This window comes from Homo sapiens, chromosome 5 (assembly GCF_000001405.40).
Source record: "Homo sapiens chromosome 5, GRCh38.p14 Primary Assembly".
Taxonomy (NCBI): domain Eukaryota; kingdom Metazoa; phylum Chordata; class Mammalia; order Primates; family Hominidae; genus Homo; species Homo sapiens.
In genome coordinates this window covers 158,575,308-158,647,396 of record NC_000005.10, presented here as the reverse complement: position 1 = coordinate 158,647,396, position 72,089 = coordinate 158,575,308, and the positions used below count along the sequence as shown (strand labels likewise).

Here is a 72,089-nt window from a genome sequence, read left to right as displayed (position 1 = left end):
ACAAAGGCATCATTAGCTCCCATTAAAATATGAGCAAAGAAATTTAAACGAACAAGACAGGCTAATTGGTAAGTAATGTTGTGTATCAAAAATTATGACTGTAAGATACCCCAGTTAATGAGAAGCCCTACAATCATGTTTACTACATATTTAAAAATTAAATGAAGGTGAATAAAAGTTAAGAGAAAAGAAGATTTTTCCCTTCAAGGATGCTATTATATCTGTTTTTCAAAGTTAAAACTGCTAAGGGTAATTTTAGCCATTTACCTTGACAAAAGAGCTCTTTATAATTTATATAATTTTACCATTTTGGTTCTCCTTGGGTCATAAACAGGGAAGCCATGGACAGGGTAGAGGGAAAGGGCAGAAGTCTTGATTTATACCCAGGAAGAGGTCTTAGTTTTCTCTCGGGCCTTGGTCATTAGAGGAACTCTTTCCTCCCTTAAACTATGGAGGCTATGGGCCCAATCCTAAGCAAAGTGTGCCCTTCAAGTCAGCTGTAGGAAACGATGTGTTCAACCACTCCACTTCATGTCTGAATGACAGTGGCTCCTAGTGCTGTCTGCTTGAAAGATCACCTGGGGTGAAACTAAAAATGCTGATGCATAGGCCCCACTACAGAACAATTAAATCAGAATCTCGGAGGGGGTCCAGACATCTGTATTTTAGAAAAGCTTCCTCATTGATTCTAAAGTACAGCCAAGGTTGAAAACCACTGCCCTAGTGCTCTTTCTACCATTTACTGAATGACCACTATATACTAGGCTCTCTGCTAGGAACATATGCAGGCTAGTTTATACTTCATTTGATATGATTGTAGTTTCAGACAGCCGAGGCATTAGTAGCAAATATTTGGGAGGAGAGGAAAAAAAAAAAAGGAGGTCTTCCTGGCATCCCTTAGGGGATTCAGAATATCTGCAAGTCAAGCCGAGATCTAACCGTGTGATGTTGGCATGTTGTGATCAGTGAATGTGGGATAGAAGCTGTCTTGGTGTCCCAGGCAACACAGGGTCCAATGTACTCCGTGTGTGTGTGCACACGTGTGTGCATGTGTGTTGAGAGAAGATGTGGTCTTGACACTTTGTTTAGCTCAAGACACTAACTTTATTTGAAAGTAGAGGACTTCCTTTATATATTTCTCCTGGTCAGCACAACTCTGCAATAATAGCTAAGACAGCTGACTCTTCCCGATAAAACACTGAAAAAGACCTAAGAGAAACCACTTTATAAATTGTATTAATTGCCTACTCCTTAACCCCAAATCCAGCTTTCTGGGTCCTTAGAGTCTCCATTTTTGGGTTTGTCTATGGGGAATATTTCTAGAAAGCCAATGTTATGGGAATCAAGGCCTTTAGATGCTAATGGCAAGAGGAAATTGCTCTTGCTTCTGAACTCTGAAAAGAAATAATTTAATAAACCATAAAGGTTTTTTTTTTTAACTTTTAGGTTCTAGGGTACATGTGCACGTTCATTACATAGGTAAACTCATGTCACAGGGGTTTGTTGTACAGATTATTTCATTGCCCAGTTACTAAACCTAGTACCCAATAGTTATTTTTTCTTTTCATCTTCTTACCACCCTCCACCCTCAGGTAAGCCCCAGTGTCTATTGTTTCCCTCTATGTGTCTCATTGTTTAGCTCACACTTGTAAGTGAGAACATGCAGTATTTGGTTTTCTGTTCCTGCATTAGTTTGCTTAAGATAATGGCCTCCAACTCCATCCATGTTTCTGCAAAGGACATGATCTTATTATTTTTATGGCTGTTTAGTGTTCCATGGTGTATATGTGCCACATTTTCTTTATCCAATCTACCATTGATGGGCATTTAGGTTGATTCCGTGTCTTTGCTATTGTAAATAGTGTTGCAATGAACACTCACATACATCTTTAAGATAGAATGATTTATATTCCTTTAGGTATATTCCCAGTAATGGGATTACTGGTTTGAATGTTAGTTCTGTTTTCAGCTCTTTGAGGAATCACCACCTTGCTTTCCACAATGGTTGAACTAATTTACACCCCCATCAACAGTGCATAAGCGTTCCCTTTTCTTCATCGCCTCTCCCCATCTGTTACTTTTTGACTTTTTATTAATAGCCATTCTGGCTGATGTGAGATGGTCTCATTGTGGTTTTGATTTGCATTTCTCTAATGATCAAGTGATAGAGATTTTTTTCATAAGATTGTTGGCTGCATCTATATCTTCTTTTGAAAAGTGTCTGTTCAAGTCCTATGCCCACTTTTTAATCGCTTTTTTTTTTTTTTTGTAAATTTAAGTTCCTTATAGTCCTGGATATTAGACCGTTGGCAGATGCACAGTTTGAAAGTGTTTTCTCCCATTCTGTAGGCTGTCTGTTTACTCTGATAGTTTCTTTTGCTATGCAGAAGCTCTTTAATTAGATCCCACTTGTCAATTTTTGGTTTCGTTGTGAGTGCTTTTGGTGTCCTTGTCATAAAATCTTTACCCTTTCCTATGTCCAGGATGGTATTGCCTAGGATGTCTCCCTGGGTTTTTATAGATTTGGGTTTTACGTTAAGGTCTTTAATCCATCTTGAGTTGATTTTTTTAGATGGTATAGGGAAGGGGTCCTGTTTCAATATTCTGCATATGGCTAGCCAGTTACCCTAGCACCATTTATTGAACAGGGAGTCCTTTCTCCATTGCTTGCATTCATCAGCTTTGTCAAAGATTAGATGTTTGTAGGTGTGCTGCCTTATTTCTGGGCTCTCTATTCTGTTCCATTAATCTATGTGCCTGTTTTTGTACTGGTACCATGCTGTGTGGGTTACTATAGCCCTGTAGTACAGTTAACAATGTATCCAACTTGAAGTAAAAAGAAGCATTCTGTATTACAGTGCTAGGGTTATCTGCCTTTCCCTTCCATTTGGAAAATGACTCATGGGCTATAGCAACAGTAGAGCCTTATGTATGAAAACCCATAAATGACAAGTTTTTATTCTGTGGTTTCTGTTTCAAAGTCCCCTACCTAAAAATTTGTCTGAATTTGACTTTTTCCAAAATGATTTCCTATCCTTGAAATGGTCTTCACCCCAGATCTAACATGTCTCTCTCACTTCCTTTAAACTGCTCTAGAAATCCCAAATCCTTATAAAGACTTGATTTATTCACTGGGTCATTCAGAGGATATTGATGGAAATGCACTCTATGCTACATACTGAACCAGGTGCTGGGAATGTAGTAGTGAACAGAACAGTCATTGTCCTTGCTCTTAAGAAACTTGTATTCTACCAGGAAAGAAGATATTATGCAGGCAAGTTAACAATTATTTTCTTACAATTTTGATAATGCTTATGTGGAAGTCATCCAAGAAATGTTCCAAGTATATAACAGAAGAACGTGAGCCAGTCTTTGGGGTCTGGTGGAGTTGAGGTAAAGAGCTCCCTGAGGAAGTGTTAACTCAGATAGGAAAGACCACAAGCATGCATCTAACATAGCTGAGTGAAGAGAAAAAGTGAGAGCACTTACAGCAGAGTCAACAGCCAGTACAAAGGCCCTGAGGCAGAGAAAAAGAAAGCAATTTCCATGAATTGAAAACCAGGAGGAAGGGTATGACTGGAGTGAAATGAGCCACACTGTGAAAGACAGATGAGAGGTAGAAAGGGCCACATGCCAGACAGATGGCCATAGTAAGAAGCATATATTATAATTACACTGGGAACTTTTTGAAGGTATTATCGTAAGCAAGTGGTTGACATAATCAGATATGCATTAAAAAATTCACTCTGGCTGAACATAGAAGTAAAACTGGAAAGAAGTAGTGGCATTATCTGGGAAGACTATTTTGGAGATGATTGAAGTTACCTATTGGTGGGGATGAAGACCTGGGCTGGAGTGGGGGCTGTGGAGCTGAGAGGATGTGTCTGAGATTTATATAGGCTCATTCCCCGCTGCAGGTTCTTGTTTACAATGCCCAATCGACAATGAGATTCCCAATCACCTACTCAGAAAGCAGATTCAGGCCTTACCAATAAATAAATACAAATTGGCATGCCTGGGAATTGTATATATGGCCTGAAAGACTAAGAAAAAAAGATTCTTTTACATTAGCCAGCTGTACTTCAGAATAATACACAGACCTCTGTGAATCATTTCATGGTTTATTAAACAAAATTCTGTTTGCAATTGGCAAGTTAGGAAAATAAATGTCCATGTTTGTTTTCACTTTCTATTTCCTTGGTTTGTTTAGAGACACACAGCCCCATTCTCAGGGCTGTCCTTGGAGACCCATTAAGCAGACCTGCATCCCCACTTTGGAATGTCCCAGGGAAATCAGTGGCAGATTTCCATTCACTCCTATGAGAACAAAAGGGAATTCTTGATGTTGTTCCCATCAACAGAGAGGGTGTATGGGCTGCCTGCCAGAGCTAGCAGGTTACCAGCCTCTTATGTGTTATTGTTCTAGATTCTAACCCCTTGGACCATCTGCCTTTCTGAAACTGGGAGAATGCTGTGCATAATCTACCTGCAGAAGAGCTTTCCCTTTTCTAAGAAATAATACTCTACCACTATGAACTAAGCATGTCATTTGGGGTGTATGTGTATGTGTGTGTATTTTGGGGGAAGATTTATTTGGCTTAATTCGACTTGAGTGCCTGGTTTAGGGGTGGGGCAAGGAACTTGAACATGCATCAGAATCCCTTGGAGGACTTGTTAAAATACAGAGTGCTGGGCCTCATCTCCAGAGTTTCTAAGTCAGATCTGGGGTTGGGCCTGAGCATTTGCATTTCTAACGAGGTCCCAGATGATGCTGAAGCTGTTGGTCTGGGGACCATATTTTGAGAACCACTGGTCTATGTGATGCAGCCCACAGGTCCATTGTATTCAGTGAATAAACTATTTATCAAGGGCCTCTTGTGTGCCTGGCCCTCTACCTGCCTCTAGGTCCTTGAATATCCAGTTTCTTCAGCTTGGAGTTCTCCTCGAAACTTCCCTGCCCCACAAGGCTTAGTTTATCTAGTCCCTGAGGCATCACCCATGCTTTCTCTACCCCATGTTTATCTATTACATTGCGTGGCAAATGCCCTCCCTTGATAATAGGGTCTTCCTCATTCTTCTTGGTGCAAGAGTTGGCACATAGTAAGGGTTAAGTTAAATAAAATCAGTGCTTGGTAAATGAATGAATGACTGGTTCAGGATAGATCTCTGACCTGGGACACCTTGGCAGCATCTAGGATATTCACCTGGAACTGAATCATATTTCTATGGACATCATCATTCATTAGGGCTTCTAATATGTGCTCTACTTTATAGTAGGTAGGCATTATCTCTTGTGGGCAAAGATTTTTACATCCAATTATACCAAAGAAAATAGTCAAATATAAAATTACAATATAAGGATAACCTTTTCTGTTGATGGACATATCTAAAGTCACTAAGCATTGTAGGCTTCTGGAAGAAAAGGTCATCATTGCTCTGCACATATCAGGTGAATCTCTGATCTGATATGTTCATGGATTCATTGAATTCAGTTATTCATTCAAATTCTTATTTAAAATGCCAGTTAGGCTAGGCACAGGAGAATCTTAAAGTTGCAAGGAGACTTAGAGTTTCTTTACTGTAACCATTTTCCAGATGCTAGAATCCTCTCAAAACTTTTCCAGCCCAGATGGCCAACAACTACTTAAACACTTCTAGTAAAGAAGACTTGCTAACTCCAATGGTAGCCAATCTTTGAATCACTGCTGATAACCTTTCTTATATAGAGATCTCTCTCCTTGAAGTTTCTTCTATAGAACCTATTTTGCCCTCCTTCGGTAATGGAGCATGTTTAATTTCCCTTCCCCAGGGCAGCCTCGTTAGATAAGGGAGGTGGGTATGACACAGTGGGGCAGAGCACGGACACAGAAGCTGGATGCCCCAGCTTCAAATCCCATTTCCCAAATATATCAGTTAGTTAACCTTCCTATGACCCAGTTTCTCATCTCTAAAATGGGGACAATATACCTTAAATAATTGTTGTGAGGATTAACAAATTTATCGCGTGCAATGAAATTAGAACAAGGTTGGGCATATAACGACCAGTAATTAATATTAATTGTTGTTGTTACTTTTATTACTATTCTTTGCAAAAAGGTATCTTCTCTTGTCAATGTCCAACTAAGCATCCTTGTGTCAGCCAAGCATGACATCACCCAGCACTGACTGTTCTCATCTCCTTGATCTTTTCCAGACACACCTCCAGTGTATTAGATCCTTGTTATCATGGTGTTCAGAACAGAGCCTAACACTAGGGGCTGTTTGTCCCTCACAGGATAGAAATGGATTATCATCCCTTTTGTTTTGAATTCAGTTTGGTAGTAAGAGGAGTAATAATAAAAATATATTAAGTGCCTATTCTATGTAGATATTATGCTAGACTCTTTAAATACATCATTTCCCATTCTTAAAACAGTTGAGTGAGACAGGTAAGGTGCTTGCACAGGAGATCACTAAGGGATAGAGAATCCAGGATTCAAACAGATCTGCAGGCATCAGAGGGGACCTGCTTGTCATCCTCCATGCTGTTGCACTATACCCAGTGAATGTCCAAGAAATGACAGGGCCCCTGATCTAGCAGTCAGGGCAAAGCTGTAAAAATGAGTCACAAGGCTTGCAGCACTGCGTGGGAAGAGTGGTCAGATTACAGCCTTATTTATTCACCATTGCAATAGCCGTTCTCTCTCTGATCTTTTGCCCTGTTTCTTGAGTTAGGCAAAGAAAATCCTCTTGGGCAGAATATAATAAAGCCCTGAAACCATTTGGAGGACCAAGCCTGTTGCATTGCAAACACCAAGATGAGATAGTTGGTATCAAAAGAATGTAGTACATTGGGTGCTACTTCCTCCTACCATCCAGTTATTAATGGGTCATGCAATAACGATTTTTCCCATTACCAGATAGTTTGTAACAGTAACAGTAACTGCTGATCAGCACTGAATGTCATCTGCAAGGACTGTTGGGTGGATGAGCAGCAGCTGACATGCATTGGGCACTTGGTTCATGCCAGGCTGCCTGCCAAATGCTACACACTCATTTTCTCCTATGTCATGATAGCCCAGCAAGTGAGCCATCAGGGTTATTGTCTTTCCTGAATGAGGAAGCTGCGATTAGGCCAGGCATGTGGCTTGTCTCATACATACATATATACGGGAGGCTAGGGTTTGAATTCCAAGCTGTTTGAACCCCTTTGTTGCCACAATTCTATCTAGGAGCTGTTTCTACATATGTCTCATTTTCCTCTGACTAATGTCCAGGAGTGCCTTTCCTTCATACATGCATACATACCACTGCCACCACCACAATGAGGCCAGCTGGAAGCTGGTGGGGCTCTGTGGGGACTATGGAGGATGGCGGGTGTTCCTGTGGGGAGCACACAGCCACCACCCTGTCAGCCACAGAAAATTCTTAAGGAAAGGCTCAGCTCTCCCAAAACGGAAGGAGGTAAATACTAGTAAACACAACTCCATATCCACAGGAGGTGTGTGTTTTTACAAAGCATGGTCATGCATGTTAAATTATTACATTCCCACAGCTAGGGCCTCAGCTAGATCTGACTTTGGAACCCCCATTTTTATTTTCTTCCCTTCCTTGGTATCTTACTTTTCAAACTTTTCATTTAAAATAGAAATTTATGGAAATAAAGCTTGAACATTGTAGGAAAAAAGGGGGAATATAGATAAGCAAAGAGAAAAAATGCAAAGCTGTCCAAATCCTCCTTCCAAGGCAACCTCTATTAACATTTATTTTTTCCTAGACACTTTTACCCCCAAATACACACATACTTTTTTTTAAAGAAAGTGATATCATACATATTAATTCATGACCTGTTTTTATTTCCTCCACAATATATTATGCATGTGTTTCCATGTTAGCATTTGTGGTGCTCTCTAGAACCATTTTTAATGGCCCATTCTATCCCACTATTTTAATATCTTAAAGTTAGACAAACAAACCCTATTCTTTTTTTGCTCTCTCTCTAAAGCTATTTAGGAGAATGATGGGCCAGTTAAACGAAAACAAATAGCAAACATTTTTCTTCCCAATAGCCTTAGCCAGAACCTTAAATCTCCCTTCCCACCCCCACCCCTCACTGCCCAAATTCCACCTGGACACAAGACTGCCTAGAGAATGAGGTAGCTCCACCTGAGGTGTACCATCAATTCAGAGAAGCATCTTAAACTCAATCCAAGCCCGGAAATCACAAAGGGTTTCCTATTGCCTTCTTTGGGACGAAGACAAAGAAGGGGCTAATGTTACCTGTATTCTGACCACTCTGATAAGGGCAAGGTCTACAATCTTAACTAATCCCCCCAAGCCTTTGTAGTGGGCAATGAGAAGATCCCTCATGCTGACTCAGATTCTCCACAGAAGAGAAAACGCACCCAGCCATTTGATGGAAGAGCTTTCCCAAGCTCTCCCCTTACCAGCCATTGTCACAGTTATAACTAGATAACTCTGTGTGTACATCCCGGCCTCCCTTGCTGCCCTAGGATAACATTTGTCATTAAAACAAAAAATGCCTACTTTGGAGGTTTATCATTCTCTGCCAGATCAGATGAAGTTTTTTCTTTAAAAAAGAAAAAAAAAATGACAATAAGAAACTGAAGGGGAAAAAGAGGTGGGGAGAGAAGAGATCAAGGGGGTTAAGCATATATGAGGAATTATAGGGATGATTTAGTTACGGATACTTGCTTGGTGGTATGTTGTGGCTTCCATTTCTATGCATCACATTAATTTGTCCCCATCCTTCTTTGCGTGGGTGAGAGAATTTCCAAGCAAAGCACCCTCTGCGTTTGAATCCATGCCAACTGTCAAAGGTACACAACAGGACTGCTAAAAGCAAGAGAGGGGCTGATGGAATCTTAATAGCTCTGGGAACTCACTCACTCCTTCCTCTCCTTGGAGCCCCATTAATTGTACAGTTGGTAACATCAAATGATTTTGAATCCCTTTTCTACAACTGCTATTTTAGCTCCTTTCCCATCTTTAAACTATATTTCCCATGGTAATTATTACATTTCTTTTATTTCCAATGTCAGCTTATTTAAAAAAAAAATCGGACAGCACAGCTAAAGGAGCCAAAATAGAACAATTTGTTATATTAAGCAAATATTTATTTGCATAATTGTCACTCTCATTTCTATATTAGCACAGCAGCAAAACTAACAATATTCAATTCAGAAGGGCAAGACATGGTATACAAGACGTTGTATCTCACTGGGGAATAGCCAGGGGACTAAACAACAACAGACCTCACCTTCTAAGGCCCATGTCTAACTGCAAGTTAGGAATTTTCCCTACTATACCACTGCCCCTGACCTTATTACCTCAGGGAATATCTTAACATGTTTTATAGATAAAATTTAATCTGATATTATATTTAAAATATATTGTATAAAGTTAAAAAATGAACTGCAAGCCAGAATGTGAGAACTTTCATTTTCCAGGAAAATGGGTCTGCAAAAATAGCCCCAATTTATTGATCTTTTAGCCTCAATTTGTTGATCTCTCAACGATCTCTCCCAATTCCTAACACAAAGTAGATCAACAATCTCTCCTGATTCCTAACACAAAGTAGATCAACAATCTCTCCTGATTCCTAACACAAAGCAGGTAAATCCAAAGAATTTTGCATTTGTTTAGGAAAATTCTTATTTGTGAGCCTTGTTTGTACATAGAATTATGCAGGAGGTAGGCCTGCCCTAGGTTCCTTGAAATATGAGTGAATAAAGACCATCTCAGAATATGAGTTTTAAATATACGTATATTAATTTATATGAAGTTAAATGACCTTTGTAGTTCAAATTTAGAAAACATTTATTATATGTCAACTCAATGTGTTGCCGTTGATAATACAATAGGTGGTGATTTTTATTTCCATATAGAAAAAACTGTCAAGATCACTTTATACTAGTGGGCATATGAAAAAATCATACTGTTTAAACTGGCAACTAGTATTTTCTTAACTAGAGAATCTATAGCTTTCTGGTCTAGGTTCCTGGTCATTTATGAAAACATTTCTAAGATCTGAAATAACCCTGGGACTGGGTCTTTTCAAGAATCAAGCATACAACTATGTAATTTGAAGGCTTTAGTTGTTTATAACACAGGCTGTGCAGTCAGATCGGTGGGGAAATCCCAGCTCTGTCACTAAGAGCTGTGTAACTTTGGGCAAGTAACCTGACCTCTGAGAGCATAGCTGTCTGCACCTGTAAAAGAGAGATCAGAAAAATGTCTATCACACATAACCCTTAAGGAGACAAGTTATATGAAGGCAAGGTGCCCAGCACATAGTGTCAGTCAATAGTATTCATCATTAATGTGTGTGCTAATTTGCAAAAAGACTCCCTTCTCAGCTCAGTGTTTGGGAAAGCCACAGCATAAATGAGAAATCCAGGGACTGGGGTGGGGAAAGGAAGTGCTGGATGGAGGGTGGGAGGGGTTGGCAATGGATGCAGAAATCCATTTTAATTGCAATTTGAAACTAGAATCTTGACCTCCTAAAGTGGCAGCTTGATCTTTTGTCATCAGAGCCTCTATTAATCAGAGTGAGACTTGAAAGTAAGGTAGTTTCTTTCAAATTATCCACTAGCACACCATGGGAATCTTTGTCTCCTCCTCTAGAATCTTCTGGTAAGGTTATGGAGTTTATGGTTCCCATAATGCACATGTACAGTATCTATTTCATTTAATTCACTATTAACAAATCCAGTTGCACTTGCTGCAACACAGCTGGATAAAAAGAATTAAAATCAACCATCTATGGTAGACTTGGAATGTAGGTATTAGCAGCTTTATTTGCAAACCCACCCTGCTCTCACCTATCTTGTGTAATGCCGTAAATTCCATTCAATACCCAATTATTAAACACAGCTTTATGCCAAGCACAGTCACTATGTTTTCCCCAGCAAACACGTTTCTTACACTGGTTTTGCTACACCCCAGTGTCACCCAAAGGTGTGAGAGATTTTTGTAAAAAACCAACCAAGTAAACAACAAGTTTTGTAAAATTTCTATATCTGTAAGGCAAAATTTACATGTTACATTTGTATAACTTGAGAAAGTGAAATGGTTGGTTATTTTTTCTAGTCTTGAGTTTAATGGTGCTAGAACTTTCTATTACCAGCAGAGGCGTTTTGGCAGTTCGCATCTGTGTAAGAGAAATCCATATAGCTAGCTCCGAATCAGGGAGTGATCCATTTTAGAGATTTACGTGGACAGGAAATGGAAAACCATCCATCCTCGAGACATCTACGCTTTCCATGTTTCTCTTTCTGGGAACACACCTCTTATATTCTTTTCTCTGTGCCACTGATCAAAGTTCCCACTTGTCAGGGCAGATTGGCTTTCTCTGCTACTCTCTCAGCTCACAATTGGCTGAAAAAGGCCACCTCATTCTCATCTCAATGTAACCTTTCATTAAGATGCCTGCCATTGTCTGATTCCAGGTGACGCGTCTCTTAGTTCAGATTTTCAAGAGAAAGAACTGAATGCGTTATCATCTAGTCTTCGGCCTACCTCCCCCTAAGTCCTGAATCTACCCCTGTTCTAACCAGTTGTAAGGGAGGAAGGGTAATATGGTACAAAACTGGCGGGCTAGACCTACCTTTTACAAATGTGTCTGTCACAATGAAACCACTCAGTCAAATTTCTCACTTCCTCTCTCAATAGGAAGGGTACCCAAACTTGTGATGTAGCCCTTCAAACTAAAAGGATTCCCTACCTTTTCAAAATTAAATAACCTGATGTTTCTCCAAAATAACCTGTGTTTCAAATGCATTTAAAATTCTCTCATCTTTTCCCATTTTGATTCATCCTAAAGTCATTTAAACAGGTATCTCCTATTGGTTTCTTCAGGCTGTTCATTTGTGTCAGAATATACACATAATGAAATTATATCAATAGTCATACTGAGAAAAATATTTTATTCCATATGTTTGGAATTCTCACTTGAATCTAGTTTCATTTTATACATGCTAAAATTTTGGACAAGCTAACAAACATAGAGCTTATATAACTGTTTAACCACTCATGCAGAATAAAAATTGCCAACACACATAATATCCCATTGTTTCACACTACTTCTGAAAATTGTTCCAGAAATATTTTCAGGACTCTCCCTCTGAGATGGGGCCAAAAACGTCTTGTATATCCTTCAATGTATAGCTAAGTGCCTAGGGCTATATCAAGCTCATTGTTTATTAGGACAAAACCTTTCACTCTCTTAACTTTCTCCTTCCCTGTGCAAGAGGGAGAAACTGGGGTGGGGTGGGGGGTGGTGATGGGTGGGGGGTAGAATGGAGTGGGACACAAGGCCCGTTTTGAAATGTATGAGAGTTGGATACTCCCAAAATTCCAACAAGATTACACACACACACAAATCTCATCTGGTAAATATTACATTCTGTTTTTGTCTTTGCTTTAGTTTTTATACAACTTGACAGTTTGTGGTATCGTGCCACATTTCAGAGCTAAGGTTTACAAACATCTGGCTCATGGGCAGCATTCCATTCCCCATGGCCCCCAGTGTCTCTGGGATAAAGTGTTTGCAACATACCAACAGAGGTGGAAAACAAGAATTTTCCTAGAGAACAATGGGGGTAAGCAAGGCATTAGGGTTTATGAAATTCCTCTGAAGGAGTCTGGGCTTTGTACAATTAATCCACTTGTTGCCACCCAGATGGCCCATGGAGAGGTAGGAATCCTTGGACCTCCCCTGCTGAGTGGCAAGTTGATTGGATCCCATTAAATCCTTGGAGACATAAAAATTTACCCAGTAAAGCATCAAAACAAAAAAGTAATACAAATTCGACAGTCACATCAATGGAATATTTTAAATCTCTATTCCACTCTGGGCTCTGTTTAAGAAAAATAAAATCTTTTCCCTTTCTTGTACTTTTCTTGAAGGAATCGATAACGTAATCATTCATATTAGTTAAAGCATGTGGAATAACACCTAGTGCTTAGTAAGAGCTGTTTAAGTTTTTGCTTTCATCATTATTATTATTTCTATATTGCTTGTCAGTGCAGACATAGGAAAGTTACTTTTAAATAGTCAGGTTTGGGTGTTTAATTACCATAATTGATATGCCATCTCTCCCTCTTTGTTATCTTTTCTTCTCTTCTGGTTTAAATGCTGTGATAGGATATTAATATTGCCCGAGGCAAGAAATTCTAGTGTTATTTTAACTCTTTTTAAATGAATATGCTTCCTAACAACTTAGAAGCACCCAAGTTGTTCCTGAGAAACAAATACTTGTTTCCAATATAACAGAAGACATCCCAAATGGGTTGTCATCTTTCCCTGGAGAGAATATCTCACAAAGTCTCCAGAACCCTTGAGAATATTAACCTGAAGGTGGGGCCTGAGCAGAGGGCCGTAGATTCTCAGGAAGGTCCATTTAGTTCTTGCAATTGTGTACAAACCTGTGTGTGTGTGTGTGTGTGTGTGTGTATACACATTTTCCTAAGGGAAGGGCCAATAGTTTCCATCAGCTCTTTAAAACTAGTCATAAAACAGAAAAGGCTAATAACTATTTACATCAGGGAAATAAAGGAAGACAGAATAGGGAAGAATTCTCCATGGAGTTATGGAAGAAGCAGAGTCTTGTTTGTCCAGGCATGCCCTTTTCTCACCTCAGTATCACCTTTCATCCTTCTCCAGACACCAAGTATGGCAAGTGCAATATTTCTCCATTTCCCTGTGAAAAATGAATCTCAGATTTCTAATTAACTCTGAAAGGGTACACACAGATTACAAAAGTCTTCTTTATAAAGGCAGAAATCTTTGGCTAAGGAGGGAAAACAAGGGAACTTGACTTTCAGACTCTCATCTGGTGAGTTGTTCAGGCTTGTATGGTTCCTGTGTACAACCAACCTGTCCTAGAGTCACTACAGAGAGTTGAAACATTGTCTTTCTCAAGGCAGATTCAGTTGCGATCTCAGAGCCCTCATTTAAGTCATCTACAAATAGCTCTTCAGCATCAACTTTATGCCATATGGTACTGGTGGCCGTGAGGGGAGAATAAGGCAGCCCTGGCCAGCAAGAATCTAGCAACCTGGATAGAACAACATAAGTTGGTACCTTCATACAATGGGAGAGAAATACATGGTTATTGAGTGTGAGAGTCTGAGAGATCTAATTACGGTACAGAGCCCGGTGCTAGACACACTGATGGTGCAGAGAAAGAGGTCAGAAGCCTGGGCTTCATAATAAGGCAGAAAGGGGGCTTCATAATAAGGCAGAAATTCTCACTCTACTACTTGAGGAAAGAGGAACCTCTTCACCAAAGCCTGATAATCAGAAGTGGACATAACTGGAATGCTTTGCTTATAAGACAGTTGTCAGAATAAAATAGGAAAACATGTACAATTAGAGCATAGTATGGTGTCTGATAGACAGTAGGAACCAAACCAATTTGAATTATCACAAATTGTCTCACTGAATCCCCATAATAGCTGTATGTGACAGGTAATAACTCTCATTTTGCAGATGGGGAGACTCTTATTAGGAGTTGGGAAGAACATGACTGCAGCCACTGGCCTATAAGTGACAGAGCTGGTCTCCTTTCACCACACAGGAAGTTTCTCTAATGTAGTTTACATACTGATCTCACAGGAGGTTAACTTGGAGGGTACACAGGAATAATAGTTATGTATTGACTATAATATATACAGAGAAACATAACTACTACCAGTCTCATTTTTTATGTTTAGAATGAAGCTGAGTATGAGAAATTATGTTGATTTAAAAATATTAAATCCGTAGTTATACAGATGAGACATTGAAGTGGCTAAAGTTGTCAATGTGACTTATAGAAGCAAAGGAAGTTAGAGCTATCTACTCATTAATGTAGAGCAGGAAAAATATCAAAGGAATGAATACAGGGTTGAGGTTCAGACTTAAGGCCTGGAATATGTGTGTGTATGTGTATGTATATTTCTATGTGTATATATATTTAAATTCTAGTCATCCTAGAATTTCAATATAACTTACTAATGTATTCTTGCTACAGCTGTTAGAGATTGGATTATAGCATTTGCCTGTGATTTAAGCAGTTACTTTCTTCCAGAGAACGTTAGCACTCTACCTGACCCAACCAATATCCCCAGTGAGGAAACTGCTGTTAATGATTTTGATGACCAGAAGGTTATTAAAGAAGGCTGGATGCCAGTGGGCATTTGAGGGACACAAGGTAGAGACCATAAGGCAAGAAAATGAATGGTAAACTCTATCTTAATCACAATATTTCCCTTAATAAATCCATCAGACCTAAGTAGCACCTGGTACCAATTTCAATGCTATGACACATTACCCATAGATGATGTTTCTGTTGTTTTTTATAAAACATTTTTTCCTTCTTCCAGTATTTTGTCATTCAGCCCTAAGCTCTGCTGCTGGAGAAACAGAAAAGTAGTAGAGCCGTTGATTTTCCCCATCTTATTTGCCTTTCTTTCTTATTACTCCCAAAGGGAGCTATTTACACTTTTGAAAGAGGGATGAGAAGGGAGGTCCTTATAGAGAAACTCGCTTAAGCCAATGATGAGACTAGGCAAACAATGTCATAGAGATCTCATAAAGTAGAAGGAGGATGAGTTTGAGCACCAGGTTGTAATAGGTTCAAATCGTATCTCTACACTCCCAAGTTGTGTCACCGTGAATAAGTCATTTAATTTTTCTGAGCTTGAATTTCTTCATTTAAAAAATGAGGGTATCATGAAATACCCCAACGTTGTCATGAAGACTAAATAAGCATGAAGTAGGTAAAGAAGCTAATAGTGCTCAACAAGATTTAAGCTATTAACCTTTCCTGCTGTTTTCATTTCAGTGTTTCGTACCTAAGAGTTGTGACTCTGTCTCCATTTCCTGGTAGTAAACAGGAAGATTCTAATCTAATTCCAAATGTTTTCTTCCTGCATCAGGCACTCTGGCAAAGACCCATTTTCCAAACCCCTGTCTTTGAAATTTTCATATCTTAAAACTGTCAACACAGGCGTGTGCAACGTTAGCCAAGGTCTGCCTTTGTGCAAAAGCAAAGTCTGTGCCACATCCAGGGAGAAGAACTTTTCCACTGAAGGTGCCAAAGGGCTGTGCACCATCCCATAAAACTCATTCATCCTTGGAAAGTCATGGCCAACACACTTACTTGGACCACCTTTATTTTTATTTTATGAGAATGAAATTTATCATTGATTTCAGCAATTCTCTTCTTTTCTTCCTGAACACGTACTATATTTATCTTTCGGCTCCTCAGCATCACCAGAAGTTTCCATGCATCTAGGACATAATTTCTGAACATTTTAACATCAGTTTGTGGTCTCTCCCTCCCAATAGGAGATCTGAGAATTTTAGAGTCTAATAAGAGAGTTTATGAAAATTAACTACTCCATCACCTTGGGTAAAAGGCGGAGCTGGTATTCCAAGGGTAGGAGATACCAGGTAACATGAAAAAGGAGCTAAACTATTGATCTCCCTCTCTACCCACACCATCATAATCAAAGCTACCTTCATCTTTGGCTTCCATTGTTGAATGGCCACTTAAGCAGGGCCATCTGATGACTATTTTCTGATGCCTTGCTAATCCATTTTCTAAGGTGCAGGCAGAATACTTCTTTAAGACACAAATCCAACACTAGGACCCTACCTGTTTAGAATCCTTCAGTGAATTCTCACTCCCAAATTGATAATGACTAAAAGCTTCAACATGGCTTGAAAGACCTTTCATAGCTCTTCTCCATTCTTCCCCAGCCTACCACTCCCTGCCTCTACCCATGCAACCTCAGCAAATGTATTTCCCTCTCCCTGGGACGCTCTTCTGCCCTGTTGCCTAGCTAATGCTCATAGATTATGTAGTGCACAGGGCTGATGCTCAAGTTCAGGACCGTTTCTTTTGTGATTAGGCCCTCACATTCCCTTCTTGCATTCCTTTCCCATATAGTATATTGTATATATCTTTGTTTGTAATTACTGTATACAATCATTAGTGTAATTATTGTATTGACCTCTCTTGTTGGACTGTAAGCAAGAGCTTTAACAATTTGCTCATCATTGTATCTCCAGGACCAGGAATATGGGAATAATACTAACAACAGCCATTACTAACCAATTCTAATGGAAAAACTGAAGCATACAGAGGTTAAGTGTGCTACCGTAAACTTTCACTGCTAATAAGTGAGATATCTGGGTGTTCAATCCAGGTAATTTGGTTTTCTGAGTCTGTGCTTTTAACTAATTACACCAATCTACTTCTCAAGCAGTAGCAGGTGCTCAAGTCATAGCAAATACCTGACAAATATTTGTTAATTCAATAATGAGTAATGAATAGGCTATTGCTGAAATGGCCCACCGGGAGGCTCAAGACTCTAGAATTTGTTCAGGATTTGAGAGAAAGTCACTGAAATGGCAACTCCGATGGGGGCATAAGATGGGCATTATCTGGCAAACCTATGTGGTAGTAAATACCAAAGAAGCATCCCTCCTGTGAGCTGTTTGTTATACTGGAAGCTGCCACATCTATCTTGCTGTTTGGAAATGCTGGCGGAAAACATTCCTGTACCTGACTAAGAAAGAACAAGTTTAAATATAGATGAGGGCTCTCAAACTGCTGCTGTTGAGGCTATAACAGGTGACGGTATAAATTTTTTTTTTTTCTGTAGGTAAGCACGTTACAAAGCCTTTGAAAGTTGAGCCTGAACCATGACTACTCTTGAGTGTTTATCCCCAAGAGCTTTTAATGTGATGCTGGGGACCATTGTCATTTACTGAAGGATTTGTCTATTTGCTATGAATGTCAAGAGACTGAGAACTTGTCTATTTACCATGAATGTCAAGAGACTGACATTCATAAAGATGAACAAATACCTTTTACCTACAGAGGCTGTGCCTTCAAGGAGGTCATTTGGGGCTGATGGCAAGTGAAGAGCATAGAAGTAATTCTAGGGGGATTCTTTTGTCCCCAAAGAACAAGGGAAATGGCAAAGGAGGGATTTTGCTGACCTCCTCAAAGGATTTAACATTTGGAGAGTTACTTGCTCAACACTTAGTCAACAATATGAACAGGGAACATTTACACAGACCAGACCAGAGCACATGTCAGTGGGAGGGATAAACATGGAGAAGATGGGTCCCTGTCTTTGGAGAGGTGATGCTTTAGTTTGGAAGGTCAAACACTCAAATAACACTGCACCAATGCTTCCAAAACAACTAACACACCAGGGCAAATGAAGAGCATGCAAACCGAATGGCACAGTGTAAACAGGAGAAAAGCCAAATTTCACTGGGACCAGTTTTGACATTTACTGGCCACTGTGTGTGCAATGTTAAAGACTAGAGGTAGAAAAACATGATTTTTGTATTCCTCAAGGAGCTTAAAAATGGGATGTGGAGGCAGACATGGAATCCCAGATGTGGTCAGTGCCAAGACAAGGGTAACCCATGTGCTAGGAATCCAGAAGGAGACGAGTCAGGCAGGGCTTCCCAGAGCTGAATGTTAGAGCATAAGAAAGGTGTCAGTGGTGGTCGAGGGGTGGTAGGAGGAATGCAAAGCTGAGAAGACATGTTCCAAGTCACACAGGTCATCACTGGTAATGCTAAAATGTGAATCTGATCATTCTGGCTCTAAATCCCTTATAGTTTCCACTATAACAGGTTGTATCCCAAGTCAGGAAAGACAGATTATTTGCTATATGTAGGTACTATGTTTTAGGCTTGGCTTCTATCCCTTAACTGTACTAATCTTGACTATTATTTACATAAGAACTTAAATAATTGACCCAATATGGAAACTTTAAGTGGTTTACTGTTTTCTGCTGAAGCCTAAAATGTGGCCTAAAGCAAGGACTCAATAAATATTTGATGAATAAGCTGAATGAGCGAAGGAACGAATGTATACCTCCATGAATAGAGGATGAGACTGTAGAGACAGACAGGAGTAGAAGCATGAAGGACATGGAAGAGCTAAGTCTAAAATAGTTTTGAAGGAAGGAGGGTCATGAAATGGAAAGTAAAAATCAAGAAGAGCAAATAGAAATGCAAGGAGGGAAAAACAATTAGGTTAGGCATGTTACTCTCATAGCTTCAGTCAATGAAAGCTGTAATATCAGTACCAGCCCAGTGTGGTTTACTGAACATTTACTGTGTGCCAGGTCTCATATTTTTTTTTGTACATATGGCTAATCCTTATTACAGACCTGCAGGTCAGGTAGTATTTTTCCATTGGATAGTTGATGAAACAGCATAAGAAAAGTCTGTAACCTGGCATAGCAAAATTGGAGATCGGATTAAAATCCAGATCACTTGATCTAAAGACCCTTGTTATTTTCAATATATTCCCTTCCAACGAGCTACTAATTCTAAGCACCAGCCACATGCAGTACACACAACCTTGTTCTAAGTTTACAATGTAGACCTTGTTCTAAGTTTACAATGTAGGGGTCCTCGTAGGCCTTGAATCTAGATTGTAATGTATGAAAAAGTAGGTAGTTTCAAGGAAACTATTTCTGGGAAATTAATGTATTGGCCTTGATTATAACATTCAAGGTTGCAGAAATTCAATTATTCACTCACTCTTCATTATTTATTGAGCATCAGTTCATTTTCTAAGTGTAAGAGTTACCAGTCAGACCAAGTCTCTGCCTTCAGAAACATTAGCTTTTAGATGAGGATGAGCAGAAAAACAAACAAATATAAATAAAAATTTTAGATTGTGATAAGCCTATAAAGAGAATGAAGGCAAGCCACAAGGTAGCCCTTGACTATGGGGTGGAAGAGCTACTAAAGGTGACTCAGGGAGACCGTCTTCCCTGAGCAGTGGCCTGAGGGTGAGATGATCCAGGAGTGAGCGTATCTGGGGTATCTTTGGTTCTCAAGGGGAGAAGAGGTACAAAAACCCTGAGAAGAAAGTAAGCACAATGAGTTTAATCAACAGAAGTCCCCAGTGTGACTTGATCCTAGTAGATGAGAACAGTCGGAACAGGAGTTGAGAGCTGTGGACAAGTAGTCAGGGGACAAAACAGATATGACATTGTAGACCACAGTAAGGACTGCATTTTGTCTGAATAGGAATTCATTAGATTTGTACACAAGGAAGAGAATTTCCTAACGTCTTAATGTACCATAGATTTTAGATGGCATGGTAGACAGAAGGAGACCAGTGAATGGCTATTACCTGCATCCAGGTGCAAGGTGTTAATGGGCATGGACTAAAGTGGGAGAAGTAGAGATAGTGAAAAATTGGTAAAATATTGAAATATATTTTAAATGTACAGTTGATGGGACTTGCTGATGGAGTGGCTGTAGGGTAAGAAAAAAAAGAGGAATCAAGGATGGCTCCTGAGATTTTGACCCAAGCAACTACAAGAATTAAATCCCACTTCCTGAGATGGAGAAATAGGTTGGGTATGAGGGGGAAATGAGTTCTATGTAATTCATTTTTATGAGGTGATGCATATTAAATACATAAGGATGTCATATAAACAGTAGGACTCAGGAATGTGAGTCTCAGAGGGCAAGTCAGAGCTGGAGATGATAATGAAGACATCATCACCATATTGAGATTTAAAGCTTCGGGTTCAGAAGAGATCACCAAGGGAGTGTGCAAATAAAAAGTGGAGGAGTAAAAATGAGGCCTTGGGACATATGAATGGAGGCCCAGTTTTGAAGGAAAGACTAGCATAGGTAAAAGGAAGATGAGGGGTGTGTGAGGTATGGAAACCTGGGGAAGAAAGTGTTTCAAGAAGAAGGCTGTGGTAAACTGGTATGAAATATGACTAAGAGGCCAAATAAAACGAAAAAGGAGAATTTGCCATGGTATACAGCCCCAGGTTTCTGTGTAGGTATTTAGATTGTGCCCTGCACAAGAATCCCTGGCTGAACGGGTGAGGGAAGGCTGCAATCTAGCCCCTGCATCTGTTTGCCAATACTCTGCACTCCCTCCTGCCTCAGGCACTTCATACCTGCTGTTTGCTCTACCTGGGACAGCCTCCCATCATTTTCCCCTTCCCGCCAGCCCTCTCCTCTTAACCTAATCAATCTTTTCTCCTTTCTTTAAGCCTCAGCTTAAACAACTTTGCTTCCACCTGGAAACTTTCCTGACTGCCCAAACTTCTGTATTTTTCTTTAAGTAACAGTACAAGTGTAATTACATCTCTTACCGGACGCTTAATCTTTCCTAATCTTTTTCCTGTGGTACTATATTAGTTCTGGGAATGCATGACTATGTCTTCCTTGTTCACCTCATGATCCCCAGAGCCCAGCATGGTGCCTGACACATCAGAGACCCTCAATACCTCTTTGTTAAATGAGTGAATACATGAATGAATGAATGAATGAATGAAGCCTTGTTCAAGTCTTTGTTTCCTTTAGAACTAAATTTTGAACATAGAATCTTGCTTCAGCCTCAGTTAGACTGATGTGCTTATTAGCAACTTTCTTCTGAGTTCTGAAGACTCTTCTCCCAAAGCCTCTCGGTTTGCCTCCAGGGCAGCTGGGTCTATTGCCTCTTTGGTAAGATGATGATCTAGATTGCAGTAGGGGACACCATCTACTTCTGTGTTTCTAAATCATCTATGCTAATGTTAAGACTCTTCAGTTGGGTTTTCATGTTGCCCAGCAACCCTGCCATGCACATGATGTGGGAGTCCTGATCACCAGAACCAAGTTTTGGTTTCCTGTTAATAGCTCAATAAATCCAAGGGGAAGGAGGTGACAGTTGGTCGTATGAGACAGTGGATCTCAGGCTTTTTTCCTCTATTACGCTCATGATATTCACACTAATAACATGTTCCCAAAGGTTAGCCATATTTTGATCCCCCCAAAAGTCTTTACCCCAGAAAATAAAAGAGTACCAGGAAATATAGTACTCTTTTATAGTACTCTTAAATAGGCACAATTCAAAAGTGGATCAGTAAAGGTCATAAATATAGTAGGCTGAGGATTAGTAAAATTCATCCTAAGCTAGAAGCAGATCTATCCTTTTCTTTCCTATTCAAGAAAAAATTGGATTGCAGGTGAAGGACAATGCTAGAAATCTCATAATAGCCTTGAATTGGCTATAATAAACATAAAAATGTCTATAATAAACACACAAAATTTTGGTTTCATCATAATAAAAACAAGTAGGTCTTTATGTTTCACCATGAATAAGATCCCTATTTTGACAATTACCTTAATTACATTTTTCACAAACTTTAATTTTTAAGGATGTCAAATGTTGTGGTAGGAAGCACTTTTGAGAATGAATCATGAGTTCTGGCCTTAATACTCAAATAAAGGGAAACAATGGCTCCTTGTGTCCTTAAGTAGCACCATGGTACTTGCTAAGTTTTTCAATAGAATTTCACAGGTGGGTTTTGCATGACGATACTAGTTTCGTGGGTAAGGAACACATCGGGAAGGTCAAGAGCACCTCTTCCTTTGATGGTCTAGAGAGTGATTCTCAAAGTGCGATCTCCTGACTAGCAACAATAGCATCACTTTGGAACACACTGGACATACAAATGATCAAACTTCACTCCAGATGTAATGAATCAGAAACTCTGGGGTGGGATCCAGCAATCTATATTTTAACAAGGCCTCCAAGTAATTTTGGTGCACTCTACAGTTTGAGAACCACTAATCTAGAAGAGCAGCATATTTGTTCACTAAGGAGAGAATAAATATAAGACTTTAAAATATGGAACCAAGTTAAAAAAAAAAAGTATGACCCATGATTTTCCATCCACCAAGACACTACAGAAAATGTAGCTATCACAGTAGAAATGCCAATCAAGGGTGGGAGGGGGGAAGTTGGTTACAAGACTCTACTAAAACGAAAAGGTACAATTTCTCCAAATACAAGACTGAAACAAATTAAAAGTCAAACAATAAAATATGAAATATAATAAGGGAAAGTTGGATTCTACACATGCAGTAACTAACTCTATTCAAAACAAAAACATTGGTAATTGGCAGCTGGCACGAAGTCATCGGGACATGCCTGCCGAAAGATTCCCACCAATGTCCTAGTTAAAAATTACAAATAATATGCCCATATATAAGCTTGTTATTGAGAAGTGTGAGAACATCAAGTAGCGCATACTTCTCGAATCCTCCCCCAAGAAAGTTGGGCAGATATGAAGAGCTGAAATTATTTCCCAAGAGATTAGTGTATAGGGAGAAATCCTAGTCTTAATCCCCACTTCACCTCTCCCACACGACAGCTGGCAGCACAGGCTGAAGACAGATCCCTGAACTGGGCTATGGGAGCATCCAAAAGGAATGAGAGACTTGATACCACTTGACTCCTGGGCTGGGGCCTATGTAAGGGAAAGGCAGCAGGCAGTTCACAGACTAACATGGAAGAAGATAGCTCTGTGGTTGGAAAGATACGTTAAGATGACTCGTACCCTATCAGAAAAGTGCATCGCCATAAATAAACCAATTGGCTCTATCTGAAAAACTCTCAAGGAAGGGGTGGTTAATGTGGCTAATCTAAAGATGGAGAAATAATAATATCTCTTATGGCAATTGTTTTCAATATAGTGGTTCACTGGGATGAACTGAGAAGCAAATACATGGCCATTCACCAGAGCTTGCAATCTTTGATCTAAGTAAGCATGATCATACAAAATCCATATGGTAAAATACAGAAAATCTTCAGAAAGTACTACGGTGCAACTAAGCATACAAGAAACCATTATTTTCACTTATTTGAGTATTGAAGCCAGGACTATACCATTCATTCCCAGCAGTATTTTTTACTACACTATTTGTTATTCCTAAAAGTTAAAGTTCTTGATAAATATAATAGAGCAGCTGTCAAACTAGAGATTTTTCTTATTGAGGAAAAAACCCTTTTTCTATGCTGGTGAAACCAAGATTTTTGATGGATTGGTGGGATTCAATGTAAACAAGTTTACGAGCTGCCCATATGAACTATCTTGAATGAGTACGATTTGCCTAAATTTTTCTACTATTATCAGAAGAGGAAATATGGTGAATGTAATTTTTCGGGGGCCAAAAATATGATATAAACTTTAAGACTCTTCCATATTTGATTAAGTAATGAGTCATGCTTATCATGGAGTTGTTGAAAAAACTATTTTGAAGTGTGTATGTAGAATTCTACTTTCTTTTAAAATCTCTCAAGGATCTCCTGGATAAATACTTTTCATGATATATTTTCTTATTTATGCACATGACTTTAGTAATTCTAGATTTTTGTTTCTGGTGACTCAGTTTTTGTTCTATAATTTTATGAATATGTCTATACAAAGGAGATTAAATTGCCTCACCATACAATGTAACCAATCACTCTTACAAACTATTTCATAAAATAGTGCCTTGAAGTCAGATTAGGAACTAATCCTCCCTTTCAAGGTTAGTCTCAAAGAAAGCAATCAATTGGCTGCAGACATAAAGAGGTACTTCCATTGCCCCAAACATAATTCATTTTGACTCTATAATAGGCCCTGGGATTTTTGACTATGATGACTCGTGACTTAACTGTGTTAAGGTTGGTAAAAGAAAATTATCTGGATTGGATGGCAAATTAAACCATTCTAAGTCAATAGCATTTTAGTCTCAATGACTTTGTTAGATTATAATACAGTCAAAAACAGAGCTTTAGGGGAATGAGATAAAGATCTGGTAAGTTTTGTTTTTGTTTGTTTTGTTTGAGACAGGGTTCATTCAAAGCTGGAATGCAGTGGTGTGATCATAGTTCACTGCAGCCTTGAACTCCTGGGCTCAAGCAATCCTTCCACCTCAATCTCCTAAGTAGCTAGGATTACAGGTGCACACCACCACACCTGGGTAGTTTTTTTTTTAATTTTTTTATTTTTTGTAGAGACAGGGTCTCCCTATATTGCCCAGGCCGGTCTCGAACTCTAGCCTTTAGTGATCCTCCTGCCTCTCTCCCAAAGTATTGGGTTTATAGGACTGAGCCACTGCACCTGGCCTCTGGTAAATTTTGATGAAAGGAAACCAAAAGGAAAAGGTTTGGGACATCGAGTGAGGATCCTACTGGAACAATATCTAAATGGATGAAATCTATGAGGGACCCAGGAAGCTAGAATTTGGAGCCATCATATTCTTGAAAAGAACACTGAGTGGGGAATTGAGGAGTTTGTCTATCCAACCACTTTGCAAAATACTAGGGTTCATCCTGTTGTGCATTTGCTCATCACACACATTCATTCCACAAACACTAATGGAGCATGACTGTAGATAAAATAACATTTCAGACAGTGGAACAAGAGAAGAAAACTCAGTTTCCTAACTTAAAATCCAGAATAATACCAACTAGACTAAGTTGCCTCTTTGTCCAGGAAAGTTTATGCCACAAATCAAAATAAAGGCAGGTCTTTAGGAGAACCTCATTGCTATCAGAGATGCTCTAAACTTGTAGGAGCCTATCAATTAAGTGTTTAGCACTCAGGTGTTGGTTTATTTTGGATCTTGGGCTTGATGTGATGATTTCTTCTTGAGAAAACTTGTTTTGGGATTCCAGCTGTTGGGATCAAATCCACAGGGATAAGAGAAGTCAACTTCCTTCCTCGCTTTCTCTGATTGAAGACAGTTTTGTGAACGTGGTAGGGGGTGGGGGTGGTGGGGATCATGATGGCTTGCAAACTCAGCATCAGCCTCCAATGCTTTTCATGTTTGTTGCTCAGAAAACTGAGATTCAGATTACCATGGTTTGGGAATTGAAATCCTGACAAGAACAATTAAATTCTGGATTTATATTCCTAGCAATTTCATCTTGTCATTTGTGGTTTTCTTCAAATTACAAAACAATTAAATGAAGAATTTGGCAAAGAAATTGAACCAGATGCAAGTTTCTTGTCCCCCCCAACCCCCGATTCCCTTTTAATGGCAGGAAAAAGAATGTAATTTAAGTCTTCCCAGCTCTTCAGCTGTGGAACAGCTGAGCAGGCATCTTGAAGGAGAAAGTGTCTCTTTCACTAAACAGTGTGATGGAGTGTTTTATCTGCAATGTTGAAGAGGAAAGCCCTTGAAGTACCGAATTCCCTAAGAGAGATGAAACACACACATACTCCAACCACAGCATTTATTATCCTGACATTGCAATTTAGCAAACAAAAGATACAAAAAGTGTCATTCTGGCCTACCTTTTTGTAGATACACATATGAGAGAGTTCCTTGAAAATGTAATGAAGCCAAAAGCTTATTCGAAGACGCAAATTAAGCCCTGATATCTGAACTGGTCTAATAAATGCCAAATTATGTTGTCAGCCATTTAGATGAATGCTCAGAATTTTAAGGTTCTTCTGCAGATAGGTGATGCATAAGATCAAATAAATTTTATGTACCTTTCACACTCCGTATGTTTCATCAGAATGGTAAAACACTTATTTTTGTCGGATTTATCACCTGCATACACTCATTATACCTCTTAAAAATCCTTCAGTTTGTAGAACTAGCAGGGCATTTCACAAACAGGCCCAAAATGCTCTTATAGAGCCTCAAAGGATGAACTCCATGTCATCTCCAACCAGGTATTCAAGAGCAGACAACTTAACAGACAGTATACATCATCCAAAGAAAGTTTGCAGAAAGTTTGGCTGTGCAGTTCCAAAAATTAAACCCAAAGTGTTGCATTACATTTTATTCTGAAAGAAGTATAAGAGCCTCTGAATAATGACTTCCTATGCTGAAAAAGAACTTTTCCATTTTTCCTGACCCATGACTTGATATCAGACAAAAAGCGTATCAGGTGAAGGAAACGCTATTTGCCTGAGTGGTTCCATTTTTGTCACCATCCACCTTCCTCTACCTTACTGCCAAACACACATGTGGACTTTGAACAAAGAAAATTTTCCTTTCTGAGTGTTTCCTCCCCTTCTAGGGAATACGCCACGATGAGTAAAGCAGTGTTTGGCATTAGTGGGCTCCATTAATACTGGCTATGAAACATACCAGTCATGGGATCTAGGACAAGTTTTTATTTCTGTACCAAAATGTTTTCATCTTAAAAAAGAAAAATAACATTACTTCCATAATAGAGTTATTGTGAGATAATATATGGAACGTCTTAATGAAGCAGTTCTCAGATGCCTGAATGCTATTATTGTTGATTTGAGTTCATGCTAGCTGCAGTCCACCACCTCTGATGCTTAGTATTTGCTCTCTCTTCTCTGTGCTCACAAGATTTAACATCAATACTTGTGATCACCATTTATATATTCCCTGGAATTTGAATTACTCTTTTTCTATTTATAGTTTGTTTTCCTTTCCCAGACCAAATGACCCTTAGTTTTTAAAAACAAATTTTTTTCTTTTCTACAATACCTGCTTGGATTAAAATTTTAACAAATTTAGATCAATAAATAAAAATTACCTATAGTCTCATCTCTACATAACATTTTAGTGTATGTCCTTTCATGTTTTGTTTAATTACAATGTATGACTATTTTACCTTTAGTAGCTATGATGGTTATAGTAAAAATACACCCAGATAGGGATCAGAAAAAGTCTAAGATGAAACATTTAGAAGTGGAGACACATCAGCTAGGACATCAATGCAGTGGTCCTGAGTATCTATGGGCAAACATAGATGCTTCCTAAAAAGTCAGGAGAAAAGAGCATCAAAAGACAAGTGTCACTGTGTCCCCTGGTGTCTGCCATTATTGGAGTCACAGAAACAGATGTGCCCTTGTAGAATGAGGGTTCTTTCATTGGGATATGAGGGAAACAACCAAAGTACAGTGACTGTCATCCCTTATAACCAAGGCAGTATTTGCAATGGTTAAACTGGATATGTTTTTCTTGGCATGGCCAAGCTAAGCTTTTGTCATTCACTGAGCAGACGTCCACCAAATTAGAAACACTGGGACAGGCAATTTCTCTGATGTTTTGGTTTCAACAGTACTGATCTGTAATTATTTCTACAAACAAAAAGAAAGTGTTTGACAGAGACATTTAAAGACCTAAAACAACTTTCTTATAGGAAACACATGTGTCTTCTCCAAATTAAAACACACTATTATGCTAATAGGAGGACACTCAGCAAGTGGAATTTGCTAGTGATTTGTTGGGGGCTGGGGTAGTGATCAGAAGGTAAGAACCAACCGACTTTTGTTAGCTGTTTTGAACAGATGCCAACAGAGCAAAGTCCAACAAATATGTCCTTAGAATGACCCTGTTATACACACAGGGGAAGTATCTTTGTTTTTCATGGGACTGTACAAAGCTGGGCTTTAGAAAACACAAGGAAAATGAATTTCTGGTTTGTATTAGTGCCTTCTCACCTCGTCCCTGAATTGAAATATACAGTTCTTTTTTTCTTTTAAGTTCTGTGATACATTTGCAGGACGTGCAGGTTTGTAACATAGGTAAATGTGTGCCATGGTGGTTTCTTGCACCTATCAACCAAATACACAGCTCTTTAGACTTGAAGTCAAATAGATTTGTATACAAGTATGGTTTGTCTTCTGTGACTTCAATGTGCAACCTAGTGTAAGAACAGCAATGCCAGCTCTTTCTCAAAAAGCAAAGTTTGTATTGTCTGTAATTTTACTGCCATCTCCAACATCCATCACAATCTCACCAATAAAAAGAAAGAAATTACAAGTCCATACTAATGGCCATTGTACTTGGAGATACAGCAACTTGTATTTGGAAACGGGCCATTGATAAAGCACAGTAGCCATCAGAAGGAAGCTTTCACAATGAAACATGTTTAGTGATTAGCAGCGCTACGTTTGAGAAAAACAATGAATTCCATAATGTTTCATTCCACCTCTAAATGACTGCACACTTCAGGAGTGGTTTTGTTCATGTGAGGGTAAGTAGCCCACAATGCAAAGAGGAAAGTGTAGTGAAGAAACTTTTGCCAAAGTCGTGCTTTCTTGATTTATATTTTTAATAAAAATTGAGAAGAATACTGCCAAGATTTTTTCCACCTATCATTAACTTGTATCATTTCCTATACCATCATTAGTCTTAGGACTCTACCTCCAAAGCTTATTTGACTCTATTCCAAGCTCTTTTTGCTCCAGGTCTTGCTGTTTTTTTCATGGCTAAAGTCCCCAAGATCATCGGGGACCTAGAACTGGGTTGTTTGTTTTTTAAATATGTGTTTGGTTTTCTTTTTATTACAGGAAATATTCCCTGTTCCCAATAGCTTTGCCTTTGTGAGTTTACAGAAAATGTTCGAGTTCCATTTCTGTAAGCATCATCCCCATGTGACTCCCTGAACACATTATAGCCCTTCATTAAAATGTAAATGGCATCAGGAAGGGACATCACTTTAACCTCTTATCAATTATCACTGCCTCAGTATGATTCAGGTTATCTGCCTGTATCTAGAAAAATTAATCACTCCCTGCTGTGACAGTCCTCATATATTCCAGTTTTCCTAAGCACTTTCTAATTTCATAATTTTACCCTTCTCAAAAGGGTGACTTATTAAACTTACCTACTTATGAGTATTTGTATACATTAATATTTTACATAAATTAAAATGTTGACCAAAAAAATCATGGGTCAAAGCATGTGTTCTGCTTTTTCCTTCTAGAGGTACAGTACATGCCCTAGTTTTAGCAGTCACTGGGCTGTTCCATAGTGCTTTGCACACATGGCTAAACTACCTCCCTGGGCAATGCCTCCTCAAGGGCAAAGACCTTAGCTGGTGCTCAATAAATGCTTACTGAGTGATTAGTAAAGATACTAAGTGGACTAATACATTTGGATTTAAAAAAAATAAACACAACAATGTGTCAACTGGTCTGGGGAAGTGTGACCTAACAGAAAATTACTGAAGAGAATGTGGTCGCAATCAATAGGAAACACCAGGAGACTTCAGGAGCAGTGGTTCTCAACCAAGAACCATCTTGCCCCGCACTGGGCCTTTGGTAATGTTTTGGTTTTCACAACTGAGGTTGTACTACTGGTATCTAGTGGGTAGAGGCTGGGATGCTGCTGAATATCCTGTACTGCACAGAACAGGCCCCCACAATAACAAATTATTTAGCCCCAATTCTCAATAGTGCCAAGGTTGAGAAACCCTTCTCTAGAGCACTGAGTAGGTAGATTAGGTAGGAGGGGTAGAGGCAGAGCTGAAACAAGAAAATAAAATAACATGTGCTGTGCAACCCGGGCTCCGGCCTAGATATTTTGCATAGATCATCTCTTTTAATCCCGGCAACAAATCCTTGTGGTCGATATTATTATTACCCTATCTTATGAATGAAGAAGCCAAGGTGAAGTAACTGACTCAAGGTCACACAGCTGGGAAATGGTAGAGCTGGTATTTTTGAACTCAGGATCTTTTAAACCCTCCCTTAACCACCTCCACAAAACTTGCCTCTACTGGAGATTTTTTTTTAAGATTCTAATTTCCAATTAATAAAATTAAAGCATCATATAATAGCATGTTAAAATATAATAAGAGTGAAACTCATAAACAAGTATCATGATGAGAAAAGAGGAACAGAATTACAAAAGGATTCCTGAAATGAAAAATCACACATAGGTATGCAATGAACAAAGCTGGCCTTCAGAGTTGGCTTTGACTTCCTAAGTGGACAAAGTGAAAAACAAATTGTGATCAGTTACACAATGCACATTATTCATGAAATGAAAAGCCCACCAATTGCTCAGGAGGAGCCAATGTTTCCCAGCTCAGAGGACTGAGAGAAATTTCTCATAGTCCTCATAAGTAAGCCACTATCTGTATCATCAAGAATATCTCTATTCATGTCCTTGGGCAACTTTTTAATGTTTTTTTTTCTTGTAAATTTGTTTAAGTTCTTTATAAGTGCTGGAGATTAGACCTTTGTCAGATGCATAGTTTGAGAATATTTTCTCCTATTCTGTAAGTTGTCTGTTTACTCTGTTGATAGTTTCTTTTGCTGTGTAGAAACTCTCATGTTTAATGAGATCCCGTTTGTCAATTTATACACTTTTTTCTTTTTTTCTTTTTTTGAGATGAAGTCTCGCTCTGTCACCCAGGCTGGAGTGCAATGGCACCGTCTCAGCTCACTGCAACCTCCACCTCTCAGGTTCAAGCAATTCTCCTGCCTCAGCCTCCCGAGTTGCTGGGGCTATAGGCATGTGCCACCACACCCGACTAATTTTTGTATTTTTAGTAGAGATGGGGTTTCGCCATGTTGGCCAGGCTGGTCTTGAAATCCTGACCTCAGGATCCACCCACCTCAGCCTCTCAAAGTGCTGGGATTACAGAATTTATACACTTTCCTAAAGAAGACATATATGCCACCAACAAGCATATGAAAAAAAGCTAAATATCACTGGTCGTTAGAGAAATGCAAATCAAAACCACAATGAGATACCATCTCACAGTCAGAATGGCTATTATTTAAAAGTTAAAAAAAAAAAACAGATTCTGGTGAGGTTTTGGAGAAAAGGGAACACTTTATACTGTTGATGGGAGTGTCAGTTAGTTCAACCATTGTGGAAAGATATGGCAAGTCCTCAAAAACATAAAAAATGGCTCCTCATGATGTCTCTTCAGAACTCAGTTTACACTTGATGAGGACATAAGATATTTAAAGACATAAAACAGTCATTCAAACCCAGCAATTCCATTACTGGGTAGATACCCAGGGGATTAGAAATCATTCTGGCATAAAGACACATGAACATGAATGTTCATTGCAACACTATTCACAATAACAAAGACATGGAATCAACTCAACTGCCCATCGATAACAGATTGGATAAAGAAAATGTGGTACATATACATCATGGAACAAAGATTATGTCCTTTGCAGAAACATGAATGGAGCTGGTGGCCGTTATCCTAAGCAAATTAATGCAGGAACAGGAAACCAGATGCTGCATGTTCTCATTTTTAAGTGGGAGCTAAATGATGAGAACTCATGAACACAAAGAAGAGGACAACAGACACTAGGGTCTACTTGTGGGTGGAGGGTGAGAGGAGGAAGAGGAGCAGAAAAGATAACTATTGGGTACTAGGCGTAGTGCCTCAGTGACAAAATAATATGTACAAGAAACCCATGTGACATGAGTTTACCTATATAACGAACCTGCACATGTACCCCCAAACCTAAAAGTTAAAAAAAAGAATATTTCTACAATGAATAAAACAGTGTTTTGCTTTGCCATTTCTCTCAGCATCCCTCTGTCCAATAACCCAAAACAGTTTATTAGAAGGGATGGGTTGGACATGGACCAAAAGAGAGCAAAAGTACAAACCATGATCTGACTACGTTTAAGTATCCAAACCAAGAGGATGGAAAGCTGCAACACCATGAGTCAGTCCTCTAGGGATGTGGCTCCTCATGGTGCCTCTGTAGAACTCATTTCCACACATGTAAAATGAGATGGTAAGTATTTATCCTGTAGGGCAATGGTTCATAATGTTTTAATTCATTCAAGAAGAATTGGATCATTACTTAGTTGGCCATTGGGCTGGGTTCTGCATCTAGTTCACAGAGATAAACGTGGCAGATGGGATCCTTGTCACCACAGAGCTATAGCCTGATGAAAGACAGAGATTCACCTACATATACAACCCCAAATCACATTTTCAACAGATATTTATAGAGCACCTACAATGGGTTAGCCACTGTAATGCAGTGGGTATCTGTCATTTTGTTAAAACTGATCACATTAAACAATTTTTTTTTGAATCTTGCATTGAGAAACTGAGCAAAATACCCAAGTGACTAAATGGAGAAGATTCAAATAAGGAGACTTGCAATGGCTCCACCTATTCTTATAAAGGTCTTGCATTCTTAGTTGAGAGCACAACATTCCTATAGCAGTTGGACTGAGTGATGCTGATGGTGTGTAGTGCCTAATCTGTACTGCTGGATCCCTAGGTATTTGGATCCATCTATTCATCTGTCTAACACCAGGCTACAAAAGTCATTCAGGTTGGTCCAGATAAAAGCAATACCAAACTTCTACAATACATGATCAGGTAGCCATGATATTCCTTTGACTATTCAGTGTTGACTCTATCAGTCCCACAAATCCAATTTGCTCAGTCAATATTACTAACAGTGTCAGCTTCTCAGCTCTGGCAGAAGGTTGTCTCTACCCCCCTAATCACTGGAACATAATAAAGATTCATTTCCCTTCTGAAAGGAAGCTCTACCAAGAGAAAAGGGAAAGAGAATATGTTTTGTCACCTCTGGACTAAAATTATTGTATTTCTCTAAAAGCAATAATCTTTACCATTACAATGTTATGAGCAGGGCACCGCACCACATACTGTTGTTTTCTGTTTTTTTTTTTTTTTTTTTTTTTTTTTTTTGAGATGGAGTCTCGCTCTGTTGCCCAGGCTGTAGTGCAGTGGTGCGATCTCAGCTCACTGCAAGCTCTGCCTCCTGGGTTCACACCATTCTCCTGCCTCAACTTCCAGAGTAGCTGGGACTACAGGTGCCTGCCAATACGCCCGGCTAATTTTTTGTATTTTTAGTAGAGATGGGGTTTCACCATGCTAGCCAGGATGGTCTCGATCTCCTGACCTTGTGATCTGCCCGCCTCAGCCTCCCAAAGTGCTGGGATTACAAGCGTGAGCCACCGCACCCGGCCATAGTGTTTGTTTTAATTGGTGTACTTCGTCAATTCCATCCCAGATTAGATTTATTCTTCTCCAGAAACCTTACCCAATTGCGTTTGATTTTTCCTATGAAATGACATTTGGCTGCACAAACGTGCTCAACTGTATTAAAGGATAGTGTGAAGAACAACAGCATTTCAGTGATACGAACCCAGCCCAGATGAAAAACATCAGAAACCTTCACACTCCCTACACTTTCCCCCCAAAGAGTTCAAAAGGTCTAATTCTTTCCCACTTAGGTTCAGTCCATTCCCAGATCTGAGCCGAGAAAGGAGAATGCAAGAGTTTATTTTAAATTATATTTGGCTTAAAAAACCCACTGTGTTTCCAATTCTGAAAGCAAACAAAAGTGTAGTTATCTGAAAATACAGAGAAAAGGCTGTGCTCTCTAAATCATGCTATTATCTGTAGGGTTTTGTTTTGTTTTGTTTTGTTTTTTTGTTACCACGAACACTACCTAGCATACTGTTAGACAAGGTAAGTTATCCAGATAGCCTACTCGACTCTGAGTGAATTTCTATTCTAAAAAACCAAATATTGGTGTGTATCTAACTGATGTTCAAACGAAGTACAAACAATTTCAGATGTAAGATATTTAAAGACATAAAATGATCCTGTTAAGGGTATATACAGTTAATATGCTAGAAGATTCATGAGTTTTATTGATAACATGTATTTTCAGAACTAAACATAAAGTTAGATCTTGTCTTTGAATCAATGGCTAGGTAATAATAATGAATTTCTAGTTTTTACAGTATATTCAAACTTCAGAGTTTACATTTTAGCACCTAGAAAAAAAGTTTTACTAACACTTTCAAGAAACAATATTTTTGATAAAAGGAGGCAAGACTTTAATTAAAAAGAAAACTTGAAAAATGGAAAAATTCAAAAATTGGACAGTTAAAATGAATATTCTTATTGTACTACTATGAACAAATTCTAGTTATAAGATTAATTATGGGAATGATATGACAGTTGACGCCTGTGATATGAGATTACCTAGGTCATGTTTTGTGTTTTTTTTAAGAGGCATAAAATGAATAAAGGTAGCTTTTATTAATTACCTTTCACTCAATCAAGAAAGGATTCATGGGAAGGAAAATAGGATATTAGACTATGTTCATTCATATCCACCAACTTTAAAAACTAAAGGCAGTGGCTCACGCCTGTAATCCCAGTACTTTGGGAGGCCAAGGCAGGCAGATCACGAGGTCAGGAGATCGAGACCATCCTGGCTAACACGGTGAAAACCCATCTCTACTAAAAATACAAAAAAATTAGCTGGACTTGGTGGCAGGCACCTGTAGTCCCAGCTACTGGGGAGGCTGAGGCAGGAGAACGGCGTGAACCCGGGAGATGGAGCTTGCAGTGAGTAGAGATCGCACCACTGCATTCCAGCCTGGGCAACTGAGCAAGACTCCGTCTCAAAAAAGTAATAATAAATAAAAATAAAAGCATGAAAGGAATTAAACTAAGTGTTTCGTTTTGGTTGTATTCAGTCAATTGTACTATTGCACTATCTAACAGGTATTGAGAACTTTCTCTTGAGTTATGCCTTCCAGAACAAGACCAGCGAAGAATTGGTCTTTGAGAAAGAAATCTGGTGCTTCTTCCACATTGCTTTTCTTTAAACTTTGACATTGAAGTAACATGTAGAAATGCTTCTCATTTTAATAAGGGCATATTCTTAATTGTATGAAAAGCACCAGAATATTACCTAAAAATAGAAGATCCCTAAAATGCTAGGGTCTTTATCATGTCAAATGACAGTTGTTTATGACATCAATTTATTTTTTTACTTTGCAATTGCGTAAAAATAGCAATAACGTGGCAAGTGAGATGATGCGATTGATTCACATGCTGAATTATTCATTCAATTTCAGCTGTTGACTTCACATGAGACATCTTCGAACGCATAGCGTATAAATTATGATGAATCTTTTTGCCACAACCACTCAAACCTCTCTGATGCTTTCTGTATCCATTTATGCATACAGCCTGGAATTTCTGGTATCTCCTTAACTAAGTCCAAAGTGATTCTATACATTAAAGGCTGAAGAGTGGGGCTCCAGCAAACGGTCTCCAGGAAGTGACATTCTGTTCTGAGAAAGGTCAGTTAGAAAGCTGACTGACCACACAAGCATGCTATTTTCCAGATTCACTGTGTAATCATACTCATAGGACCAACATCTCAGCAAGGAAAAATGGCCCTTCTGTAGGGTAGTTATTTTCAACAGCTGAAATATGGGTTCTGACATGACCATGGTTGCTGGAATGGTCTCCACCATGGACCAGACTAAACCTGGTACCTTCTCACAAATGCACTGTGTGAGATTAAAGGGTACTTGATTATGGAAGACTTCTCTCATTATCTCAAATAAGTTAGGGTCCCTGCTGTGTAATCTCACAGCATCGGTACTTCTCTGCACAGCATATTCCGCCATGATACTTACTTTGAGTATTATTACTGGCGTAAGATCATTTGCCCCCTAGACTAAGTGCCTCCATACCTCTATTTCCCAGTCTCTTTGCCTAATTAGTGGCACATAAAAGACATTTGATAAAAATGTGCTAACTAAATAGGTAAAAACCATTCCCACCACTCAGCTACAGCTCTCTCAGACACTAAAATTCTCTTCATAGATGAAAAGGTGTTTGTTAACCTTTAAACAAATATTCTTGTAATACATTAAATAAAACATCATCCATATCATCCTCTGTCATGTTCTAAATTTCTCATACCTTTCTGGTTTGGCAAAAATACAAAAATTAACTTAGATTTCACTCAGGGAAGAAACCACCATTTCCTAAAGAAACCTTCTCATTAGAATACTGTCCTTTTGTCTTTGTTTCAAGTAGCTGAATTTGCAATACATTAATAGTTTAAGAAAAAAAAAAGACATGTTTTCATTATTTAAAACCATGCCTGGCATTTGGGTGTAAAGCAAGAGATAAAATAGGCGATCATGATTTCATGATGACTTTGTAACTATTACTATGGCACTGAAGAGAAACTCATAGGCAAAGGTTTTTCTTCCTAAATAGACAGAACATTTTTTTAAACCAAGTTTGTAGCCTAATTATTGCTGGTTTTGCTGATATTATAATTCCTAAATAGATATGATTATAACATTTGATCATGATTTGATCATGATTTCATGATTTCCTATTTTACACCCAGATGCTAAGTATGGTTGTTTTGGGGTGGTGAGATGATGGGCAGTTAAAATTCATATTTTCTAAATGAACTTAAATACAGAAGTTTCTTACTTTTAGAAGCAGAGAAAAAAATTAACTGTCAAAAGATGTATTTCAAAACAAAGGAATTAGAATATTAGCAAAGCCAGCAATCATTAGGCTATGAACTTGGTAAAATAAAGTTATAATCATATCTATTTAGGAAGAAAAGCCTTATTGAGTTTCTCTTCAGTGCCATAGTAATAGCATTAGTTACAAAATTGAAAATTCAGATGTCAATGAATTCCTATCATTAGTTTTAATAGTGAATTTTCATATTTTTGTTCATCTACTGCCTTCCCCAGAACATCAGGGATCTGGCACATAGTAGTCACTCAACAAATATTTGTTGAAATACTACAGGGGTGAACACACTTCCTCAGAAAAGCTGAGTCTGGAGAGGTTAAATTAGTCTTGATTTTCTACGGTGTATTGGGCAGACATATGACATCAAGCATCGCTGTCAGATACAGCAAACTCTTATTCCCTCAGCCTGTCCCACCTTTACTCCTGGCCAAGCATTGGACCTCAGACACAGGGCAAAATGAAGAGGAGTCTTGCCAAGTGCTGAGAGAAGCCTGCTTTGCCTGGCCGCCAATGCCTGGGGTTTGGCGTGCTAAGGCATCTGTTGTGGTTGTGGATTTGAGTTGAGTGATTCCTGCTGAAAACACTTTGAATAATTCTAACAATGTCACTGCATGCTGTTGCCCTTGTCTTTCTTCTCTCTGGGTCATGTTTCCAGCCACAGATGATTAGTAATAAACACTAATCAGTAAACTGGTCAGAAAACAATGCCAAAGCTAAGGTCTGCCAAACGTGCGCTAATCGGATACTGGGTTCTGATTTTAATTAGTCCTGGACGTTTGTTTTTACGTTAGTATGGGGGAAGAAGGTGGGGGATTAAATAAAAAGAAAAGCAACAGCAGGGAACTGATCTTCTGGCAGATGAAGCATCAATCTTTCTCGTTTTCTATAGTTATAAAATAAGTCTTAAAAAGTTTGTGCCACATTATTTTTTCCATATGTAGGTATGTGATAGAGGGTGGATCTCCCAGAAGGCTCAAATTGTAGTCTTGCTTCCTCATTCTTGGTGGCTTTCCTCATGCTTGGTCGGTTTGTTGATTATACATCTATATATCTATACATATACATAATACTTCCAGTTTAAAAAATACACCTACATCTAATGGAGAACTGTCTCAGACACATCCTTCATCTTCCACAGGCATCAAGGGGAGAAAGTTAGTTAATACAGCCAGTAGGAAAGACTGCAATGTTTATGCTTAGCTACATCTAAATATCATCTTATAAGAAGACCATCAAAATGAGAGGCTTTAGCTCTTTGGTTTTGAATCCTACAGGATTCTAATAAGAATATTTCTTACTTCCACTTACTCTTACTTTGTAACCTTTGTCTACAAAACATATTACATAAAAAGTTGATCTATATTTTGGCCATATTTTATCATAAGATACATCAAAGCTTCTAAGATCCAAATTTATATTTTTCCTCCTTGCATCTACCATAGAGATTGTTGTTCATTCTTAATGAGTCATATTTCTGGGACAGCATCTAGCACATAGTAAGTGTTCTATTATTTCAGGCTGGGTGAGGAGAGAAGGAATCAGGGAAGAAAGTATAGAAATGACAAGAGTAAATGCAAGAAAATAAACATCGTGAATAAGAAAGAGAAGTATCCCAGAAGGTCATACCAGAGAACAATGAGAAATGGGGTTTGATAGGTAGCAGAAGGACATAGTGAAAAAAGATTAGACGATTTGGTAGGGCAATATAAATGCAACTTAATAGTTTTAAGGACGCTTTGGTTCTTAAATCAGAAAGTGGGATTATAGGATTTTGAATAAGAGAGTGAGGCTAATCAATGCCTTCCAGTCAAAGACCACCAGGAACATACCTGTTGTTGAACAAGTTGGGTGTATTAATTGAGGCAGTGTGGGAGAACATGCACCTAGAGAGCCATGGGGTGTCTCAGTAGGAAGGTGTTAGAAAGGATTCCTTATAGAATTTGGGCTTCATTTGATTGAATTTGGAGTCGAAAGAAAAGGGGTTTACTCTGAATTGGGTGCTGTCAGAACGTGGGCATAATTCTATAATTGACTATCTGAATAAACTTTAGAAAGAGAGAAGATTAGAGTGAAGCTAAAGCTGTAATAGGTGAAGAAGCTGCAGTCACTCATACTAACTGGGGTGGGAGGTGCTTGATATTTTTGTAGTTTGAGCAGCGACCTGTTTTTCTGCTTAGAAATAATTATGAAGTGGTCTTGGCTTTTGTCTCACTTCAGCATGGTCACAGAGTGACATTACCTGATGATGTTTGATAAGATTATGTCCAACAGGATGATACCAGGGCCTAGCTTTGAATTCCAAATCAGCTACTAACACCAACAAGTTCTAGTTGTACATATCAGGCCAGTGCCCAGATATCAGACATGGCTTTTCTCTTTCTTACTGGGCAGGGGAGCAGCACTTTAGGAAGATTCATTGTTGTATAATATGAACTGAGCAGAAAAGACACTCAAAGGTAGGAAGACTATGAGCTGGTCATTGCAGTGGAGGCAGGCTGTGCTATCCATGCATCACTGCATGGAATCTCAAAACAACTCCACAAGGTAGGAGCTGTTATTATCCCTCTTTTATAGAAGGACACCCAAGGCTCAGAAAAGCTAAACAAATAGCCCTACATCATAGCTAGTTAGTGGAGCAGAGATCTAACCCAGACCTGCCTGGCTGCATCATAACAATGACTCTAAAGGAATTCTTGAAGCCAGAGGCTTTGGAGAAGATGCTGTTAACCCTGTGTGCACACTAGAGTGGCTTGGTGAACTTTCCAAAGTGTGCCAGGTTTTATCCTCAGAGATCTTGATCTAAGTGGTCAGCCTGAAGACTGGGTATTGGTATGTGTTAAATACGCTTCAGGTGATTCTAATGTGCAACAGATTTGAGGATTAGAACAGTAAGAGAAAGGATAAACTCTTTCTGGAGTTAACAATAGCAATCAGTAAGTTGGTTAACTCTCCAAAGCAGCTTTGGGGAAAGATCATGCTATTTTGCAATTTGATGGATTCTCTTGTGAGAAAGACTAAAAAACAAGAACACAAATGTGCGATCTCTTTTCCTCAAGAAACCATGCTAGCTAGCATTCAATATCCCCAATCTCCCTGAGCATCATGGCAGCCAAGAATAGCTATGAGGACAAACACAGACTTCCTTAATTTTGTTAAATGGTGAAACAAATGAGCCGCCTCTAAGAGCTTGAATTTTTGTGAAGGAATGTGTTCAAACACAATGGGTCTTTTCTCTTCCTCCTATTCTCTGTGTCAAAACAGAGAGGTATTAGGTAGTTTACTTAATCCTTCTCTCCAAGTAACTAGGGATAAAAATGCACTGGGGATCTGAATTTCATCCTTAAGTGGTTTAGGAGGGTAGCAGAACTCCAATAATCAGTAGGAAAACTTCTGGGGGGAATGAAACATAATTATAACAAAATAAAGTGAAAGTGGCAATAGCTTTGTTAAATTGTTGAAGCTGCCCTCCAAAATAGATGTTTTTCAGTTGGAAGAATGGCGCAGTTTGACAGCCACTAAAGAAGTATACCAAAAAAGTTCACACAAGCTGCAAAACAACAAAAGCCATCAAATATTAGAGAAGCTTGAAAAGTTGGGTTAACCTTTAAACAGCAGGTGTGTCTCACAAGCAAAGACGGGATGCAAGCACAGGGTGGGGGGTGATTGTAACTGGGGAGGCCAACACCGGGTGAGGAGGAACTAAAAAAGGTCACGTCCCCATTCAGCTGATACGTATGTCTTTTTCTGAAAAGGAAAAACAGCTTTCCATGGAAATTGCCTGCCTATTACTTAATGTCTCTGAGCTTTGGTTTCCTTATAGGTAGAATAAGATGGCCTGTTGTACTCTTGGAAGCCATGTAGGATTGATGATGCCGATCTTGTCAGCAGAACTGCAAAGATGCTCTCATGGAGCCAAATATCTGAGACTAGATTGGGTGTTCTTTATAAAGCACTGAGGAAAAATAACGTTGAATGAAAGTACTTTCATTATTCATTAATTCACAAAAATTAGTTGGTCAGTTTGTGGTTACTTATCACTAAGACTTTAAAAGAATTTAATATTGACTCATCAGTATGGGGTGGAGTGGGAAGATACCCATGCAGTTCCTCTTTTCTTTCTCACGAGATAATCTTCATGATGGGAGTTCATGGTCACAGATAAACATCTGGGCAGATTATTCCCCAAAGTGGCACTTTTTCGGCCAGTTTAGAAGCTAAGGTAGTGTAATAAGTTCTAAGGAGTAGTAAGTCAGGCCATGGCAACTGAGATTTAGATTTGGGTCTTTGTTGGTCACTTCATACAGGTGACCCTTGAGCAACGTTGGTGTGGATTGCACAGTCGACTTACATGTGGATTTTCTTCCTCCTCTGCCACCTCTGAGACAGCAAGACCAACCCCCTCTCACCTTCTCCTCCTCTGCCTACTCAATGTGAAGATGAAGAGGACGGAAGACCTTTATGATGATCCACTTCCACTTAATGAACAGTAAATATATTTTTTCTTCCTTATGATTTTCTCAGTGTCTTCTCTCTAGCTTACTTTATTATAAGAATATAGCACATCATACACATAACATCCAAATATTCATTAGTCGACTGTTTATCAGTAAGGCTCCTGGTCAGCAGTAGGCTATTAATAGTTAAGTTTTGGGGGAGTCAAAAGTTATACACGGATTTTTGACCACATTGGGGTCAGCACCCCTAACTCCTGCATTGTTCAAAGGTCATCTATAATTGTAATGTTGTTGTGGAAAACAGTGTGGCAATTACTCAAAGACCTGAAAATAGAACTACCATTCAACCCAGCAATCCCATTACTGGGTATATACCCAAAGGAACATAAATTGTTCTATCATGAAGACACATGCATGCGTATGTTCATTGTAGCATTATTCACAATAGCAAAGACATGGAATCAACCTAAATGCCCATCAATGGTAGACTGGATAAAGAAAATGTGGTACATATACACATGGAACACTATGCAGCCATAAAAAAGAACAATATCATATCCTTTGCAGGAACATGGATGGAGCTGGGGGCCATTATCCTTAGCAAACTAACAAGGAATGGAAAACCGTATACCACATGTTCTCACTTGTAAGTGGGAGCTGAATGATGAGAATACATAGACACTGAGGGGAACAACACACACTGGGGCCTATTAGAGGGTGGAGGGTGGGAGGAAGGAGAGAATCAGGAAAAATAACTAATGGGTACTAGGCTTAATACCTCGATGATGAAATAATGTGTACAACAAACCCCCATGACACAACTTGACCTATATAACAAGCCTGCACCTGTACCCCTGAACTTAAAATAAAAGTCAAAATAAATGTAATACTATAGGGAACTGAAATAACATCAGGAACCCTCAGTTGCCCCATCTGTAAAATGTAGATAGTAACCCTTACCTCATGCTATGTTCTCTTTCTAAACTGTGAGTAAAGACCATGTTTTGTTTTGTTTTTTTTCTCATCATGGTAGGACCTCAATATGGTCTCTGAATAAATGAATGACAGGCTACAGGGATATAATAAGGTAATATCTGGCACATAGCTCTTCATACATGACAAGAGTACTGGGTATTAATATTGACCATGGATATCTGTGTTGGTAAGTCCTAACCATGAACTTCTGAGATGAAGTATGTATGCCAGGCTTAAGTCATCACTGGGTCACATCTCTACCCCTGACCATTTGTGATTGGCTTGGAGAGGGGTCAATTACCCAATCAGAGCAATTACCCAAAGAGACTTTGGCTAGGAATCCTGGAAAGAGACCATTATCTTTTCCCTCTGAAAAGTGAATCAGAGAGAATGTAGAATCTGGGACTACTGCCACAGTTCTGTGAATATGTGGAGCCTGACAAGGGAGGCAGCACCAAGGGACAGGTCACTGGGAAATGAAGAGAGAGAAACAGATCCCGGAGATACCATTTGAGGCCTGGATCAAGCAGTAGGTAAGTCATATCTACCTTGGTCTATCCTATTGCATAAGCTTTACTGAAAGGTTCTTGTTTGTTTTACTGCTTACAGAAATTTATGTCAGTTGCAACATATTGTCATCATCGTAAATAAAGTAACAAAAACAAGGATCAAATACGTTTGCTGTATAACAACTTAACGTTTTTAATTTTGCATGGACAAATATGAGGAAGACCTTAACTTCAAAGTTTTTCCACTTAAGACAGAGCACAATCACTTCCTTCTTGAGAGATTCATATTGGTTCTTTCCTGATGTCCCAGGAAGTGGGGGTCCGGCTAACACAGATGTTTAGAAAAGGAAACACATATAGTATGCTTTTCTTTTAAATCCCATATAACATCCTGCCTCCCTGGCAGAAAGAGTTCAGCTACTCTTTCACCTGGCTGTGACTGTTTTTGAAAACATCATTATAATTTTCTCCTTTCCAACAGATCTGTGTGGGACCACCTCCTCAAATCACAGGCAAATTGCTCCTGAAAGTAACATCTGGGCCCACAATTAAATTAATTCACACATCAGATGCTGCCCATTACTGGACACTAGACACATGATTTGAGAGTTAATCAACCACTACCCGAGAAATGAAGTTTAAAGCATCCAGAAGATAGACAACTGGAAATTTTCCTTCATTGTACTTGAGGAGTTTGAGTACAGATAATGCTCTATCATCTGGGAACTTGGGAACTATTTTCATGGTCTCCATCTGCATCTCCAAAAGTATGCCAGAAACTTGCTTTGCAAATTCATTTGCAACCAATTGTATTATACAACCAGCAATGATGCAAACTGTAAAATCATTCAACAATGATTCAATGAGCACTTTTTAAAAAATCATCATATATTAGGCACATCAGAAGGGCAAGGAAAATACAAAGATGAGTGAAATGTGGTTTCTGCCTTCAAGGAGCTTATAGTCTAGGTCAGTAAAATTCAGTGTTGAGACTGCCAGTTGAACCACAGGGTGTGCAAACAAAGATTTCTGATAAGCACAGACATCATTTCACTTAATCCTCACAATTCTCTGAGCTAGATTGTATTTGCCTAATTTTCAGACGGGAAATCCAAGATTCTTCAAAGTTAAATAGCATTGCCTGAGTTCACATAGCTGGTAAGTGGCAGAACAGGAATTCCCCAGGCCTAGGTCTTGTTCAATATACTATACTCATTGGGTCAGAGGATGGAATACTCTTATCGGATACAGTATTTCTCAATCTTTGAAAATCTCTTTCAACTTTCATCATTCAACTTTCAGTGCCATAAGCATATGTAGGGACAATAGTTGAGCTCTGCCCTAGAAAGCATATTGAAATACATGAGAGTGACTTTTGTCCTAGGAGTCATTGATCTCACCTTTAATTTTTAAAGAGTAAATCACTCACCAGTGCTGTCCTGTGTGCTTAGTAACACATTATTTGTGACACCGTTTGCAAGCGTGTGTCATGACCTATGGTCAAGAGCTACTGGTCCAAATGGAAGACTGAAGAGCATCCTAGGAAAGTCAAGCTGCCTCTTGCAAGTCCCACCACCTCCATCCAGCGGCCTGCTTTGGGGGCCCTGCCCTTTGCTGATTAGACTCATGCTTCACTACTGGTAGTGAAAAGGAATCGGTATACCAAGTCCTCTTTGAAGGTGTGGTGGGACAGAGGGAGCTGGAAATCGAATTCTAAGAGGTGGAATAGTTTTCCCAAAGGGACAAATGCTAGGAAAAAAAGAAAAAAGAAGGCAACAGGGAATCCCATTCAGAACACTGCAAGGCCTTAGACTTCATGGATGCTCCATGGGCCACTGTGGTCATGGCTCTCTCAACTTCTCCCCAGGAAAACCTATCTTTGGTAGAATCACTGTCCTATTAAAAAAAGGCATGTTTGGGAAAGGAGAGGGAATACAAGTTAAACCACATGTACCCCGACTGGCCCATTATATTTTATGGCTACACTTTAGTAGGACACAAATAGGACTAGAAGCCCTCTCAGCTCCCTCTTTTCCGCTTCACTTCCCATTACTCCGGGGGTTTCATTATTTTAGGAGTTTAATGTTCGTCCATTTAACTCGAGAAGTCTGGGTAACCCGCTCAGCATAATGCTTTTACAATTTTGGTCACAAAGTGATATGACAATGAAAAGCCAGACATATTTCATTTTCCTAAGGTTGTGATCTCCCCAAAAATAGTTTTGTTAATATCAGAGGGAAGTGTTGCAAATAGATTGACCCTGGGAGTTACCCTTCTCTAGGCAGTCAGCTTGAGCTGTTAGGAGTCTGACGTGACCAACCCGTTGTACACAAGCACGAATGACCTAAAAGATGAAGAGAGCTACATCTTAAATATGAAGACACAGGAAATTATTTTCCCATGTCCTGTTTAAAGCTTTGACATTCTATGAAAACTAGGCAATATACATTTAATCAACATTCGTCTATTGACTGTTCATAGAATGATGCCAGGCACTCAGGGGTAATTCAAAAGAAATGGAAAGCATAGTTCATTTCCTCAAAGAATGTTTAATCGGAGAGAAGAGACATGGAGACAGTACTCATTAGGCAGGTAAGTTTCAAAGCAAGCTGTTTATAGTTAAGTAGGAATTAGGCAATAGAGATTCATCAGAAAAGGGAGATACTCACTTGGGCTATAGTGAGGAGGAAAGTGCCCGTCTGGAAGGTAAGCTACGCAGGTTTGGAAAGAAACAAAGGCAAGAGAAGAACTCATCTTCCAGAGGACTATTGCTGAAAGAGGCAAGTCAGGAATGAACTTTTATAGCAGTGTCATATTATTAATTAATTCTTTTCAGAGTACTCATTACTATCCTCTTACCTGACCAACAGGTCCGGGGGACATCGGGGGAAGTGGAGAAGAGCCATTTGGTCCATTTTACAGAATTGGCTAATATGTAAAATGGTTTTTGCAGAGTCCCATACCAAATTAAACTGAGCCTCACTTTCTATTTCCTCTTAAGCCACTAGCTTAAAAAAAAAAAAGAAGGAAATTGACCTCTTTTTACTCCTCTGGTCAGGACCCATGCTGCGAGTTGGTAAATGCCAAAAATTGAAGATGTTATATGTAACAACACATCGTAATGAGCACTTCTAATGATTATCTTTATGTAAAGATGAGAAAATTGAGGCTTACCGAGGTTGAGTCACTTGCCCAAGGTGGTGAAACAGGAGCTGAAACTCAGGGTTGTTCAGTTGTGAAGTCCAGGTTCTTAACCACTCTCTCTCAGGCTCTCCCAATAAGATCTCAGGGTTAGCAATATCAGCATCACCTGGGAATGCAAAGTCCCAGACCCACCCCACCTTCACAGAATCAGAAACTCCAGGGGTGGAGCCCAGCTCTCTATGGTTCAAAAAGCCCTCCAGGTGATTCTAATGCAAGCTCAGGTTGGAGAACTGCTTACAGTCACTTCTCTGGCTATTAAGCTTAAATGGAAGTTTAGTGTAAGCAGGGGATGCAAGAAAGATAAATCTCTTAGACTCAGCACCATGAGAGGAACAAAGCTTTTGGATATCTCTGAACCACTGATAAGTCTGCATGGGCCAACCTGTCTAAACATAATTTGTGTATGAAGACAGAGGCTGGACACAGGGACCAACTCCCAGGAGCATCCACTCCAGGGGGACGGCTGCCAAGCAGAGGTCATAATTCCAGCTCCACATCACCAGCACTGTGACCTTACACAAGTTCTGTAGCCTTCCCACATCCAAACGTCCTCATCTGCTCCTAGAGGCTGCTGGGTTACGTGATTTGTATCATCTTTTCCTGCTCTAAAACCTCTAGTCTCTCAGGCAATCCTCTCAGGGCCAAGGTAAAATGAGTTGCTAGATGGAGTGGCAGACTAAGAATCTGGGAAGACAGGATGACTTCCGAAGGCTTCAAGTATTCAAGAAGTAATGAAGGAGGTGGAGGCCGAAGCTAGGAAGTGTTCAGACAGGAAGAGAGCAGAAGAGGGAAGGCAGTGCATCCAGCTGTGGGAGAACAGGGGCAGGGCTAAGGTGAGCCAGGTGTGCTGTGAGATCAGTCTGAACAGATGAAAGCAGCGCTTGACAATTAGAGAAACAAGTAAGCAAAATTCTCAAAAAGAGAGTTTCACCGGGACCATGAAGTGTTTCTATTCAGTGGAGCCGTTGAATGCACTGATTATTGTTTTTCTTTTAACCTAGCATAGTTATTGTCAACCAAGGGCAATTATACCCCTCAGGAGACATTTGGCAATGTCTGGAGATGTCTTTAGTTTTCACTACTGGTTGGGAGGGAATTGAAGTTGCTACTGGCATCTAGTGAGTAGAGAGACCAGGGATGCTAGGATACTGCTAAGCATCCTATAGTTCACAAGACATCCCTATTCCCAACAAAATTAAATGGCCCAAATGTCAAGAGTACATAGGCTGAAAAGCATTGATCTAGCAGATAACCCCGTGCCCGAACATCTAATAACCAGTTTAGAAGCAGCACATAATGATGACTGTGCTACGTAGAGTTCTAAGTACTTTAAGGGCCAGTTTTCACAGCAACCCTCTGTCCTGTTGCTTTTTTTTAAAAGGTAGATTTTATGATTTTTTTAGAGCAACTTTAGGTTCACAGAAAAACTGAGCAAATGTGCAGAGGTTCCTCATAAACCCCTGGTTCCCACATATTCACAGCCTCTCCCACTATCTGTGCTTACTTTTAGTAGCTTCTTTTTACCGGTAAGAAACTGGGGTATAAAGACGCCCAGAAACTTAGCTAGCAAGGCGTGGCACTCAAATGTGGACTTGAGTCTGAAGAATTTGAAAGCCACCGCTCCTGTGTGCTACCCCGTTCTTTCTATGGCTCCGTTACCTTCCCTGTTGGGTTAATACGTCAGCTCTGCTGTAAGCACATGAGGCAGAAAGGGGCAAGCCAGGCCTGCTTCTGAAAATGCAGGGCCCTTTAATTTAGACCCTTCATCTACTTCAGACTCTCACTGTTATTTTACTGGATGAATTGAGGAGCTAAGGCATTGGACACAAACAGATTTCAAAAAGACAACTGCTTGATAAGAGTCTACGTGAAGTTATTGTTTGCTAGGCATTTAAATGCCTTTGTAGCCTTTCCTCATTTTTTCCAGAGGAGTCCTGGGTATCAGCTGATAGGAGAGGTGAACCATGAAAAATGCTGGGTTCCAGTCAAAGTAATTCCATTAGGGGCAGAAATGACTTGCTGAAACATGAGGAAGGGAAATCATTTGCAGCATACCAACAGCTGGGCCCAAATGACATCACTCGCCAAAATCAAAGGAAATGAGCTAATCAGATATGCATAAAAGCCCTTTTTGTTTGCTTGCTTAGAAAGTAACAATTTACTTTCAAACTAGAAGTGAAAAAAAATACCTCTCTGAAATATTTTGACCCTGATATTTTGCTTTTTAAAATTTTTTCAATTATTAGAGAAGACATGAAAATAAAATGTCTGAAATGTTCTCAGTTCACTGCATATTAGGAGGAATTACCACAGAAATGTTATTTTCACAGGTTCCTGCTAAACATTTGATGGCCCCCAGCCTCACATCCTCATCAAAGTTATCCATTGGTTTTTATCCATCACATCCCTTCACATTTTGACCTTCCTTTCTGTTTCCTAGCAAGTTCACCCAGACTGTGGTTGAGTAAATGCATATTAAATTAAGGGCTGAAGGCTGTGGGTAAAAGTGGAATTAAATAATGTTAAGTGAAAAAGGCCAAAGGCAGGGAATTCAGTGTTACCCACCTGGTAAGGCAAAGCAGGAAGATCCCACCATTCCACAAGGATGGAGGCTGGAGATGGTGCCAGGGAGGCGCTGGGTTTTGGGACACTGGTACAGGCAGCAAGAGTGCCCAAGGAACTGAGGTTTTTAGGTTCTAGTAAAAACCGTCTTCTGTTTCTCCTGGTCTCTCACCCCAGAGATGAACTGGGCAGGCAAATCAGGATTTTAGTGTGGCATTTGGAGATGCAGCTCAGTCTTCACTGAAGAGTTAGCTGGGGACACTCAGAGGGGAGGGTGTCAGGGCTCACTCTCTCAGGTGATAGGATGTTATGAGAAGTATTAGTGCTTTAGGCCAGGTGCAGTGGCTCACGCCTGTAATCCCCAGCACTTTGGGAGGCTGAGGCGGGCAGATCACGAGGTCAGGAGATCGAGACCATCCTGGCTAACACGGTGAAACCCCATCTTTACTAAAAATACAAAAATTAGCCAGGCGTGGTGGCGGCTGCCTGTAGTCCCAGCTATTCTGGAGGCTGAGGCAGGAGAAGGGTGTGAACCCAGGAGGCAGAGCTTGCAGTGAGCCGAGATCGCGCCACTGCACTCCAGCCTGGGCCACCGTCTCAAAAAAAAAAAAAAAAAAAAAAAAAAGGAAGTATTAGTGTTTCAAGCTGTAGAGTGGGTGTGGCCTGGGGAAGGAGGCTCAGAAAGCAGTGTCCAGTAACTCGTGAAGCATGGTTTTCCACTGAAGTCATCCAGAAGCCAGCTGCCATTCCAGGTACCAGAATCCCCAGTGGTAACCATGTTATTGTTATTACTATTATGGTGAGAATACTTAACATGAGATCTACCCTCTGAACACGATTTTAAGTGCACAGCATAGTATTGTTAACTATAGGGACAATGTTGTACAGCAGATCTCTAGAAGGTATTCATCTTGCGTAACTGGAACCTTATACCCATTGAACAGCAGCTCTACGTTGTCCTCTCCTCCAGCCCCTGGCAACCACCATTCTTCTCTCTGTTCTTATGAATTTGACTATTTCAGATACCTCATATAAGTGGAATCATGTAGTATTTGTCCTTCTGAGACTTGCTGCTATGGTTTGAATGTGTCCTCTCCAAAATTCTTTTTGAAACTTAATCCCCATTAAGAGGTAAGCCCTTTTGGGAAGTGACTAAGTCTTGAGGGCTCTGCCCTTATGAATGGATTAGTGCCTTATATTAATAAAAGGGCTGGAGGGAACTAGACTAGGCCCTTTTTGCCCTTCCACTTTCTGCCATGTGTGGACACAATATCCAAGGTGCCATCTTGAAGCAGAGGGCAGCCTTCACCAGACATGACTTGCCAGGGCGTTGTTCTTGGACTTCACAGCCTCCAGAACTGTGAGAAATAAATTTCTATTGTGTATAACCTACCCTGTCTGTGGTATTTTATTACAGAAGCACAAAAATGAACAAAGACACTGGCTTTTTTCACTTTAGGGTGGCCATTTTTAATGGGGCCTAAGTGGACACCCTAATATGCCAGGCCCCAAAAGGCAGAAGTGCTTGTGTCTGCCCTACAGGCACAGGGTACTGGGGCTGGGGCTGGAGCTAGGCTGGAAGAGGTGCAGGCCTTCCCTGCAGTCCCTTACCTGAGGCCTCTGTGTAAGCCATTCCTAGGGAAAGGGGCATTTTATATGTACCTTATCACAAAATAACCTTATAGTTCCTATTTTTCTCTCCAGTAAGAATGTTCCCTTTATTTTTCTGAGGAATAAAGAAAAAATATTTTTCATAAAATAAGTCTCTGAGAGTATCTTTAAAAATGTCTTTCTCTACAACTCAGCAACAACAAGAATAAACAACCTAACTAAAAAATGGTCAAAGGACTTGAATAGACATTTCTCCAAAGAAGATTTATGAATGACCAATAAGCACAAAAAAAGCTAAACATTGTTAATCATTTGAGAAATGCAAATCAAAACTATAATGAGACATTAGCTCACACCCTTTAGGATACTACTATCAAAAAAACTCCAGATAATAACAAGTGTTGACAAAGATGCAGAGAAATTGGCCCCTTGTGCTCTGTTAGCAGAATTGCAAAATGGTGGAGCTGCTGTGGAAAACAGTATGGTAGGTCCTCAAAAAATAAAAAGTAGAGCTACCATATGATCCAGCAATTCCACTTCTGGGTATATACCCAAAATAATTGATATGAGGGCCTTGAACAGATATTTACACACTCATCTTTATAACAACACTACTCACAATAGCTAAAACACAGAAGCAACCCAAGTGTACATTGACAGAAGAATGGATTAAAAAAATGTGGTATAGACATACAACAAAATATTACTCAGCCTTAGGAGGAAAGAAATTCTGATGCATGCTGCAACATGGATGAACCTTGAGGATATCATGCTAAGTGAAATAAGTGAGTCACAAAAACCCAATATTGTATGAGTCTACCTATATAAGGTACCTAGAGTAGACACATTGATAAAGACAGAAAGTAGAATGGTTTTTCTTTCAGTGGCTGGGGAAAGGGGCATGGGGTGCTATTGTTTAATGGGTAGACAGTCTCAGTTTTCCAAGATGAAAAGTTCTAAAGGTGGATGGTTGTGAGGCCTGCACAATAATGGGAATGACTTAATACCACTGAACTGTATATATAAAAATGGCTAAGATAGTACATTATATGTTACATGTATTTTTTTTTTTTTTTTTTTTTTGAGACGGAGTCTCACTCTGTCGCCCAGGCTGGAGTGCAGTGGGGCGATCTTGGCTCACTGCAAACTCCAGCTCCCGGGTTCACTCTCCTGAGGCCATTCTCCTGCCTCAGCCTCCCGTGTAGCTGGGACTACAGGCACCCACCACCACGCGTGGCTAATTTTTTATATTTTTAGTAGAGACGGGGTTTCACCACATTAGCCAGGATGGTCTCGATCTCCTGACCTCGTAATCCGCCCACCTCAGCTTCCCAAAGTGCTGGGATTACAGGCATGAACCACCGCACCTGGCATGTTACATGTATTTTAGAACACTTAATAGAATTGTCTCTCTCATGAGATCTGACTTTGGAGGTAACCACTACCTATGTGATTTGGAAAAGATTAACAGCAGCATTTTTACAGTTTATTGAGTGTTGATTACCTATCAGGAACTATACACATATCTCATTTAACCTTCACTACAACTCCCACAGGCTTTATTGTTTCATTATTTCAGAGGAGGAAACTGAGGTACAGAAAGTGTGAATGTCTCTTCCATAATCAGATAGGTATTAAGTGACAGAGGGTTGGAATCCAGAAGTGGCTCTGAAGTTCACACATCTGACTATCATGCTGCCTCATGCAGTTGCCATTCATTAAGCCTCCAGCAGTTACATGGATGACAGTTATAGAAAGAGGCAGAGCCAGAATGCAAACTCAGGTTTGTCTGACTCTAAAACTCCATCCTTGGTCCACTACATACCGCTGAATTGATTTTATTTATTGTGAAGACAAACTTATATCTTGTTCAATGACTCTCATCTTGACTAAGGCATTTTCCCATTTGATACTATAGGAGATAACACTGATTGAACTCTTCATGTGTGCCAGGCACTGTTCCAAGTACTTTGCATAGATTAACTGATTTAATACTCACGACAACACCAAGAGGCAGATTCCGTCATTGTCCCCATATTAGAGATGGGAAATCTGATGCACAGAGAGATGAAGTAAGCATGCCCATGGACACAAAGCTAGTGGTTGGCTGGGCAAGGTTACAAAGCCAGGCAGACAGTCTCTAAAAAGGTCATGCTCTGTAAACACCTGGCTACACTGTGTAATTAGAATTCACCCTGAGGATTTGGCAGAAAGTCTACACCAACAAACTTTGATTAAATAAAATATTTAGTGATGGAATGTGATGATATTCTAGAAGGTATTGTCTTTTAGAAGCACAAAATCGTATCTGATATTGATTTAGTTGGATTTTTTTGTAGACATTTCAGCAGAACTTATTTGAATTTCTTTTAAAAAGTTGTTACATCATCAGGCTGCTGTGTTCAATGGCTTCTAGAAGCCATTTGACCCTTTCATGGTAAAAGTTGGATGATGACAAAAGATGCTACTCTATGTGAAAAAACTGGATTTCAGGGCAGTTTTGAGGCTCTCTTTAGAGTCCAGCACATTTTGACTTCAGATGAGGCCCTCGATGAAACGGAGCTTGAAATATGACACCTGCTAAAAAGGCAAACTGAGGCACAATAAATTTTGAAAGAGTTGAGTTGTGCAAACAGTGATTCATGAATCTGGTAGTTCCAAATTGGAAGTGGCTCGGAAGCTCCACCAGAGGAACACGAGAGGGAGGTTTTTATAGGATAAAATTGGAAGTAAAGCAAAGCAAATATTTGATTGGTTATAGTCATACGGCTGCCTTATTTGGTCTCTCTTGCTGGAAGGCCCCTACTTATATAATGATAAGTGTTTTGGCTGCTCCTGATTGGTTGAGCTTAAGTTCTATTTTTCTTTAATATAGGCATTTACAAGAAAACTAGCTCAAGTTAAGTTTTGTTCATGCTTGCAAATCAAGGAGGGTTAAACTCACTGATGAGGCCTACCTGGCTTGGTCTGCTCAGGGATTCTTCAGTCCTGGTCTCCATTTTAATTTACTTTCACATGCCTCCTGGGGCCAGGAACTGGACTGGTGACCTCGCAGAGTTGGTGTAACTGAGAAGGAGGTGGTTGAGGCACTTCAAAAGCCTCAAAGCATTGTGGGTCACTGACTCAACTCACCTGTTGCTCTCACCTGGATGCTCTCACCTGGCATCAGCAGGGGAGGCAGAGTTGTCTTTACCCATCACACTCAGTGGGTACCCTTTTGTTTAGTGCATCCAATGATCTACAGAAATTCTTATACATGCTAGAGTTGAGTAATGATTGCTCTAGGTTAAAGAAATGAACAAAAGTCTGTATACACTGACGACTGGGTGTTCAAATATTCTGCCCTTAGGGGAACCATCAAATCTTTGGCGAGGATGGAGGGTGAATGGAGATTTCTGGTGTTCTTGTTTGCCTAAAGGGTTCAAAGTGGTTCCATTTTGTTTTAAATCTCAGCACATATAACCTTAATATATGTTAATGGAGATGTTTGTGACTGTGAGTTGAACACATATGATTGTGGTGGGTGCATGCGGTGGGGAGGAGGATGTGGGCTTAGGTTGTAAAGTCAACTCAATAAATTAAAGGTTTTAATCCCACCTGCTTAGATAAACCTGCTGAGGGCTTCAGGCAAGGGGCTCAGTGAAGGTCAAATATATATAGTTCAGCAAGCAAAAACTAACCTGAAAGCAACATGAGTTCCCTCCTTGCATTTCTCCAAGCGAAGGACTAGTTGATACACAATGTCTTAGCACAGTGGTGAGGGTTGGCACTAGACCCAGAATGTCTGGGCATAAATCCTGGTTGTGCCACTTACTAGCTGGGTCACTTTAAAAAAGTTACTTAATGTGGGTAAAGTAGGATTACTTTAAGATGGAACTACCTCACACAATTGTTGGGAGGATTGAAATGAAGGGAAATACAAGACAGGTGCTTAGAACAGTGCCGGGTACATGGTAAATCATAAATAAGTTTTAACTCAAGAGCTGTAAAATCGCATTTTCTCTCATTCTCTGCAAGCTGCTCAACATTTCTCTTCAGAATTACCCAGATTTCTTCCACTAGCCCTTTACCTCTTCCTCCTCTTGTTGCTTCTGGATCTTCAAAAGCCAAAAGCACCACAGTAAGGGAAGTTACCAGGAAGAAACTAACTAGAACTCTTGAATTGAGTGGAAAGATGTCTAGGAAAAGGTACACTTCCTTTTCATGCACACATAAGGCATTGTTGTCATCTCATTATCTTTACCATTATTGGAAGAAACACACTCCAAATAGCGATTAAGGATAGGATTATAAAGCATTCTCTTATAAAGACACACACAAACGTATGTTTATTGCAGTACTATTCACAATAGCGAAGACTTGGAACCAACCCAAATGCCCATGAATGATAGACTGGATAAAGAAAATGTGGCACGTATACATCATGGAATACTATGCAGCCATAAGAAGGATGAGTTCATGTCCTTTGCAGGGGCATGGATGAAGCTGGAAACCATCATTCTCAGCAAACTAACACAGGAACAGAAAACCAAACACCACATGTCCTCACTTATAAGTGGGAGTCGAATAATAAGAACGCATGGACACAGGGAGGGGAACATTGCACACCAGGGCCTGTAGGCGGGTGGGGGGCTAGGGGAGTGATAGCATTAGGAGGAATACTGAGTGTCGATGGCAGTTTGATGTGTGCAGCAAACCACCATGGCACGTGTATATCTATGTAACAAACCTGCATATTCTGCACATGTATGTCAGAACTTAAAGTATATATATATATATATATATAAAAGGAACTTCTAAGTCAATGCCCTCTGAGTTTGAATCTTTGCTTTGCTGAGACCACAGGAAGGTTCCAAAGTCAACAGAATCTGTTTCTTTTTCTATAAGGTGTGGTTGATAATACTGATCTTATTGGGTTATTGTGAAGCTTAAAGCTGGCAGTATCGTAATGTGCTGGCACACAGTAAATGTTCAAGAATTGGGAGTCATTGTTACTATATTTCACTCATTCTACAAAAATAAGAGGCAGGATGGGAGGCAAACATCAAGGTGGAAACCATCCAGCACTATTTCAGGCTAATACTAATAGAAATGCTGCTTTTGGGTTTGTTCCTAATATTGCAGCCCCCAAGACTTTCATCTTTAGCCTACTGGTCCTTGCTGCTTTACCCAGAATCAAGAAAATCTGTCTCTTTGCAGAGTTCACCTTTTCCAGAAGCTGCGTAAGAAAGAGAAAAACAAAGCCTAGTTTCCCAGGTTGCTATTCTCTCAGGATAAGAAAAGCCACTCGGAGGGTACCATGAGCGGAGGACGGGGAATGAGATGGAGGCGCAAAAGTTTATTAGAGGAAGGTGCGGGTCCCCAGGCCCCTAGAAGCCGGCTGTCTTCCAGGTCTAATTGCAGCACATTCCTGAGATCTGTCGTCACCAAGCCATGATGCAAACGCCTCAGCATTGTGGGTGGAGAGGAATTAGAATACCTATGAAAGTCACACAAAAACATATGCTGACCCCTTCAGACCTATGACCGTATTCTAAGTGGAGCCAAACTAAATGAAATCAAGGTCTCTGTCCAGCGTTTGAGAGCCAGTGAAAATAGGAACTCAGTGTTTCTCTAAATACACAGAGTGTATTACCTTAGTCATAAAATTGGGGACTTTCAAATCTAATTTGTTCAGCCCTAGTGCTGTTGAAGGCTGGGCAGGGTTCCAAAGGAAATCACCTCCACGCAAACAGAGATTAGCAGCTCTCCACTGGAGACATATGGGAATGATTCCCTATAATCTCCAGTAATTGTGGCTGCATTACATTCAAATCCTGTTTTCAATTTTCTTAAACTTCTAGACTGATTGTGTTATTAAATCATGCTGGCTGATGTGTTTAATAAGGACCTATTAAATGTTTATAAAATTAGGGAAATAAATATGGGCTTTTAGTCAGATTGCCCAATGGATCTGGTAACCTATTGTTAAAATAACAGCCCTGCTGTTAAAACTGCTTCTCCTGACTGCATTGGCTGGTACTCACTTTAAAACATTATCCCAGCATTCATGCAGAGCTGTTTATTCTAACACTCCATTCACTAAAGAATTTGAGCCCCACCCCCCTCCCTAGGCTCCACTCCACAAAAAAAGAAATACATTCAAAGAAGACTAACTAACTGTAAGATATAGTGTCTTGGCTGTCAAGAAATATCACCTCTGCTTCCAAAGAAGTAGTGATACCAACAGTTTTGAGAGAAGACCCAGAGGGACCAGTTTTGTTGTTGTTATTGTTGAAACCTTCACCTGGCTTAATTTCAGCATAGAAATTGCATTTAAGTTCTCCAAGGCCTTCAGTCGGAAGGTATGATCGGCCTTTAGAGAGGGAAGGAAAACTTGGCTAGAATTTATACAGCAGGGACAGAGAATGAATACAATCTATGCTTCAGACAGATGGGCTTACTTAGGAATTATTTTATCCATTGAATCTTGGTGATCATGGCTGGCTTGAGAAGTTTAGAAGTTCTCTATGACATGGCTCAGACTAGTGCAGTACCATTGGCTTCACTGGCATTTGAAAGCAAAGACTAGAAATGTCTGCAGAATGGATCCAGGCATGGAGGGCTATGCTCTCTTAAGAGGGAAGAATGGAGTATGGACCAAGTTAGGGGGCTTGCCTTTAGCTTTATATTCTGTAGCCACTTGACCTGGGAGAGGTATTTCCCAGTCCAAGAAACCTCCTTTTCCTTATTTCTAAAATGGAGATATTGACAGTATCGACCTCTTGTGTAGATTAAATAGGACGTAGTGTCTGGCACACAAGAGGGGCTCCAGTGTGGTTGCTTAAAAAATGAGAAGTGGAGAAGTAGAGGCTATGGTACAAATCAGTGATCTCTTTTGAAGTGCTAAAAATAACTATGAAGCTATGTTAATAATAAATATTAATACAATATTAGCTGTCTGAGCATGCTCCTGAGTGCAGCATTAAACCCAGTACCGCATGATTCTGTCCAAAGCAATTCCCCAACACAGACACAAAACCATAACTTCAATCCTCCCTGCCAAAACACTCTCAGCCACCTGGCCTTAAACCACAGTTTCCTACACCCTCGACCACAGCTCAAATAATTCTGTTATCTTCAGGGCAAATGCAAACCCCACTTTCTTGGACGGATTAACCTTTGAGTTTCCCCTAAGGAAAGAGAGGGCAATTAAACAATCTTTCAGGCACTTAAAAAAAAAAAAGGCCAACAAACTACATCATTATCTTGGTATAAACACACACCCTTAAAATATTTTATTTCTAACAAGTGTGTACTGAGTTCCCCAACTTGCCTACTGCCTCCACCCCCATTCCAGAATATGGTAAAATGATTGGGGGGGCTGGCCTGGTTCACATTAGAGACTCTGAAAGGTTGGGGGAGAATTGGATATAAGGTTAATATTTGGCAGAACCTTGTAAATGACCTGATTGTTATTTTATATTGGCTACAGCCTCCAAATCACTGCATCTTGCCAGAAAGACCCGAGTCTGGCCAGGTAGTTACACACAACAGTGTCATAAGCCTGCTCCATGGAGGGACACACTTACTCTGTGTGTTTGTGTGTGTGTGTGTTTTCTGTGAGTATGTGCACAGGCCCCCGCTGTTCTGCTTATGCCCAGCCAAAATACAGCAGAAACCCAGCACAGCAATTATTTTTATGAATTTTGTTTTGGTCTGCCCTCAGGGGAACTTCTCCCCGTTGAATTATCTGGGGGGATTGTTTCCTTGTGGGACTTTATTTCAAAACATTCCTGTTAAAATTTCTTTCTGAGGGGAAAGGAAAGAGAGGATGATTTTTTTTTAATCTCCTTAAACACACAAACCCACAATCACATAAAAATTCACCAAACTATGTATTCTGAAATTAATAGAGGTGTTTTGTGATGCATAGATTTTTAAATTATTTGTCTAGAGATATGTTTAGAATTGATTATATTAAAGCTGTATCAATCTTGAATTCCCTTCCCCCACTTCCATGCCTTGGAAATGAATTCAAGCAAACCAACTGAATTTTAAGTTAAGACAAACAGGGGGAGAGATCATTCATCTCCAGTTATACATGAAATAGCTTATAATAGTGGATGCTGAGTTCATGAAGTATATGTTCGACCCCCTTTGATATAAATTCCATCATCAGCTCACAAAGAAATTGTATTTATGCATAAGACAGTGCTCTCTAACATGAACTCCTATAAATTATGAGAACAGAAAATCCAAATTTATAAGATGCCGTTTCTGGATTTCTTTTTAATGCTCTCTCCCACATATTACCAAACAAATGCCACATTAGCAGAGCATGAAAGGCTTTTTACTGGCATAAGCTATGACCATGAAATTCACAGCACAGACTGGGCTGGGTTTAGGTGCAAATGAAGGAGCAAACAGAAAGTATGAGAGGGATCCCATGCTTGGGGGGTGCTTAGGAGGTCTAAAGGCCTGTTGTTTCCTGTAGTGTAGATAAGCTGGTCATTTTTCTTGGAAGGAAGGCACATTTCCTGATTCATTAACAATATTAAACATAGGTGATTATTGGCATTTCCTAAGAAATGTTTGTTTTCCCTTCCAAACTCTACATATAGGATAAGACTTAATTCTCCTCTCTATCTTCTACTAATGCATTCAGCAGTTCATGTATCTTTTCATTCGTTCATTTATTCATCAAATGTTATCGACTGCTTCAGGTGTGTCAACCATTCAGCTATGGAACTGAGGATATGGAATCTAGAAGGAAGATAATACAGGGTGGTAGTTAGAACACAAGCTGTCAAGTCATTCTGCCTAAGTTATACACGAAGAAATAATAATAGTATTAATAATATTGCTTACTTGGTGCCAGCCAGTATTCCAGGTTTCACACTATTACATGAGTTAACTCATATAATATTCCCACATACCTATGAGGTTAGATGCTATAATTTATTATTTTAACTATGAGAAACTTGGTTTAAAATGATCTGATAGTAAGGAATAGAGCTGGCATTTGAATCCATGGTTTCAAGGTCAGCAGATTGAATTACTATGTTGAAAAAAGTAGCTATTCCTAAATCAATCCATCAGTCAACCATCAATCCCCCAGCTCTGCCTTTCTCTGACTGTGTGACCTTGGGTAAGTTAGTTAACCACTCAGTGCTTTAATTTTCTTATCTATAAATGGAGATAATAATAGTACCTGCTTCATATCATAGTGGTGACAATTAAGGGAAAACTTATACATGTGCAGCACTTAGAACAGTGCCTGGCACAGGTGTGTGCTCAGTGCTCACTCTTAATAGTAATTATCGTCATTATGTGACAAATCTCCTTTCTTGTTACATACAATGGATGCATTAAGACATCAGGGTTTGGCAAGATGGAAGAATAGATGGCTCCACTGATTGTCCCCACCATAAGGACACCAATTTAACAACTATTTACACAGAAAAAAAAAACCCTTCATAACAACCAAAAATCAGATGAGTCCTCATAGTACCTGGTGTTAACTTTGTATTGCTGAAAGAGGCACTGAAGAAGAAAAACAGTCCGGAATCTCTGATGCCACCCCTCCCCAACCCCCAGCAGCAGCTCTGTGGTGCTGAGAGTGTCTCTGGGTGCTGCGGGAGGGAGACCAGAGAAACTGTAAGGCATTGAACTCAGTGCTGTCCTGTTAGAGCAGAAAGGAAAATTGGACCAAACTCAGCTGACGCTTGCCCATGAAGGGAGCTTTGAACCAGCCCTAGCTAGTCGGGTGGGAATCGCTGATTCCAGAGGCCAGAAGCTTGAGTGCCTGCAGACCTCCCCACTGATGGCTACAGTGCTCTGAGGTGCTAAGTAAACTTGAAAGGCAGTCTAGGCCATAAGAACTGCAACTCTTAGGTGAATCCTAGTGCTAAACTGGGCCCAGAGAGAGTGGACTGGGGAGAACTCAACATACTGAGACATAAACTGGGGTGGCTAAGGGAATGCTGGCCTCACCCCTCTCCTAACCCCAAGCTGCACAGCTTCCAGCTCCAAAAGAGACCGCTTCCTTCTGCTTGAGGAGGGGAGAGGAAAGAGTGGAGGGGCTTTGTCTTTCTTCGTGAATACCAGCTCAGCCACAGCACCATAGGGCACCAGTCAGAGTTGGGAGGCCCCTGTTTCAGGCCCTAGCTCCCAGACAACGTTTCTAGACACACTCTGGGCCAGAAGGGAATCGCTGCCTTGAAGGAAAGGACTCAGTCCTGGGAGAATTCATCACCTACTAACTAAAGAGCCCTTGGGTCCTGAATAACCAGCAGCAATACCCAGATACTACATCAAGGGCCTTGGGTGAGCCTCTGAGAGTTGCTGGATTCAGGAACCAGTATAACCTCAAGAGAGTAGAACACCAAGCAGGCTCTTGGGGTCCCTGATTCCAGGACTTGACTTGTGGATGGCATTTCTGGACCTGCTCTGGGCCAGAGAGGAGCCCAAACTTGAAGGGTCAGTCCCACGCCAGGCAACATTCTCTACAAGCTGACTTAAGAGCTCTGGGACATTAAGAGAACTTCCTTGGTAGTCTTACCATATTCCCCATGGCCTGTGGTGGTGGTGGCTACAGGGTGAGGCTCCTCTACCTTTGGAAAGGGGAGGAAAGACTGGGAATGACTGTGTCTTGTGGTTTGAGTGGCAGCCAAGTCACAGTACAATAGAACACCAAGTAGACATCTAAGGTTTTTGACTCTAGTATCTCACTCTTGGATGATACTTCTGGACCCACCAGGGCCTAGGGAAACTTGCCATTCTGAAGGGAAGAAGAACACAGGCCTGACTGGCTTTGTGACCTGCTGATTATAGAGCCCCAGGGTCTTGAGTGAACATAAGCGGTACCCAGAGAGTGTTTACAGCAGGCCTTGGGTGAGACTCGGTGCTGTTCTGACTTCAGCTCTGACCCAGTGCAGTCACAGTGGAAGTGGCCACAGGGATGCTTGGGTCACTCCACCCCCAGCTTTAGGTGGCTCAGAAGAGAAAGAGAAAGAGAAAGAGAAAGAGAGAGAGACAGAGTGAGAGAGAGAGAGAGAGAGAGAGAGAGAGAGAGACTCTATTTGTTTGGGAGAAAGTAAGAGAAGAGAACAAGGGTCTCTACCTGGTAATCCAGAGAATTCTTCCAGACCTTGTCCAAGACCACCACCAGTCTGCAAGAACCACAGTGTTACTGGTCTGGGGGTATTCCCTAAACCAGATACAACTTAGATTATAACACCCAAGTACTTTCAAATATCCAGAAAGCTTTTCCAAGAAGGATGGGTACAAACAAGCTCAGACAGTGAAGTCTACAATAAATACCTAATTCTTTAATGTGTAGACACCAAAGAACATCTACTAGCATCAACACCATACAGGAAAACATAACCTCACCAAATGAACTAAATAAGCCACCAGGAACCAATCCTGGAGAAACAGAGACTTGTGACCTTTCAGACAGAGAATTCAAAGTAGCTGTGTTAATTTCAGAAAACACAGAGAAGAAATTCAGAATTCTATCAGGTAAATTTAACAAAGAGATTGAAATAATTAAAAAGAATCAAGCAGGAATTCTAGAGCTGAAAAATGCAGTTGGTATACTGAAGAATGCATCAGAGCTCTTTAATAGCAGGATAGATCGATCAAGCAGAAGAAAGAATTAGTGAGCTTGAAGACAGGCTATTTGAAAATACACAGAATGAGGAGAAAAAAGAAAAGGAATTTTGAAAAAAGAAACTTGCCTACAGGATCTAGAAAAATAGCTAAAAAGGGCAGATCAAAGCATCATTGGCCTTAAAGAGGAGGTAGAGAAAGAAATAAGGATGGAAAGTTCATTCAAAGGAAAAAATAACAAGGAACTTCCCAAATCTAGAAAAAAGATATCAATATTCAAGAATGAGAAGGTTATATAACACCAAACAGATTTAACCTAAAGAAGACTACCTCAATGCATTTAATAATCAAATTTCCAAAGGTCAAGGATAAAGAAAGGATCCTAAAAACAGCAAGAGTAAAGAAACAAATAACATACAATGAAGCTCCAAAATGTTCTACTTGGAAGTCTAACTTGGTGTCTAGCAACAGACTTTTCAGTGGAAACTTTACAGATCAGGAGAGAGTGGCATGACATATTTAAAGTGCTGAAGGAAAAAAACCTTTTACCCTAGAATAGTATATCTGGTGAAAATATCCTTCAAACATGAAGAAGAAATAATGACATTCTCAGACAAACAAAAGCCGAGGGATTTCATCAATGCCAGACTTGTCTTACAAGAAATGCTAAAGGGAGTACTTCAATCAGAAAGAAAGGGATGTTAATGAGCAAAAAGTAATCACCTGAAGGTACAAAAGTCACTGGTAATAGTAAGTACACAGAAAAACACAGAATATCAAAACACTAGCTGTGATGTCTAAACTACTCTTATCCTAAGTAGAAAGACTAAATGATGAATCAATTAAAAAATAGCTACAACTTTTGTAGACAAAAGACAGTACAATAAGATATAAATAGAAACAACAGGAAGTTAAAAAGCAGGGGGACAAAGTTAAGGCATAGACTTCTTCTCATTATTACTCTTTTTTTTTTTTTTTTTTGAGATGGAGTCTCACTCTGTCGCCCAGGCTGGAGTGCAGTGGTGCAATCTTGGCTCACTGCAACCTCCACCTCCCAGGTTCAAGCAATTCTTCTGCCTCAGCCTCCCAAGTAGCTGGGATTAAAGGCGTGCGCCACCATGCCCAGCTAATTTTTTGTATTTTTAGTAGAAACGAGGTTTCACCATGTTAGCCAGGATCGTCTTGATCTCCTGACCTCGTGATCCGCCGGCCTCGGCCTCCCAAAGTGCTGGGATTACAGGCATGAGCCACCGCACCTGGCTGACTTTTTATTATTAATAGTTTTCTTTTTGCTTGTTCATTTATGCAAACAGTGTTAAGTTGTTATCAGATTAAATAATGGGTTATAAAATAGTACTTGTGGCTGGGTTCTGTTAAGATTGTTTTTGTATTTCAAAAAATTTGAAATAATGTCAAGCATCTTCTCTGACCACAATAGAATAAAACTAGAAATTAATAATTGAGGAATTTTGAAAACTATACAAATACATGGATATTAAGCAATATGCTCTTGAATGACCAGTGGGTTAATGAAGAAATGAAGAAAGAAATTGAAAAATTTCTTTTTTTTTTTTTTTTAATTTTTATTTTTTTTAATTATTATTTTTTATTTATTTATTTATTTTTTATTGATCATTCTTGGGTGTTTCTCACAGAGGGGGATTTGGCAGGGTCATAGGACAATAGTGGAGGGAGGGTCAGCAGATAAACAAGTGAACAAAGGTCTCTGGTTTTCCTATGCAGAGGACCCTGCGGCCTTCAGCAGTGTTTGTGTCCCTGGGTACTTGAGATTAGGGAGTGGTGATGACTCTTAACGAGCATGCTGCCTTCAAGCATCTGTTTAACAAAGCACATCTTGCACCACCCTTAATCCATTTAACCCTGAGTGGACACAGCACATGTTTCAGAGAGCGCAGGGTTGGGGGTAGGGTCACTGATCAACAGGATCACAAGGCAGAAGAATTTTTCTTAGTACAGAACAAAATGAAAAGTCTCCCGTGTCTACCTCTTTCTACACAGACATGGCAACCATCCGATTTCTCAATTCTTTCCCCGCCTTTCCCTCCTTTCTATTCCACAAAACCGCCATTGTCATCATGGCCTGTTCTCAATGAGCTGTTGGGTACACCTCCCAGACGGGGTGGTGGCTGGGCAGAGGGGCTCCTCACTTCCCAGTAGGGGCGGCCAGGCAGAGGCGCCCCTCACCTCCCAGACCGGGCAGCTGGCCGGGTGGGGGGCTGACCCCCCCACCTCCTTCCCGGATGGGGCGGCTGGCCGGGCGGGGGGCTGACCCCCCCACCTGCCTCCCGGACAGGGCGGCTGGCCGGGCGGGGGGCTGAACCCCCCACCTCCCTCCCGGACGGGGCGGCTGGCTGGGTGGGGGGCTGACCCCCCCACCTCCCTCCCGGACGGGGCGGCTGGCCGGGCAGAGGAGCTCCTCACTTCCCAGTAGGGGCGGCCAGGCAGAGGCGCCCCTCACCTCCCGGACGGGGCGGCTGGCCGTGCGGGGGGCTGACCCCCCGACCTCCCTCCCGGTCGGGGCGGCTGGCCTGGCGGGGGGCTGACCCCCCCACCTCCCTCCCGGACGGGGCGACTGGCCGGGCGTGGGGCTGACTCCCCCACCACCCTCCCAGACGGGGCTGCTGGCCGGGTGGGGGGCTGAACCCCCCACCTCCCTCCCGGATGGGGTGGCTGGCCAGGAGGGGGGCTGACCCCCCCACCTCCTTCCCGGACTGGGCGGCTGGCCGGGCAGAGGGGCTCCTCACTTCCAAGTAGGGGCGGCCAGGCAGAGGCACGCCTCACCTCCCGGACGGGGCGGCTGGCCGGGCGGGGGGCTGACCCCCCCACCTCCCTCCCGGACTGGGCGGCTGGCCGGGTGGGGGGCTGATCCCCCCACCTCCCTCCCGGACGGGGCGGCTGGCCTGGCGGGGGCTGACCCCCACCTCTCTCCCGGATGGGGTGGTGCTGGGCAGAGACGCTCCTCACTTCCCAGACGGGGTGGCTGCCGGGCGGAGGGGCTCCTCACTTCTCATATGGGGCGGTTGCCAGTCAGAGGGTCTCCTCACTTCTCAGACGGGGCGGCTGGGCAGAGACGCTCCTCACCTCCCAGACGGGGTCGCGGCCGGGTAGAGGCGCTCCTCACATCCCAGACGGGGCGGCGGGGCAGAGGCGCTCCCCACATCTCAGACGATGGGTGGCTGGGCAGAGACGCTCCTCACTTCCTAGATGGGATGGCGGCCGGGAAGAGGCGCTCCTCACTTCCTAGATGGGATGGCGGCCGGGCAGAGACGCTCCTCACTTTCCAGACTGGGTAGCCAGGCAGAGGGGCTCCTCACGTCCCAGAAGATGGGCGGCCAGGCAGAGATGCTCCTCACTTCCCAGACGGGGTGGCGGCCGGGCAGAGGCTGCAATCTCGGCACTTTGGGAGGCCAAGGCAGGCGGCTGGGAGGTGGAGGTTGTAGCCAGCCGAGATCACGCCACTGCACTCCAGCCTGGGCACCATTGAGCACTGAGTGAACCAGACTCCATCTGCAATCCCTGCACCTCGGGAGGCCGAGGCTGGCGGATCACTCGCAGTTAGGAGCTGGAGACTAGCCCGGCCAACACAGCGAAACCCTGTCTCCACCAAAAAAATACGAAAACCAGTCAGGCGTGGTGGCGCGTGCCTGCAATCGCAGGCACTCGGCAGGCTGAGGCAGGAGAATCAGGCAGGGAGGCTGCAGTGAGCCGAGATGGCAGCAGTACAGTCCAGCTTCGGCTGGGCATCAGTGGGAGACCGCGGAAAGAGAGGGAGAGGGAGACCGTGGGGAGAGGGAGAGTGGGGAGAGGGAGAGGGAGAGGAAGAGGGAGAGCAAAAAATTTCTTGAAACAAATGATAATGGAAACATAACATATCAAAACCTATGAGATAGAGCAAAAGCAGTATTAAGAGGGAAATTTATAGCTATAAGTGCCTACATCAAAAAAGAGAAAAAACTTCAAATAAACAATCTAACAATGCATCTTAAAGAACTAGAAAAGCAAGAGCAAAATGAATCCAAAGGTAGTAGAAGAAAATAAATAATAAATATCAGATCAGAAATCAATGAAATTGAAATGAAGAAAATAATACAAAAGATCAATGAAATAGGTTTTTTTTTAATTAAACAAAATTGACTAACCTTTAACATGACTGAGAAAAAAGGAGAGAACATCCAAATAAATACAACTACAAATGAAAAAGGGGCCATTACAACTGACACTGCAGAAATTCAAAGGATCATTAGTGGCTACTATGAACAACAATATGCCAATAAATTGGAAAATCTATGAGAAATGAACAAATTTCTAGACACATACAACCCACCAAGATTGAACCAGGAAGAAGTCCAAAACCTGAACAGACCAATAACAAGTAACACAATCAAAGCTGTAATAAGTTTCCCAGTAAAGAAAAGCCCAGGACCTGGTGGCTTCACCACCGAATTCTACCAAATATTTAAAGAGAAACTAATTCCAATTTTACTCAAACTACTTTGAAAAATACAGGAGGAGAAAATTCTTCCAAACTCATTCTACAAGGGTAGTAATACCCCAATACCAAAACCAAATACACGTGAAGAAAATAAAACTACAGGGTACAATATTCTATATTACATATACTATACTACAATATTCATCTCTGATGAATGGTGATGCAAAAATTCTCAACAAAATACTAGTAAACTGAATTCAGCAATATATTAGAAACATCATTCATCATGATCTAGTGGGGTTTATCGCTGGGATGCAAGGATGGTTCAACATAAGCAAATTAATCAATGCACTATATTATATCAACAGAATGAAGGATAAAAACTATACATCATTTCAATTGATGCTGAAAAACTATTTGATAAAATTCAACATTCCTTCATGATAAAAATCCTCAAAAAAAACTGAGTATAAAAAGAATAGACTTCAACATCACAAAAAGATCATCACGTAGGCACATAATTATTATCAGTTTATTTCAAGGCAAGACAAAGGAAAGAATCTTAAGAGCTGTGAGGCAAAAGTATCATGTAAACTATAAAGGAAAACCTATCAGATTAACAGCAGATTTCTCAGGAGAAACCCTACAAGGTAGAAGGGATTGTGTCCTATTTTTAGCCTCCTTAAACAAAACAATTATCAGCCAGGAATTTTGTATCCAGCGAAACTAAGCTTCATAAATGAAGGAAAGATACAGTCTTTTCCAGAAACATAAATGCTGAGAAAATTCACCATTACCAAGCCAGCACTATAAGAACTGCTCAAAAGAGCTCTAAATCTTGAAACAAATCCTCAAAATACACCAAAATAGAACCTCCTTAAGCATAAATTTCACAGGTCCTATATAACAATAACACAATGAAAAAGGCACAAAGTATTCAGGGAACAAATGGTACAATGAATAGAATAGTACCTCCCATCTCGATACTGACATTGGATGTAAGTGGCCTAAATGCTCCACTGAAAAGACACAGAATAATTAAGAGTTCACCAATCAAGTTTCTGCTGTGGTCAGGAGACTCACCTAACACATAAGGACTCACATAAAGTTAAGGTAAAGGGGTGGAAAAATATATTCCATGCAAATGGACACCAAAAGCAAGCAAGAGTAGCTATTCTTATATCAGACAAAACAAAACAACAGCATTTAAAAAAGACAAAAAAGGACATTATATAATGATAAAAGAACTAGTCCAACAGGCAAATATCACAATCCTAAATATATATGCACCTAACACTGGAGCTTCAGAATTTATAAAACAATTACTACTAGACCTAACAGCTCTAGACAAGTCATCAAGACAGAAAGTCAACAAAGAAACAATGGACTTAAACTATACCCTACAACAAATGACTTAACAGATATTTACAGAACATTCTATACAATAACTGCAGAATATACATTCTATTCATCAGCACATGGAACATTTTCCAAGGTAGACAATATGATAGGCCACAAAACAAGTCTCAGTACACTTAAGACAATTGGACTTACATCCAGTACTCTCTCAGAGTGGAATAAAATGAAATCAACTCTAGAAAGAACCCTCAAAACCATGTAAATATGTGGAAATTAAATAACCTTCTCCTGAGTGATTATTGGGTCAAAAATGAAATCAAGATGGAAATTTTAAAAATTATTTGAATTGGATGATAATAGTGACACAACCTATCAAAACCTCTGGGATACAGCAAAAGTGATGCTAACAGGAAAGTTCATAGTACTAAATGTCCACATCAAAAAGTCTGAAAGAGCATAAATAGACAATCTAAGGTCACACCTCATGGAATTGGAGAAACAAGAACAATCCCAACACAAACTCCAGCAGAAAAAAAGAACAAAGGTCAGAGCAGAACTAAATGAAATGGAAACAACAACAACAACAAATACAAAAGATAATGAAACAGAAACCTGGTTCTTTGAAAAGATAAACAAAATTGATAGACCTTTAGCAAGATTAACTAAGAAAAGAAGAGAGAAGATCCAAATAAGCTCAATTAGAAACAAAATAGGAGATACCACAACTGATACCACAGGAATACAAAAGATTATTCAAGGCTACTATGAACACCTTTATGCACATAAACTAAAAAACCTAGAGGAGATGGACAAATTCTTGGAAATATACAACCCTCCTAGATTAAACCAGGAAGATATAGAATCTCTGAACAGACCAATAAGAAGCAGCAAGTTTGAAATGATAATTTAAACATTGCCAACAAAGAAAAGTCCAGGACCAGACGGACTCACAGCTGAATTCTATCACACATTCAAAGAGGAATTGATACCAATCCTCTTGACATTATTCCAAAAGACAAAGAAAGAGGGAATCCTCCTTAAATCATTCTATAAAGCCAGTATTACCCTAATACCAAAACCAGGGAAAGACATAAAAAAATTAAAAAAAAACCTAAAGACCAATATTCCTAATGAACATAGATGCAAATATCCTCAGGAAAATACTATTGAACCCAATCCAACAGCATATCAAAAAGATAATCTACCATCATCAACTGGGTTTCATACCAGAGATGCAAGGATGGTTTAATATCAATAAATGGTTTGTTAATAAATGTGATACAACACGTAAACAGGATTGAAAACAAAAACCACATGATCATCTCAATAGATGCAGGAAAAGCATTTGACAAAATTCAAATCACTTTATGATTAAAACTCTCAGCAAAATTGGCATAGAAGGGACATACCTTAAGGTAATAAAAACCATTTACAGGAAACCCACAGCCAACATTGTACTAAATGGGGAAAAGTTGAAAGCATTTCCCCTGGGAACTGGAACAAGACAAGGATGCCCACTTTCACCACTTCTATTCCACATAGTACTGGAAGTCCTAGCCAGGGCAATCAGACAAGAGAAAGAAATAAAGAGCATCCAAATTGGTAAAGAGGAAGTCAAACTGTCACAGTTTGCTGATGATATGATCATATACCTAGAAAACCCTAAAGACTCATCCAAAAAGCTCCTAGAATTGGTAAATGAATTCAGCAAAGTTTCAGCATACAAAATTAATGTACACAAATCAATAGCTCTGCTATACACCCACAGCAACCAAACTGAGAATCAAATCAGGAACTCAACCCCTTTCACAATAGCTGCAAAAAATAAAATAAAATTCTTGGTATATCTAACCAAGGATGTGAAAGACCTGTACAAGGAAAAAAACTACAAAACACTGCTGAAAGAAATCATAGATGACACAAACAAATGGAAACACATCCTATGCTCATGGATGGGTAGAATCAGTGTTGTGAAAATGACCATACTGCCAGGGGCGGTTCCAAGATGACCAAATAGGAACAGCTCCAGCCTACAGCTCCCAGCGTGAGCAACGCAGAAGACGGGTGATGTCTGCATTTCCAACTGAGCAAATGGCACACCAGGAGATTATATCCCGCACCTGGCTCGGAGGGTCCCATGCCCACGGAGCCTCGCTCATTGCTAGCACAGCAGTCTGAGATCAATCTGCAAGGTGGCAGCAAGGCTGGGGGAGGGGCGCCTGCCATTGCTGAGGTTTGAGTAGGGAAACAAAGCAGCCGGGAAGCTCCAACTGGGGGGAGCCCACCACAGCTCAAGGAGGCCTGCCTGCCTCTGTAGACTCACCCTCTGGGGGCCCGGCATAGCCAAACAAAAGGCAGCAGAAACCTCTGCAGACTTAAATGTCCCTGTCTGACAGCTTTGAAGAGAGTAGTGGTTTTCCCAGCACAGAGTTTGAGATCTGACAACAGACAGACTGCCTCCTCAAGTGGGTCCCTGACACCCGAGTAGCCGAACTGGGAGCTGAACTATTCAGCCATAAAAGGGAATGAAATAATGGCATTTGCAGCAACGTGGATGGAATTGGAGACTTATTCTAAGTGAAGCAGTGGAAATTGGAATGGAAATTTCCAAACATCGTATGTTCTCACTTATTTGTGGGAGCTAAGCTGTGAGGATACAAAGGCATAAGAATGACATATTGGACTTCGGGGACTTGGGAGAAAGGGTGGGGGTGACAAGGGATAAAAGACTACATATTGGGTACAGTGTACACTGCTGTGGTGATGGGTGCACCAAAATCTCAGATATCACCACTAAAGAACTTATTCACGTAACCAAACACCACCTGTTCCCCCAAAATCTATTGAAATATAATAATGAAAATAAAAAAATCAACATAACAAAATCAGTAGCATTTCTATATGCCAACAGTGAGCAATGCAGAAAAGAAATGTAAAAAGTAATAACATTTACAATAGCCACAAATAAAATTAAATATCTAGGAATTAACTTAACCAAAGAAGTGAAAGAGCACTATAATGAAAACTATGAAATACTGATGAAAGAAATTAAAGAGGACACCAAAAAAATAATAAAAAAAGTTATGTTCATGGATTGGAAGAATCAGTATTGTTAAGATGTACATACTACCCAAAGCAATCTACAGATTCAGTGCAATCCCTACCAAAATACCAATGACATTCCTCGCAGAAATAGAAAAAAAATTATCCTAAAATTTATATGGAACCACAAAAGACCCAGAATAGCCAAAGCTATCCTAGGCAAAAATAACAAAAGTAAAGAAATCACACTACCTGACTTCAAATTATATAGAGAGCTATAGTGATCAAAACAGCATGGTACTGAAATAAAAACAGACACACATATCAATGGAACAGAACAGAGAACCCAGAAACAAATATACACACCTACAGTGACTTCATTTTTGACAAAGATACTAGGAATATACAGTGGGAAAAAGACAGTCTCTTCAATAAATGGTGCTGGCAAAACCGGATATCCATATGTAGAAGAATGAAGCTATACTCCTATTTTTCACCATGTACAAAAATCAAATCAAAATTGATTAAAGACTTTAAGAACTCAAACTATGCAACTACTACAAAAAAAAAAAAAATTGGGGAAAATCTCCAGGACACTGGTCTGGGCAAAAATTTCTTAAACTGTACCCGACAAGCATAGGCAACAAAAGCAAAAATGGACAAATGGGATGACTTCAAGTTAAAAAGATTTTGCACAGCAAAGGAAACAATCAACAAAGCAAAGAGACAACCTACAGAATTAGAGAAAACATTTGAAAACTATCCCTCTGATAAGATATTAATAACCAGAATATATAAAGAGCTCAGATAACTCTATAGGAAAAAGTCTGGTAATCCAATCAAAAAATGGGCAAAAGATTTGAATAGACATTTCTCAAAAGAAAACATACAAATGGCAAACATGCATATGAAAAGGTGCTCAACATCTTTGATCATCAGAGGAATGCAAATCTAAACTACAATGAGATATCACCTCACCCCAGTTAAATGGCTCATATCCAAAACAGGTAATAACAAATGCTGACAAGGATTGCTGTTGGTGGCAATGTAAATTAGCACAACCACTATGGAGAACAGTTTGGAGGTTCCTCAAAACAGTAAAACTAGAGCTGCCATATGATCCATCAATCCTACTGCAGCAGGATTCAGTATAGTAATTTAGTATACTAATTTAGAGCTAATTCCATCAGCTCTCCAAAGCTTCAGTATCCTGCTTAGTATACTAAATCCTTTAGCATACTAAATCCTTTAGTGCTATTATGGGGGCCCCCACCCTCATGACCTTATGTAAACCCAAGCACCTCCTAAAAACACCACCCCCAAATACCATAATACTGGGGGCTAGCACTTCAATATACATTTGGGGGAGGATGCAAACATTCAATTCCTAATAGAAGTGGACTGTGACTGCCTTGAAATCTCAGAGCTGTAGGATCCCAAAATA

At 40.2% G+C, this 72,089-nt stretch overlaps 4 annotated features.

Moving 5' to 3' along the window:
- Positions 6,794–7,317: an enhancer, noted in NCBI's record as "OCT4-NANOG hESC enhancer chr5:158067088-158067611 (GRCh37/hg19 assembly coordinates)". NCBI's record gives its function as "activates a minimal SCP1, AML or CMV promoter by ChIP-STARR-seq in primed H9 embryonic stem cells {active_cell/tissue: H9 hESC(primed)}" and the evidence as "EXISTENCE:reporter gene assay evidence [ECO:0000049][PMID:30033119]".
- Positions 55,219–55,847: an enhancer, noted in NCBI's record as "H3K27ac hESC enhancer chr5:158018558-158019186 (GRCh37/hg19 assembly coordinates)". NCBI's record gives its function as "activates a minimal SCP1, AML or CMV promoter by ChIP-STARR-seq in primed H9 embryonic stem cells {active_cell/tissue: H9 hESC(primed)}" and the evidence as "EXISTENCE:reporter gene assay evidence [ECO:0000049][PMID:30033119]".
- Positions 55,219–56,637: a biological region, named in NCBI's record as "VISTA enhancer hs1208".
- Positions 55,338–56,637: an enhancer, noted in NCBI's record as "VISTA enhancer hs1208". NCBI's record gives its function as "enhancer in: limb[9/10] | branchial arch[9/10]" and the evidence as "EXISTENCE:transgenic organism evidence [ECO:0001131][PMID:17130149]".